This window comes from Heptranchias perlo, chromosome 1 (assembly GCF_035084215.1).
Source record: "Heptranchias perlo isolate sHepPer1 chromosome 1, sHepPer1.hap1, whole genome shotgun sequence".
In the NCBI taxonomy this organism is placed as follows: Eukaryota; Metazoa; Chordata; class Chondrichthyes; order Hexanchiformes; family Hexanchidae; genus Heptranchias; species Heptranchias perlo.
In genome coordinates this window covers 185,462,513-185,534,601 of record NC_090325.1, presented here as the reverse complement: position 1 = coordinate 185,534,601, position 72,089 = coordinate 185,462,513, and the positions used below count along the sequence as shown (strand labels likewise).

At 43.0% G+C, this 72,089-nt stretch overlaps 1 protein-coding gene across 3 annotated transcripts; it reads right to left on the bottom strand.

Moving 5' to 3' along the window:
- Positions 1 to 27,593: 27,593 nt before the first annotated feature.
- fut10 (fucosyltransferase 10) lies at positions 27,594 to 67,758 on the bottom strand. 3 transcript variants are annotated; one of them, XR_010964911.1, is made up of 6 exons: positions 67,639 to 67,758; positions 55,931 to 56,216; positions 33,807 to 34,642; positions 32,819 to 33,156; positions 32,161 to 32,252; positions 27,594 to 28,018 (listed from the first exon to the last, which is right to left on the bottom strand). XR_010964911.1 is itself a non-coding variant. In XM_067994406.1 (4 exons), exons 1-4 carry the CDS (start codon positions 67,753 to 67,755, stop codon positions 32,932 to 32,934), a joined length of 1,464 nt encoding a protein of 487 aa, XP_067850507.1. In that variant the 5' UTR covers positions 67,756 to 67,758; the 3' UTR covers positions 32,267 to 32,931. The 3 variants fall into 3 exon arrangements, 1 of the variants encoding a protein (XP_067850507.1); XR_010964914.1 differs by lacking the exon at positions 67,639 to 67,758 and adding an exon at positions 64,354 to 64,437 and having other exon boundaries at positions 55,931 to 56,210; XM_067994406.1 differs by lacking the exons at positions 27,594 to 28,018; positions 32,161 to 32,252 and having other exon boundaries at positions 32,267 to 33,156.
- Positions 67,759 to 72,089: the final 4,331 nt, after the last annotated feature.

The following is a 72,089-nucleotide window of genomic DNA, read 5'->3' as shown; positions in this document are numbered from 1 at the left end:
AGTCTAGTTCACTATGTCAGGTATTTTTAATGTAAAATTCTCAACTGAGTCAGAAGTAGAATTATGCAGTTTTTCTTGCTCGATAAACAAGCCATCTATCCTTCACCACTCCTAATTGGCAAATGGAATTTTTATACGAAATTGAAAATGAAAGGTATTAATAAGATAGAACTTCAATGGAAGCCCTGGGGATTTCCATTGCTCCACATTTCCTTTTCACATCACAATGCTGAGTCTCTAACATAAACAGGTCTGCTCCAGTGTCAGTGCCATAGAGTCTCATTCTATCAGCCATATCTCACCTAGTGTGATAGGAGACTTTAAATACTTTGCCACACAAGACAGTGCAACAAATCCTATTTGTGTTGCAAATCTGCTACAATACATGCAAGCAAATTATTTAAAGTACTTCTGACTCAGCAATGATATGTCTCATCCCCTACTCAAATTCAGTTCACTCCTTTACTTCAGCTTTTCCCCCTCCCCCCGTCAAAATAACAAAATAGCCAAGACCACTAAAGAAAATAAATTGGCAAGAGTCTTCCTCCATATCACAGAGAGAGTACCAAATGCATCCACCCAAAAGCATTCAAGATTAGATTGGATAAGTGGATGAAGGAACATGGGAACAAGACAGGTAAGGGTGATTAAGACAATTTGCTCACATGGAGGGTAAACACCAACACGGACTGGTTGGGCCAAACAGCTCGTTTCGGTTATAACTTCCACCTATAAAAACCATGAACAACTATTTGTGGTTCTTGTAATAAATTTTAATGTTTTATTAAAAATTGATCCATTATATTAAAGGGAAGACTATTGTGTTCAACATTATGTAACAGGGCAATGTGGGTGTAATGTTAAACACTGAGACACTAGATTTCGACACAATCACTCCATGTGATCAGTGTGTGCAGTAGGACAAAAGTATCATGGGTCTGTTCCATTTGATTGCTCATTATGTGAGATAGGGTGGGATTTTCCTGTATCTGTCAACGACGCACATGTCCTTCAACTCTCAGATGTCTGATGCCTTGCATGGATACACTCATGAGTTTATTGCAGGAGCCAGGACTGCCAATTGGAGGAATACTCTCCCTGCATATAATTTGGCCTGGTTTATTTCTGATTTCAAGAAACATAAAGATGACGAGAGAGAGAGATTTCCAATTTCTTAATTGCCTTGCCTAATGAAGCGGTTTCTTTTTAAGGGCAGAGTATCAGTACTTTAGGAAGATGCTTTCAATTCCAGTCTTCACAGTGACCTTATATTAATGCAAATTGTCTTTGGTCAACTGAAGGCCCAGTGCCATTTTTAAAAATTATAAATCTTTGTATATTTTTTTTGTGTTCATCACAATGAAGGATTTATTGCTGCTGAATAGAACACTCTTCCATACTTTCATCCAACAAGCATTCCCCTCGTCAGCAATAGTAGGTGTGGTGTACAGTGTTTTCTACTTTACCTCAACCTCGGGAGAGTAACTCCTACTGCACCAGTGTGTTATTCTTCCCAATTTCTAGATTTTTATTTTTGTTATGGCTTCTCTCAATGAAATCTGCCAAATTAGTGCCAAACTGTGCCGTGATGGACCTGTAGCGACTGGATTGAGGCTTCCCCAACTTATTCCACATATAACATTTGCAGCTAGCAGAGAGAGAGACAGACAGACAGAGAGAGAGAGGTTTGTCCAACTCACCTGGGTTGGATTCAAATCTCGATTCTAGAAGTTTAAAAGGCAGTAGGGTAAATTTTCCGATACTCTTACTTGACGGACTCTCAATGGAAGCACAGATCGGAAATTCGGGTACGGAAATCAATGACCCCAATCTCAGGGGTATTTTTAAACCTAGTCCACCCTGTGATTGTCAGCTCAGTGGTAACACTTCTCACCTGAGACAGAAGGCTGCGGGTTCAAGTCCTGCTCCAGAGACTTGAGTACTTAATCTAGGCTGACACTCTAGTGCAGTACTGAGGGCGTACTATTCGAAGAATAGGAGGGAAGATCTCCCCGGTGTCCTGGCCAATATTTATCCCTCAACCAACCAGGCAGGTTAGGTTAAAGTTACCTCCCCGTGATCTGTGCCCAGAACAGCCTCACAATAGTTATAGTAACATGTCAATCCAATCTACCGCTCAAGTCACTGCAATTCCTTTCCAAACATCTCATGGCTCTAAGAGTTTTGTGGCCACAACTGGAATGCTTCATGAACTCTGGTCAGCAAAAGGGGAACATTTTTCAGTCAGTAGGAAGTGTAAGATACAGACAGCACCTGTCCCCAACTCGCACCCTCCCCATCCTCCCACACACAGGTTACAAGCACCAGGGAGCAGGCAGCTAAGTCAACCCTTTTGTTGTATCTCTCCTTCATGCAAGAACAATAGGGTGTATTATTGAATTTTGATGTATTTTGATGCAGTTTGGGTGTTAAATGAAAAATAACCTCATTGAGGAATAACAAACTCCCCCCAAAATTTAATTTTTCTAACTAAAGACCTGTCACTGCTGGTTGAAAAGTTGTGTTCACTCAAACCTCCAACAGAAATAAGCCACATCACTCTGATTTACATATTCCAGCGAAAAGCCTTTAAATGGAAACATGCATATCCTGACACAAAGGGCCGACTGCATTTCAAATTAATTTGTGTCTACATGAAGCACTTTGGAGCGTTGCCAAGAGATGTGATAAGGCAACTGTATAAATGCAGGCTCTGCCCTTTTTGTAACCTATAAAATTAACAATGTCTCAACAGTTCACAATGTAGAAGAACTACAAAGCATGTCAAAATCTGTTACTCAAATGAAGGTAGTGCATAATTAAAAACAGGAGAAAAACAGAAACAGCCAGTGTAAAAACACTAACATGATCCAACACGGAATCACCTCCTTAACACCTTCTCCAATGCTTCATATTCTACTCAAAAGATGCACTAATAAACACTAATCATAAAATAATTCTAAAAATACCATTCTACCAGGATATGCACCTCAATACTACGCACTGACAAATTAGATGCATTGGCCCTAATCAGTTGCAGTGCACAAAGTAATTGAATTATTGATTCTCTGTTCTGGAGTAGTCTTATTGCACAAAGCACCTTCAGTTCATGATCAGTATAAGATTAATTAATAAAAATCTTTCTTGCATATCTCCACAGGTGATCCTTCCTCAACCCTGTCTTCTGAGGCTGAAGATATTGTCATCGATTCACAAGGCTTGGAGGAAACCTGGGACTCAGCGATGATATGGTAAGTGAAGAAAGACAAACCACTATAGAGTTTGTTTTTAAAAGTTCAGTTGGTAATAAACCAGAAGAGACTTCAGAGCTTCAGAACATATCAACTATTTCAACTAAACGACATGTAGCAGTCAATCTTACAAGCACCTGCAGGTCAGAGGGAACTTCCTGTCCTTGATTATTTTCTTCATTGGTGTCACTTTGTCTTCACAAACATTGAGAACAACAGAATCCATTTCAATTACCAAGTTCATCAGGTCCAGTATTAAGCCACTGATAAGATAAAACTGTCATGGTCTTCACACTACTCTACCTCCTTGATGTGAGCATGTTGTTCTGTGGTCTGTGTTTTAGGAGTACCTTAGCACTGTTTTCATTTGTAGGGGAATCCAGAACATAGACACAAACAGATGAAATAAAGAATTTAGGAGGAATTTCTTTATGCAGAGAATATTGAGATGTGAAATTTGTAGCCACATGGAGTGGTTGAAGCAGATAGCATCGATGCATTTAAGGGGAGACTTGATGCATACATGAAGGAGAAGGGAATGGAGGGATGTGGGAGCAGGGTGGGAACATGTAATTACATTGGGAGGAGACCCGTGTGGAGTATAAACACCGGCATGGACCAGTTGGCTGAATGGCCTGTTTCTATGCTGTAGATTCTATGTCATTCCATGTAAAGGTTAGTTAGTTTACCATTTATGGTAGGTGAAATTTTAGAATGAAAGGGGGAAGAGAGACACAGAGAGACAGACCGAGAGAGAGAGAGAGAGAGAGAGGCAGAGCGAGAGAGAGAGAGGCAGAGCGAGAGTGCGCGAGAGAGCCAGAAAGGGAAACACAGAAATATCTCTGCATCATCATATGTCTCCAAATTGGAGAGATGCAAAGTTAACCTGAAAGAAGGATTAGCGGGCAGAGAGAGGTAATCTCTTATCATCTGTAGCACTTTGACCTTTTATACTGTGCTTTTCGGTACATAGGAACAGGAGTAGGCCATTCAGCCCCGAGAGAGAGGCTAGAGACACAGAGACAAACAGAGGGGTGAATTTGTGCAGAGGTTCTCATGACCGCCTGCCATAACTTTGGCAACAGAGCTGAGGGGGGAGAACTCCTGCTCCTCCTGACGCAGAAGGAGTGCTGTGAAAGGCACGCACCCTGTGCAACCGGCAGCTCCCGCCTCCCTATCACTTCCAGGACTCCCGACCCTGGGAAACTTGCACAGTTACTGTAAAATTCAGACCAGGGCTCCCAATTGCCCTGTGGGAGCCCGATTTAAATATGTTAATGAAGTGTCCCACCTCTCCACAGCAGGACACTCTGACGCTACGAAACCCACCGCTGTAAAAACGGCAACGGGTGCGTATGTAGCGGGTTAGGGACACGTTCCCCGTTTCTTAATTTTTAACCTCCCCAACTCGCTCCTGGCCGTTCTGGGTTGGGGGAGGGGGCATTAATATCAGGGCTAATGTATTCTTTAAGATACAAGATAATGATTTAATTCCAAAGGACTTTAGAAGCTAATTGCTTTAAAATATTTTTGATTACTGGATACTTCCAAAAAAAAATGTAAGGAGTCACTTGGTGATAGAACATCTTCCACCACTTTTTTTTCTCCAGCCCCACTCAATATACAATTGTTACATTCCAATTTAAAAGGACTTGATTAATTGCCTTCAAGTAACTCAGTCTAATTTGTACCTTCAGATAGTATTCATCCCAAAGAGCTGTGTCAGCTACTTTCATTATTAGATTCAAATTGCCCATGACTGATACCTTCTTTTGCCCTTGAACTCTCTCTTGCTGCACCACAGGTTTAGGACGGAAAGAAGCTGAGCAGGCTTCTCCCTCCTGATTACTGTTCAGTGATCCTTGCTGGGAAGTTTGCGTGTGTAGGCATCAGGCTTGGCTGCGATGCCTTTCCACAGTCAAATAGCGTGCAGACACTCAATGTCAAAGCTCACATGTTAATAACAACGACAACTAATTTTCATTTATATAGCACCTTTAATGAAGTTAAGCATCCCAAGGCACTTCACAGGTGCATTATCAGACAAAATTTGACATTGAGCCACATAGGGAGATATTATTAAGGTGACCAAAAGCTTGGTCAAAGAGATAGGTTTTAAGGAAGGGCTTAAAGGAGGAGAGGGAGTAAGAGAGGCAGAGAGGTTTAGAAAGGAAATTCCAGAGCTTAGGGCCTGGGCAGCTGAAGGTACGGCCGCCAATGGTGGAGCAACGAAAATCGGGGATGCGCAAAAGGCCAGAATTGGAGGGGCGCAGAGATCTCAGAGGGCTATAGAGCTGGAGGAGATTACAGATGTAGGGAGGGGTAAGGCCATGGAGGGATTTGAAAACATGGATGAGAATTTTCAAATCAAAGCATTGTTGGACTGGGAGCCAATGTAGGTCAGAGAACACAGGGGTGATGGATGAACGGGATTTAGTGCGAGTTAGGACACGAGCAGCAGAGTTTTGGATGAGCTCAAGTTTACGGAGGGTGGAAGGTATGAGGCCGGCCATGAGAGCATTGGAATAGTCAAGGTTAGAGGCAACAAAGGCACGGACGTGAGTTTCAGCAGCAGATGAGTTGAGGCAGGGGCAAGATACAGGTGATGTTACAGAGGTGGAAGTAAGCAGTCTTGGACAAGGTACCAGAGAGCAACCAATACCTTTGTAGCCCAACAAGGACTCTTCAAGAGAGGAGAAGAGGGAAGAAAATTGGCAAGGGAAAAAAAGGTGTACAAACACCCCACTTAAAAACCAGACTCTCCCATTCCAAACCGGAAGAGCGACAACTTCACCCATGATGTCTTTCCATTTTCTTTCAGCCCAAATCTGGGTTTCAGTTGGTGAAAGAGTTAACTGAAGTTTTAAGATTTTATAGCGGACTTACTTTTCATAAAGTTTACTGTAAAATTAGACTGGCCTTTTTTCTTTGCAGAGATAAACACGAAGCCAAATGGATGATCGCTTTGTCTCAAGCACTTATTATTTGGACAAACCACTTGGGACAGAGTGCACTTCTATGCTTTTCTCTGACGAGCTTTGCTGCTTACTTCTAATCATTACCGAATATATTTTATAGGGAATAAATTGCTGCATCTATTTTCATTGTAATAACATAATAAAGTCGGTGAGTCATTCTGCCTTTACTCGCTTCTGTCCTGACATGGTCAATTACTGAAAGCAAAAGGCATATTGCTAGAATATTCAGTGAAGACCAGAGATAGTTATTTATCTCCGCGAGGCAGCCATGAACACAGGGCTCTTAAGAGGGAGCACGATTTGCATCTAAAAGAAACGTGATTCTGCATAAAACAGAAGCATGGTTGTAATATAAAACATACCCCAAGGGGGGTTCTGCTTCAACCACGGTTGATATCTGTTATATGCGAGTGTCTCGTTTTGCTAACAAGCCAGGGTTGAGCATAAAGGTAATATTATGCAGAAATCAGTTAGGCTACTGGAATACATAGATTTAAGACAAGGTCTTATCAGAAGTGCAATTGCACTGGGGGAAGTTATCCATTCAACAGGCTTCAAAAGCATAGACTGAAACTGGAGTACTTAGCATTTAGACAGGGCAATTAGCAGCCAGGGATATTTTTTAATAGTGGGACTTGGAACACAAGAAAGAGGAGCAGGAGTAGGCCACATAACCCCTCGAGCCTGCTCCGCCATTCAATCAGATCATGGTTGATTTTTGACCTCAACTTCTCATGCAAGCAAATTATGCTACATTACGATTAAGTGTAGAATAAATAAAAGCACGTTTTGTATAATTGACAGTCCACAGCAAGATTTCTGCTTTAAAAACAATTCTTTATTTCACTGCAATTAACATTTTGGAAGTTACCAAATCAAACAGGAAAAGGTAATTTGGCCCTTAGTCCTCTTGCTCCATTTAGTTCCTGTTCATTCCAAATTCATCTTAGAGTGAATATAACACTGCAATGCTTACATTTTTGTAACAGATTTTTGTACAGCTGAAAACAAGTTAACTTTGACTGATGATAATGTGACTTGTCCTACGGATTGTAAATGACAAAGGATTAATTGAATGCATTGTATTCTGTATTGATTGCCCAAAGCATTTTAGGTAGCAAGATTGCTGTACTTTAAAAAACCAGCCATCAATCTGTGGAATGAATCAGGATCTAAGCCATATAAAAAAATTTTAATGGACCCAAAATGGACACAAAGCTTTCAAAACACTTGTTCAGCCAATATCCTATAGCGTCAGGAACTCAGACAGATGAAAAAATGTTAATACAACCACTTTTCGAAGATCTTGCTATATTATTCCCAGATATAAAAGCCCAATATAGATAACTGTCAACAACTACAACATTGCAAATTGCAACAGTATGAAAGTTTGTATATTTACTTTAAATGGAAAATTAAATTTGAATGGTGAAACAATAGTAAGGAGGGACAATGGGCAATTGGTGAAAAATATTTTTATTCGTTCATGGGATGTGGGCGTCGCTGGCGAGGCCGGCATTTATTGCCCATCTCTAATTGCCCTTGAGAAGGTGGTGGTGAGCCGCCTTCTTGAACCGCTGCAGTCCGTGTGGTGAAGGTTCTCCCACAGTGCTATTAGGAAGGGAGTTCCAGGATTTTGACCCAGCGACGATGAAGGAACGGCCGATATATTTCCAAGTCAGGATGGTGTGTGACTTGGAGGGGAACGTGCAGGTGGTGTTGTTCCCATGTGCCTGCTGCCCTTGTCCTTCTAGGTGGTAGAGGTCGCGGGTTTGGGAGGTGCTGTCGAAGAAGCCTTGGCGAGTTGCTGCAGTGCATCCTGTGGATGGGCTTTCAATAAACACCAATTTCACCCCAATGACCTGTTCTGTGCAAGAACAGCCAAGTTCAGAATTGGAATAAGTTACTCTGTTTATGGTATCAAGGGTTTAAAAATGGCCAGCATGGTTTGGTATGGAGTGTGGATATAGCCCCAGTAAATTGCTGTCTTTTGCCTCCATTCTGCACCTGGAAAATTGGTGTGACAGGGTCCACTTTTTCCCCCACTTCAGTATGGAACCTAGAATGTATTATTGGGCTGCTACGTTTTTGTTACTGTTGGAAATAAAGTGGATAAAGTTTTAAAAATAAATGTAAAATAGATTAAATTCAACATAGAAATTGAAATTAAATTAGACTCAGGAGTTTTAGGAATAAAGGGAAAGTCCATTAAAAATAAATAAATTATTGTAAAAGAGATTTGATTGCATATTGAAAGTTATTTATGGACAAGAGACCCTGCCACCGAGTTAAATGGATGTAAAAATCACAGCAGCACACCCATGATGTGACAATAAGCTGTCACTCTGCCAGGTCCTGCCGGCACTGTGAAATCTCACAACATACATCCAGTAATTTAAGTTATTTGTATACAGTAGGGCCGATTCGGAGATTGGAATCTCTCGGCAAGGATTTGCAGTCCTGCAATGCCCCGTTTTCCATCCATTTCTAAAGCATTATAAAGTCACAGGGTGAATGGTAGAAATGCAAGGTAATCAACAGCTGGGCAAAATAATTGGCATCAATGGCTGGTTTAAAAGGAGGGCACAAGTAAGTTGAACTATATGTTATGATGAAGTCTTTTGAAAAACAAAGCTGGGATCTCAGGAAGCTTCAAATGTGCAGAAGATCTGTCAAGACTATAGGGTAGAAATCGCTTGCCTCTTCTGCTAGCATGGAACCTTTCTGGGTGTGAGCACGGGATGCAGAATCTGAGGCCGTAGGCCCCATCTCTGACTCGCACTTGTGTCCAGCTAGGCTCCAGCCCAGCAGCAATGGATCACAATTTCTGCCCTTATGGTTAAACAGACAGTGAGCAATGGGCAAAGTTTTTATATTTTACATGGGAAATATTTCAATTGAATGTTCAGGGAGAAAAGGCAGAGAATATTAAGAAGCAAATAAAGTATAACTACAGGTAGCATAGCCCTCAGGAGAGATGTGAAGCATTATGAGGGCAGAAGGTAAAGATTAATACCAAGCTGCTGGGGGCTCAACAGATACGAGGCAGGAAGATCCCAGGTCTGATGTTTGCTCTGTGCTGAGCTAACTGATGTCAGTGAGGCTGGCAATAGGGCCAGTGCAACTGGCATCAGTGCTCCTGGGTTCGGGATTGGTTCCCACTCCTGATCAAGGGTAAATGACCCTGTGTTTTGAAGCCCATGATTGTGAGTATCAGATGAGGATTGGGTCAAGTGCTGCTGGAAGCCTGCTACTTGTTAACAGCCCGCCAATACTCACTGTTCCTTAAACTTCAGCTCGTCCAAAACTCTACTGCCCATATCCAAATTCACACCAAGTCCCGTTCACCCATCACCTCTGTGCTTGCTGACCTATATTGGCTCCCCGTCCAACAATGCATCAAATATAAAATTCTCATCCTTGTGTTCAAATCCCTCCGTGGCCTCGCCACTCCCTATCTCTGTAATTTCCTCCAGCCCTACGACCCGCCGAGATCTCTGCGCTTCTCCAATTCTGCCCTCTTGTGCATCCCTGCTTTCCAGTGCCCCACCATTGGTGGCCGTGCCTTCAGCTGCCTAACCTAAGCTCTGGAATTCCCTCCCTAAACGCCACCCCCCCACCCCGCCTCTCTATCCTCCTATAAGACCCTCCTTAAAACCTACCTCTTTGACCAAGCTTTTGGTCACCTGTTCTAGTATCTCTTTATGTGGCTCAGTGTCAAATTTTGTTTGATAATCGCTCATGTGAAGCGCCTTGGGACGTTTTACTACATTAAAAGGCACTATATAAATGCAGATTGTTGTTGTCCACACTGATAAATGGAGAATGGCTATATGGGCAATACTAGAGGGCTACTTGTACCTTTGGAATTGTGTCTCAGCACAACCATCACATTCAGGATGAACAGGTCAGAAATTTGGAAAACAAAATTAATTCACTGGTATCTGGTCATAGAGATAATTAAAAGATTGTTACACAAGTTTTCTTTCACATTACCACCGCAAATACAACATCAAGCTACCAGACTTTATACTAAGATGCAATTGTTTTAATAGAGACATTTCTCTATGCAGAGATAGGAAGGGTTCTATACAGCACACTTTAAAATAGGACAGGATAAACAAGCAGAAAGGTAATTACGATGATTTAGCAGTAGCTTAAAAAGTTGATGTAATTTCAGATGAGGGAGAGGACCGAATCTGATTGAGTAGAAACCTGTGACACCAATGAAAATGAATTAATAAATGAGAAGTATTATGTATCGTCAGGTCAAAAAAGGAAGAAATTGAAGGTAGAAGTATTCATGAGAAAGAAAGCAGCAGAGAAAGAGAGGCTATCAACTATTGGCAATTATTTTCTTGGATATTATTTGAAATAATGAAAGACGTCATTCAGGAGAGGGGAGTAGGTTCATGGGGTTGGTTGCAGAGGATACGAGAGAAGAGAGCAAATTTAATCTGGTATTCACTCATCAGTCTGGGGCAATGAAAGGTTGGGAATCGTTTCTGTAACATAATCATTAGACTTGACCTTATAGCCTGGATTGGGGAAAGTTAATGTACCAGATTTCCACAGATGCAATAAAGGAATGAGTGAAAAAATGAAGTCGAACATAAAACAAGGGAAGGAATCACTGAGCAAATACTAGGATATTTTAAAGGCTGCGTGGAGATGTGATCGAAATGCACATCATGTAATAACAGAACAGCATCAAAATCTGGAACAAAGGACCTGACATTTCATTCCCAGCACAAAAGGTTTTTATGCCCATTTCCAGCACACCGAATGCTCCAAAATATGCGCCCAGCGCATTAGAATAATTATGCAGCTTTGGCCTAGTGCCAGGACCCAGCCCATCCACCTGCCATGCCGGGATTCAGCCTGCCCGCCCAGCTCTGCCAGGACCCAGCTTGCCCACTGCGCAATGACCCAGCCCAATGGGGCGAGCAAGATTTCTGACCATCAATTTCAGAGATGTTTCCACTTAAATCGATTTACTGGTCACTCATCTCATCGCTATTTGTGCAAATTACTTTTCTATATAAAAAAGTCATTGCATTTCAAAGCAATTGATTGTGTAAGATGTTACTGAGCGATGTGATAAAGTACAATACAAATGCAAGTCTATCTTTCTAAAAACTTATATCCTAATTTTCCTTGTTTTGTGGTAAAACAACACAATAAACAGTTCATTAATAAAACGGCTCACTGACAATTCAACTGTATGAATCCCAGGATCATTTTGTCTGATGTTCACTCCATTTGTGTCATTTTAGTTCCACACCATTTGTTCATGTTGCCAGGAATTGCACTACATCCCCCCACCCCGTGCCCCCCGCCGCCGCCCCCCATTTGAAGTGAAGAATTGAAAGCACAATGTAAACAAATAGTTACAGAAGCCAGGCAATACCTTAGCTGAAAGAAGAATCAATTGCATTTAGGGATTTCTATATTCTGAGATTATCTAAACACTATTGGGGGAAAAAAAAAAGTACAATTAGGGTAATTCATTGCATCAGAGCAACAGCTCCTGGCCAACAGCAAAGCAATGGGCGGATTGCAAAACATGAACTAACTCAGAGCATCAGCCAGTGAATATAATGTTCAGACAGCACTTATCCATTACTGCAGAACTTGTCTTCGGGAAACCTCTGGCATCAAAGTGAGTGTCCGTTTTAAAGCTCTCCTTACCAAGGATCATTTGCTTGAGATGTATAGCACCCGAGGCCTGCAGTAATGTCCCACACATCAGAATATTCCAACAAGTCATGCTGGAGCATATTTTCCTCCATTTGTTCATTTTGGAGAAAAATGGAGGCAAAACAGCACTCCCCGCTTAATCCCCTGATCTATATTGTTACTGAATTAGTGAACAGAGAAAACTATAGCCCTTTCTATTCTCCCAATTTGCCCAAATATTCTGTTAATTAAGAAGTGTTTCTGGGGATTGTCACAATTCTCAAATTGAATTTTTATAATGCTCTCGAATCACTTCTGCAGATGTTGTATGACAGAAAATATGTGCATTTTTTGAAGGCTACAAAAGGCATCAGTCCCACTTCAGTGGCCCATGTTATTTTTGCAAAAGCTGGATTGAAGGCTCCAAGCTCGATTTGTTGTGAATTGTTTGAATTTTTAAATCTAGGTTTGTTATTTGACTCAGTGTTGATAAAAAGAATTGATGCTGTCGTTCCATTTGAACTTCGTCGGAAATTAAAGTTCTTCTTGAATTCAGTCCATTTTAAACATGCATCATCTGGAGGACACATTACGCTGTTTTAATTTGTGGAAATAAAGTAAATAATATCAGCTGGAAATAGAAACTCAACAGGTGTTTTAATTCTATGATTTTTTTTAAGTAAGTGAGGTTGACTGCAGAACTTCGGCATAAACCACAAGTGAGTTATGAGTTCATAGAATCATAGAAAGATTACAGCACGAAAGGAGGCCATTCGGCCCATTGAGTCCGTACCGGCTCTAAGCAAGAGCAATCCAGCTAGTCCCACTCCCCGCCCTATAATTTTTTTTCCTTCCAAGTACTTATCCAGTTCCCTTTTGAAGGCCATGAGTGAATCTGCCTCCACCACCCCCTCGGGCAGTGCATTCCAGATCCTAACCACTCGCTATATAAAGAAGTTTTTCCTCATCTCACCTTTGGTTCTTTTGCCAATCACCTTAAATCTATGTCCTCTGGTTCTTGATCCTTCTGCAATGGGAACAGTTTCTCTCTATCTACTCTGTCTAGACCCTTCATGATTTTGAATCCCTCGATCAAATCTCCTCGCAACCGCCTCTGTTCCAAGGAGAACAACCCCAGCTTCTTCAGTCTATCCAGGTAACTAAAGTCCCTCATCCCTGGAATTATTCTAGTAAATCTCTTCTGCACCCTCTCTGAGACCTTCATCTTTCCTAAAGTCCGGTGGCCAGAACTGGACACAATACTCAAGTTGTGGCCAAACCATTGTTTTATAAAGGTTCATCATGACTTCCATACTTTTGTACTCTATGCCTCTATTTATAAAGCCCAGGAACCCATAGGTTTTGTTAACCACTTTCTCAACCTGCCCTGCCACCTTCAACAATTTGTGCACATATACCCCCAGATCTCTCTGTTCCTTTTAGAATTGTGCCCTTTAGTTTGACAAATTTTATGATTGAACTCACCATAGAAATTTTTTAAAATGTAACAGATATCCAAAGAATTTAGTTTATAACAACAATTTGCATTGTTGTGGTTATAAAAACATCCCAAGGCACTTCACAGAGAAATAAATCAGACAAAAATGGGTGCCGAGCCAAAGAAGGAGATAGTAGGAGGGGAAAAGGTGGGTTTTAAAGAGGGTCTTAAAGGATGAGATATCAATGCACAGGCAGAAGGGTTTCAGAGAGGGAGGCCACCAATGGTGAGACAAGGTGGTGGTGGGGTACAAAAGGCCAGAATCAGAGGAACAGAGAGTTGTGGTGGGAGGGTGGGGGTGTTGAGGGTGGTTGGAGGAAGTTGCAGAGATAGGGAGGGGCAAGGCCATGAATGGGTATAAACATAAGGGCAATTTTAAATTGGAAGCGTTGGGGGACTGGGAGCCAATGTAGGCCAGCGGGGACAGTTATAATGGATGTGGAATTGAATATGGGCAGGACAGCTGAAGTTTGCAGGGAGTGGAGGATGGGAGGTCAGCCAGGACAGTGTTGGAATAGTTGAGTCTGGAGGTAACAAAGGATGAGAGTTTCAGCAGCAAATGAGCTGAGGCAGGGGCAGAAGTGGATGTAAACAGTCTTTGTGATGGAGAGGATTATGGGATCAGAAGCTCAGCTCGGGATGGAATAGAAAACAGAGATTAAAAACAGTCTGGTTTGGCCTGAGACTGGGCTGGGGAATGGAATCAGTGGCGAGGGTACGGTGTTTGGGTGGGGCGGGGGTGCAAAGGGAGGACAGTGAACTCAGGACGGAGGGCAAGGTGAGTTGAGATGGAGGTGGAAAATCACTGGAGGTCAGGTGCAGACACTGAAGGAACGAAGTGAGGATGTCTCGGTTGGTAACTAGGGATGGGGCCTGGAGAAATGGTAGACAACAAGAATTTTAAAGAAAAGAAGAGATGGATGGAATAAGATGAGGTGCTCTAAGGAAGAAAAGGTACCAGATAAATGGGTGCGGGAGACTAAGGTGAAATAAGGTGATATGGGCCACACCGCAGCGGTTTGGGCAGGGCAGGTGGTGGAAGGTATAGCCAGGTGGGGAAGCTCCAGTAAGGGGTGAAGTGTCACCACTCATGAGACTAATTTCAGTCAAGGCCATGATGTCAATGCAATCAGTTACAATAATGTCATGGATGGCAACGGTCTCTTTCGCAAGCGAACGAAAATTCTGGAGGGAAATGTGAAGGGGGTGGAGATTGTTGGTCCTCTGGCAGAGTTCCCAGGTGGGTGGGATGAATGGGCAGGAAGGAGGTTGGCGAGGTTCGACCCCAGCAGGTGCACTGGGTGGGAAGGTCAGCGAGAGGGGAGGATGGGGCAGTTGGGGTTGCTGCTCATAAGGAGGCAGCCTCGTTAGGCCCTTTAGAGAATGCCAGTGAGGTACAGAAGGAAGCTGTGGACTTATCCAAGGGGGATTCAAGCCTGGAATAGCAGCAAGAGACTAGGAAGGCAGAGAAGTAGTGATGGGTTGGAGTAAGGATGGGGAGTGGGGGCACTAAGTACATGAAAGGAGAGAAATGAAAGGTGGTATGAGTCAGTGACAGGAAGGGAAGGAGACAAGAGAGAGGAAAAAAAGAAATAGAAGAAAAGGGCTTGGGTCTGGAGTGGAAGCTAAAATGCACATGCAATTAGCGACAGAGGGAATTTGGGTTACATAGGCATGGAAGAGTTTAAAAGACTGTACACACCGGGTAAAAGGTGTCAATTCACTCCCGTATGGCTTAAGAATGTCTGTGTCAGTTCCTGTCCATGTACAGTACACACCGGCTAAAAGGGATCGATTCACTCCCTTCTGGTACTGTACAGCCCGTGTGTACTTCCTATAGTACTCATGTTCCCTCTTCTTATGTGTTTTAGTCAATGAGCAAAGGGTAAATGGTGACAAGGTTGTAACACAATCAAGGAGTTTGTATGATCTCATATTCTACAAGTATTAAACTTGACTAGTTTACAGCATTACCTGAACTCCACAAGTATCTTATAACCTTGAATTTCCCAAGTGAGGTTTGAGAATCATAAATGTTATCTCTTATTATTGCAGCTGCAGAATTTTTTTTCCTTTAAGTCACCTGGCACTGAGAGGAGAAAGAGGCCTCTTTACATGTGATGACTTGAGCTGTCTATGTTTTTTGTTGAATAAACAGAAGGTCATGGAAGTGAGTCAAGAGGAAGAGAGGGCTATACTGAAGATTGAACATTCTCTTTAGTACTGGCCTAACAACATTGTATCAAGAGGCACTTGATAAGGTTTCTACCTAGGAAGTTTATAATGATTAAGTCTCGCAGAGATAATAGCAAATTAGCTTACTGGATTGAAAACTGCATTGGCAATAAAAACTAAAGGTGCTGGGAATTAGAAAACACTTTCGCTAAAGAATAGTGATAGGCCCCCTAATGATGAGTGGGTGGTTAAGGGCAGGATTGAAAATAGAAAGGAGAAATACAGACAGAGATGATGAAAGACTCAGTAGGACGCTGTGCATTCAGTCCTGTTGGGACCATAGAAATATCGTCTGAGCAATGAAACTGGCCAAGGTTGAGTCATGTAAATTGTAATGAGAGATTGATACCTAGAGCCTAGAGCTTTCCATTCCATTTGCTCCAGGGATCAGAGAGAAATGTCATAGAGAGTTTAACCTTGGAACTTTTACCTCTGTTTTCTCCAGCTCACTCAAGAGGTTAATTGAATTGGGGGGGGGGGGGAAATTATTGAGAATGCAAATACACCATCAGTTGGAGGGAGTGAACTCAAAGAGAAAATGGCCGGCTCTCATTCCACATGTCTTTATGGTGAAATCTAGTTAAAATTGCCCCCAAGCAAACACCTCATATTAGTTAATTAAAAATAACAGTGTTCAAACCCATCTTGAAGTAAATGTCAGTATAATAATGCTGTTGATAGAATGTGGTATCAATTGCCTCACAAATGAAAAAAGATTTGTCCAGTGTTTTAATGTTTCATTATTTTCTGTCAGGTTTGCACTTCTACAAAGTAGTTAAGGTGCTTCAGTTGCAGGACATGAAGTCAGACCCATTCTGTTGCTCAGGCATGTCTCTACGCTCCAACTAACAATATGTCAAGTGTTATTAATGGGTGTTGTTCAATGGTGCCAATTTCATGCCATGAAGAGTTTATCCCACTCACAAGAACCTCCTAAGTGTAGGTTTCTGCTGTGATTGAGTAGAACACCATCCACATCTTCAGATCAGATCCGGCCCTATTCCAAAACAAGCAGATATTATTGTTGGGATTCTTGGATTACATTACAAAAATAATTCTGCTCATTTAAAAAGAGAAATAATTTACTGGACTAAGGCAACAGCTTGAGCAATGTTTAGTTATTAGCCTCGCATTTGATGTGATTTATGGTGAACAGAAGAGATTGATCTTTACGGCAGTACATTTCATATATTCATCCTTAATGTGAATGACCCGTATAAACCCAATAACCTTGATATTAAACCCCGTACAAGGTATAAACCCCAAAATGAACAGTCCTTAATATCTATCTGTTGCTAGTGATGCACATGGAATGTACAGTTTTCTTCATCATTTCTATTGTGAACCAAGCACTGATGGTAGAACTAAAAGCAGAAACTGCTGGGAACGGGCATTCGGTCCATCAGCATTTCAAAGATACAGTAATGTTCCCGTTGGAATTTTTCCATCAAGAATCATTCCTTCCATTTCAGATACCTACTGTTCATTTAAGCTTTTACTTTTTTAATTCGTATAGTTATCAGAACTTGCTGACTAGCTATTCGATTATGCCTTCTGTTACAGAGCAATAACGTTCCAGTTGGAATTTTTTCCATCATGAACCTTTCCTTCAATGTCAGACACCGAGGACCTGCTGTTCTTTAATCTTTTGCTTTTTTTAAAAAAAAACAAAATGCAATTATTGTGGCGGTTTTTATAACAATCTGCAACCTCGTCATTAGAATAAAGGATAGTGCAAAAAAAAACCCAGCCAGGCTTACAAATTCTGCCGCCGAAATCCGGCTGACTTGTTGTGGAGGACCAAGAAATTGGGACGGAACCCATTCACACTGGGATTCTGCTCCAAGGGGGAAGATGTACCATAGACACTGACTACATGCAGGAATGTACAATTTACTTGTACAACAGGTTTCATTTATATAGCACACTTAACATAGGAACATAGGAACAGGAGTAGGCCATTCAGCCCCTCGTGCCTGCTCCGCCATTTGATAAGATCATGGCTGATCTGTGATCTAACTCCATATACCTGCCTTTGGCCCATATCCCTTAATACCTTTGGTTGCCAAATTGATATCTATCTCACATTTAAATTTAGCAATTGAGCTGGTATCAATTGCCGTTTGCGGAAGAGAGTTCCAAACTTCTACAACCCTTTGTGTGTAGAAATGTTTTCTAATCTCGCTCCTGAAAGGTCTGGCTCTAATTTTTAGACTGTGCTCCCTACTCCTAAAATCCCCAACCAGCGGAAATAGTTTCTCTCTATCCACCCTATCTGTTCCCCTTAATATCTTATAAACTTCGATCAGATCACCCCTTAACCTTCTAAACTCTAGAGAATACAACCCCAATTTGTGTAATCTCTCCTCGTAACTTGAAACTTGAAGTCTGGGTATCATTGTAGTAAACTTACACTGCACTCCCTCCAAGGCCAATATGTCCTTCCGAAGGTGCGGTGCCCAGAACTGCTCACAGTACTCCAGGTGCGGTCTAACCAGGGTTTTGTATAGCTGCAGCATAACTTCTGCCCCCTTGTACTGTAGTCCTCTAGATATAAAGGCAAACATTCCATTTGCCTTCTTGATTATTTTCTGCACCTGTTCATGACACTTCAATGATCTATGTACCTGAACCCCTAAGTCCCTTTGGACATCCACAGTTTTTAACTTTTTACCATTTAGAAAGTACCCTGTTCTATCCTTTTTTGATCCAAAGTGGATGACCTCACATTTGTCTACATTGAATTCCATTTGCCACAGTTTTGCCCATTCACCTAATCTATCAATATCGCTTTGTAATTTTATGTTTTCATCTACACTGCTTACAATGCCACCAATCTTTGTGTCATCGGCAAACTTAGATATGAGACTTTCTATGCCTTCATCTAATAAATATTGTGAATAATTGAGGCCCCAAGACAGATCCCTGTGGGACTCCACAAGTCACATCCTGCCAATGTGAGTACCTTCCCATTATCCCTACTCTCTGTCGCCTTTCGCTCAGCCAACTTCCTAACCAAGTCCGTACTTTTCCCTCAATTCCATGGGCTTCTATCTTAGCTAACAGTCTCTTATGTGGGACCTTATCAAATGCCTTCTGGAAGTCCATATAAATAACATCCATTGACATTCCCCTGTCCACTACTTTGAATTTTTTGAAGAGGTGACTAATCAGGTTTGTCAGGCTCGACCTACCTTTCACAAATCCATGCTGGCTCTCTCTGATTAACTGAAAATTCTCGAGGTGTTCAGTCACCCTATCCTTAATTATAGACTCCAGCATTTTCCCCACAACAGATGTTAGGCTAACTGGTCTATAATTCCCCGGTTTCCCTCTCTCTCCTTTCTTAAAAAGCGGAGTGACATTTGCAATTTTCCAATCTAGAGGGACAGTTCCTGAATCTAGAGAACTTTGAAAGATTATAGTTAGGGCATCTGCAATGTGCTCACCTACTTCCTTTAAAGCCCTGGGATGGAAACCATCTGGTCCTGGGGATTTGTCACTCTTTAGTGCTATTATTTTCTTAATTACTGTTGCTTTACTTATGTTAATTTTATCGAGTCCCTGTCCTCAATTCAATATAAGTTTTCTTGGGATTTCCGGCATGCTATCCTCTTTTTCGACTGTAAATACTGACGCAAAGTAATTGTTCAACATGTCCGCCATTTCCCCATTGTCAATGACAATATCTCCACTTTCAGTTTTTGAGGGGCCAACACTGCTCCTGACCACCCTCTTTTTCCTAATATAACTATAAAAGTTCTTCGTATTGGTTTTGATATCCCTTGCGAGTTTCTTTTCATACTCTCTTTTTGTAGCCCTTACTATCTGTTTTATGACCCTTTGTTGATCTTTGTATCTTTCCGATTCGCCAGGATCTGTGCCATTTTTTGCCTTTTTGTATGCCCTTTCCTTATGTCTTATACTGTCCCTTACCTCTTTAGTTGTCCATGGCTGTTTTCTTTGGCAAGTAACATAGAAAAATATCCCAAGGGACTTCACAGAAAAGGGACTTCAGCTTGGAAGACAGGGTAAATATGTAAGAGCAAGGCTGGATGGCATCTATTTTAATGCAAGGAGTCTTGCAAATAAGGTGGATGAACTGAAGGTGTTGATAAACACATGGGAGTATGATATTGTTGCTGTCACAGAGACATGGTTGAGGGAGGGGCAAGACTGGCAGCTCAATATTCCGGGGTACAGAATCTTCAGGCGAGACAGAGGGGGAGGTATAAGAGGAGGGGGGGTCGCAATATTAATTAAAGAATCAATTACTGCCATAAGGAGGGATGATATATTAGCAGGTTCCTCAAATGAGGCCATATGGGTGGAGCTTAAAAACAAAAAGGGGGCAAGCACTTTGATGGGAGTGTACTATAGATCCCCAAACAGTCAGGGGGAGATAGAGGAACAGATATGTCGGCAAATCTCAGAAAATTGTGCAAATAATAGGGTAATAATAGTGGGGGATTTCAACTTCCCCAATATTAACTGGGATACTCAGAGTGTAAAATGCTTAGATGGTACAAAATTCTTAACATGCATCTAGGAGAGCTTTTTGAGCCAGCATGTAGAAAGTCCTACAAGAGAGGGGGCGGTACTGGACCTAATTCTAGGGAATGTGGCCGGCCAAGTGGAAGAAGTGCTAGTAGGTGAGCACTTTGGTGACAGTGACCATAATTCAGTGAGATTTAAGGTGGTCATGGAAAAGGACAGGGAGGGGCCGGAAATAAAGGTTCTAAATTGGGGGAAGGCCGATTTTAATAGGATAAGGCAGGATCTGGCCAAAATGGACTGGGATCAGCTGCTTGTAGGAAAATCCGCATCGGAGCAATGGGAGTCTTTCAGAAGGGAGATTGAGACAATACAATGGCAACATGTTCCCGTAAAGGTCAAGGGTGGTTCCAAGAACTCCAGGGAACCTTGGATGTCAGGGGATATACGAGAATGGATTAGGAAAAAAAGGAAGGCTTTTGGCAGATACAAAAGGCTAAAGATGGAGGAAGCCCTAGAGGAGTACAAAAAGTGCAGGGGGATACTTAAAAAAGAAATTAGGAGATCAAGGAGGGGCCATGAAATAACACTGGCGAGCAAAATAAAGGAAAATCCTAAGATGTTTTATAAGTATATTAAGGGTAAGAGGATAACTAGGGAAAAAATAGGGCCCATTAGGGACAAAAATGGCAATCTGTGTGTGGAGCCGGAAGATGTAGGAGGGGTTCTAAATGAATTTTTTGCATCTGTTTTCACTATGGAGAAGGACGACGTAGACATAGAAATACGACAGGGGGACTGTGATATACTCGAACATATTGACATCGAGCGGGAGGAGGTATTGGCGGTTTTAGCAGGCCTAAAAATGGATAAATCCCCAGGCCCGGACTAAATGTATCCCAGGCTACTGTGTGAGGCAAAGGAGGAGATTGCCTCACACAGTAGCCTGGGATACATTTCGTCAGAACCTCTCTGGCCACAGGGGATGTGCCAGAGGACTGGAGAACCGCTAATGTAGTACCATTATTCAAGAAGGGGAGTAGGGAAAAACCGGGGAACTACAGGCCAGTGAGCCTAACATCAGTGGTAGGAAAATTATTGGAAAAAATTCTGAAGGACAAAATTAGTCTCCACTTGGAGAAGCAAGGATTAATCAGGGATAGTCAACATGGCTTTGTCAAGGGAAGATCATGTCTGACTAATTTGATTGAATTTTTTGAGGGGGTGACTAGGCGTGTGGATGAGGGTAACGCAGTGGATGTGGTATACATGGATTTCAGTAAGGCCTTCGATAAAGTCCCGCACAGGAGACTGGTCAAGAAGGTACGAGCCCATGGAGTCCAGGGTGCCTTGGCACCTTGGATACAAAACTGGCTTAGTGGCAGAAGGCAGAGGGTGATGGTCGAAGGTTGTTTTTGTGACTGGAAGCCTGTGGCCAGTGGGGTACCACAGGGATCTGTGCTGGGGCCCTTGCTGTTTGTGGTCTACATTAATGACTTGGATATGAATGTAAAAGGTATGATCAGTAAGTTCGCTGATGATACAAAAATTGGTAGGGTGGTAAATAGCGAGGAGGATAGCCTCAGTCTGCAGGACGATATAGATGGGTTGGTCAGATGGGCGGAACAGTGGCAAATGGAATTTAACCCGGAAAAGTGCGAGGTGATGCACTTTGGAGGGACTAACAAGGCAAGGGAATACACAATGAATGGGAGGACCCTAGGCAAGACAGAGGGTCAGAGGGATCTTGGTGTGCAAGTTCACAGATCCCTGAAGGCGGCGGAACAGGTAGATAAGGTGGTAAAGAAGGCATATGGGATACTTGCCTTTATTAGCCGAGGCATAGAATATAAGAGCAAGGAGGTTATGATGGAGCTGTGTAAAACACTGGTTAGACCACAGCTGGAGTACTGTGTGCAGTTCTGGTCGCCACACTACAGGAAGGATGTGATCACTTTGGAGAGGGTGCAGAGGAGATTCACCAGGATGTTACCAGGGCTGGAGCGCTTCAGCTATGAAGAGAAATTGTTTACAATTGTTAACCCCAGTCCATCACAATTGTTGTAAAATTGTTTACAATTGTTAACCCCAGTCCATCACCGGCATCTCCACATCATGGCTATGAAGAGAGACTGGGAAGATTGGGTTTGTTTTCCTTGGAGCAGAGGAGGCTGAGGGGGGACATGATTGAGGTGTACAAAATTATGAGGGGCACAGATAGGATGGATACTAAGGAGCTTTTTCCCTTCGTTGAGGGTTCTATAACAAGGGGGCATAGATTCAAGGTAAAAGGCGGGAGGTTTAGAGGGGATTTGAGAAAGAACTTTTTCACCCAGAGGGTGGTTGGAGTCTGGAACTCACTGCCTGAGAGGGTTGTGGAGGCAGGAACCCTCACAACATTCAAGAAGCATTTGGATGAGCACTTGAAATGCCATAGCATACAAGGCTACGGACCAAATGCTGGAATATGGGATTAGATTAGACTGGGCTTGATGGCCGGCGCGGACACGATGGGCCGAAGGGCCTCTATCCGTGCTGTATAACTCTATGACTCTATGACTAAAATATCCCAAGGCACTTCACAGAGCAGCAAGAAAAAGAAAATAGTCACCAAGCCAAAGAAGGAGATATTCAGAGGAGTGGCCAAAAGCTCATTGCAAACTGTCTCATTCAACCAGAAACAACGGCTGAGGAGGGGGTATAGTTGATGACAAAGTTACAGAGTTTGTGTTTCCGGGCCAAACATTAAATAGGCTACCAAACCAATTTCCTTTTGTGTAGAGTGCAAGACTCCTCTTGTAAAAGTATTTTTCCCCCCTCCTTGTTTCTTGGCCTTTTCATGACTTGCATTTACCCAGGCCTCTGCTAATAGTATTTGGGAAGTGCCAGCTGGCCATGGTTAGCACTATAATCTTACCTTCAACCATAAAACTGGTGGTCTTGACCCATGAGGGATCACAGGCTTGAGGTTTACACCCTACCATCTCGGTCACAATGCTCCAATACATTGGACCTCTATGCTGCACTACATCAAATTCTATTTAATAGCCTGACACCCAATAATAAGATAATTAATTGGCTATTGGATGTTAACTGTGAGTCCACAAAGAGTATTTTAGCACATGAATAAGAATTCTATTGGCTAAGAATTAAGGCAGAACGCACTACAAGAGAGGTTCAGCTGAAAATTCAGAAATTGCTGTTTATCATAAAAAAATGTTTAAAATTCAAGAATCTAATCTACTACAGCAACATTTTAAAATATTTGATGCTGTAAAAGACAGTCTGGAACCTCCAGTGACAAAGGGTTAGACTATGAGTTTGGGTCAAATCACTGTGAACATTTGAATGTGTCAGTCACATCTCTTTTTATGACTTGTTCAAACAAGTATACCTCACATGAATGTACAGCACAGAAACAGGCCATTCAGCCCAACAGGTCCATGCTGGTGTTTATGCTCCACACGAGCCTCTTCCCTACTTCATCTAAGCATATCCTTCTATTCCTTTCTCCCTCATGTGTTTATCTAGTTTCCCCTTAAATGCCTCGATGCTATTCGCCTCAACTACTCCTTGTGGTAGCGAGTTCCACATTCGAATCACTCTCTGGGTAGAGAAAGCAGTTGACCTACGACCTTTGATAGGGCCGGGTCTACAGCTTAATTCAAACCTGTTTCAACTTCACAGCAATGCCGACTGATTAGCATAATTTAGGAGTGAGGTTGCTGGGATTGGATTCTGGCAGGTGGTACAAGACCAATCAAACAGCCATCTCACATCACATGGACTTTGCATCAGTGTGGTATAACCCAGAAATGACTGTCAGAATAAGTCATTACACCAGTGTCAATTGTGATCTTGATGAGTTTGCAGGATTCTCACTGTTGAATGCCTGTTGTAAAATTTCTGCAAGGCTTCTGAATGGGCAGTGCTCCTGACTGTGTTATAACCTTTCTCTTCATGAAAATTGAGTATTAAGCTTGTTAAGGGATTAAGCCATAATATTGCTGCTTTCATCCTTAACACGTATTATGTGCTCTTATAGGCATCAGAAGTTAGCTACAGCAGTGTCAATCAGAAAGTTCATAGCAGTTGGGATTGTGTTCAGTGCTCATGGAGGAGTAAAAGTCGTGCAGAGGAGGGCTGCCAAGGATGTCAGGTGGGACCACAGCCATTCTATCTGCATCTGCCAAAATGCCATCCATTGGATTTACAGGCCTGGGCACAGCTACCTGGCAATGACTGAAGAACGTTGCATTTGGAGACTTAGATTTGGTAGGCCATTTTGAGAAGACGTGCACCCAACCTCAAACATAGTGAGTCCCTGCCAGTGCCCAACAAGATGACCACAGCCCTGAATTTTATGGCTTTAGCTTGTGCAAGGGACACCTGCAGTGTCAGCCAATGTGCTGTTAATAGAAGCATCACAATGGTGACGGTTGCTTCATTTAACAGGTTCAAAGCTTTCATCTCCTTTCCCACCAAAAGAAGCAGCCTGACACGGCTGGACAATTCCATTGCACTGCTTGATTTCGCAAAGTCCAGGAGGTTATTAATGGCAGTCATGTTGCCCACCAGACTCAAAAGGCACAATCCAATTGCCTACATAAATAGAAAGGGTACTAATAAAACAGAAAAAAACCCAGAAAATGTTGGACATAGACAATAAGTAGGATGACACTCCCAGCGGAAGTCCCGCCAATTCTGCCTTTCCTGTGGCCAATATAAACTACACTTGCAATGATGCGGGTGCACTTACCGCAGGAAGGTGCAAGTGGGGCCCACAATGCTTTTCCCCAACAACAATCAAGATGTCAGCCTTGGCTCAGTTGGTAGTACTCTCACCTCCGGGTCAGAAGGTTGTGGGTTCAAGCCGCACTCCAGAGACTTTGAGCACACAATCTAGGCTAACACTCCAGTGCAGTACCGAGGGGGTGCTGCACTGTCGGAGGTGCCGTCTTTTGGATGAGATGTTAAACCGAGGCTCCATCTGCCCTCTCAGGTGGATGTAAAAGATCCCATGGCACTATTTTGAAGAAGAGCAGGGGAGTTCTCCCTGGAGTCCTTGTCAATATTTATCCCTCAACCAACATTCTAAAAACGGATTATCTGGTTTGCAGTGCTAAGGAGCATGGATAAGAATTTAGTGTGCATAAGGGATGAAAGGCAACTACTAAAGAAAAGCAAATGTCAAAAGATCTGACATTCTCCTATCCCTAAAAGCATATTAAGATCAGGGAGAACTCCCCTGCTCTTCTTCGAATAGTGCCATGGGATCTTTTACCTCCACCTGAGAGGGCAGACAGGGCCTCGGTTTTACCCTGGATAACGCATTTCTAAATTAAGCGGAATTTATAAAATTGTTCCAAATAATTTGGCAAACCTTACTGTGAAATTTTCCTTCTTTGGATACACAATCACGCAAGGCTCGACTATAGCCTGCAGCAGCCAAGCAGACTGTAAGTTTAAAACACTTCAAGTGACTTATTGATAAAACAAGGAATCTCCGAACACTCAACAATTAAAGCTTCAATTGACTACTTCAATTCCACAGTAAAATACTTTGAATTGTAGGATGATATTACTGCTCCAGATTTAATCTAGTGTAACCACTTTGCATCTTTTTAAAAATGTATTTATTCGTTCATGGGATGTGGGTATCGCTGGCGAGGCCGGCATTTATTGCCCATCCCTAATTGCCCTTGGGAAGGTGGTGGTGAGCCGCCTTCTTGAACCGCTGCAGTCCGTGTTGAAGTTGAGGCTCTAGTTATAGGCTACCTGAGTCTCCAGGCTGAAAGCTGGGCACAGAATGGGAGATGGAAGAATTTCCTACACACTAATGCAGTGCTAATATTCCTAACCATCACGTCAGTTATTGCTCATCCCAGATCCTGGGCTCCATCCTTGTAAGACACAAGTCATCTAGGCAAGTGAGGACAATGTTGCATTGGTGCCCAGGGCATGTGCAATACACTCATCTGAAATGCAAAAGGGCTCTTTCCTCAGAATTACAAACATTTTTGGAAATCAAAGTACACATTCACTAAATCAGGAACTGCGTGAAGTACCGCGGAACTAGTTTGAGTAGAGACACAATGAAAATGCTTTTCTTTGAGGTGCCGTTTTTCGGTTGAGATGTTAAACCAAGGCCCTGTCTGCCTTCTCAGGTGGATGTAAAAGATCCCATGGCACTATTTGAACAGCTGGGGAGTTCTCCCTGGTGTCCTGGCTAATATTTACCCCTCAACCAACATTTAAAAACAGATGATTTGGTCATTATCTCATTGTTGTTTGTGGGACCTCGCTGTGTGCAAATTGGCTGCTGCGTTTCCAACATTACAGCAGTGACTACGCCTCAAAAGTACTTCATTGGCTGTAAAGCGCTTTGGGAAGTCCTGGCGCATGAAAGGCGCGATATAAATGCAAGTTTTTTCTTTAATAGTTTGCGAATTTTTGGCTCAAGCCTTTGTGACCGTGATCCAAAGGGATGGGGTCACAAAGGACCAAGTGAAAACCATCTGAGATGGTCTAACCGAGATCTGGAGGAAAGGCTCTACCACACTAAGGGAGACCCCTGAAGCCAGTACAGTGAGGCTTTGGGCAACTCTCATGTCAAACACCTCTGCATATTTGGGGAAGTTTTCCTACTCTCCTTCTCCTCTCCTTCTCTTCCCCTGTACCTGTGAAATTGTATTCCAATCACCTGTAAGTAAGTGAGAGCATTCAAAAGCAGGCCTTAGGCATTCTTGGTAGATCTTGGCCCAGTATTAGAATAAGTACTAATGTTCTAACAAAAAGTTGGCATCTGTAACAAGACTTTCAAGGTACAGAAGTGAAATAAAAGTTTTTGTTGGAAATTCAGAAATTCCTTTCTCACACACAATTCAGAAATTCCTTTATACAAAACAGTAGCCAGTATCAGAGGAAGTAAGGGCCGAACAGTTTGCTCAACAGCGATGATGTGGAATTAAAAACACGCACTTTATACAGCATATCCCTTTCAGGCCACTGCAAAACTGACCATGATCCGTGTGTCTTTGTTCCAGGTCCTGGTGAAGGATTTTATATTTATAGTGCCAGATGTGGGCAGACAAAACAAGCTGCAAGATTCGATCAGACTGACACACTTTGGTATTCGGCATATCAGCTAATTAACCCTTCCATTTATTTCTCTGCCCCCCCCCCTCTTTATCGTGGTTTTCAAAACCGTGAGGAGCACGCAGTGGCAGTGGGAAGGCCTGTGCTGTGAACTTCTCTCTGCCTGGCCAAAGCTGAAGATAATAACCAAGCACGTTTAAAGCCAGTACGGGAATCCCTGGGACTAATTTGTAACCTTGGGATTCAGAATCAGATTCTCTAATGCTTGCACAATGAGCTCTCCCCTTAACATTTCATTAAATAATCACTAAATATCATAATTATAGACTCTAAGAAGCAATAATTTCTGCAGCATTTGTAATGTACAAAATTCTTTATTTAGTAATTCCTCAGGTCAGTAAAAAAGTTACTCAAAAGTACTGTGCAAATTAGTACATTTCATGTCCTATAGAAAACACTCTGGGGAGAACTTCTTGAAGGTTCTCCCGATCTCCCGTTATAACTTCTGCAGGAACCCTGGAGAAATGGCGTAAATGGCTGTTCTAAGATATTTCTCCTGGGTTTTCACTGATCTTCCAGCCAGGTTACGGAGGGAGATCAAAAGCTCGCTCCTCCTCCCTATCTGCAAGATTTTCTGGCGTCGATTTTCAAGCTTTACTCGGGGTCGTTTTTTAACAGTGCAAATAGATTTCCTCATTTTCCGATTTCTTTCAAGAAACCCCTAGGTTCTGACATTCAGAAGAAGCCAGCAAGAGGATACCGTGGCTGAAGAGAGTGTCAGCAATCTGAAGATGATAGGGGAAGGTCAGAATCCTCATTACTGAACATCACACAAAATGTGACTTTTCCAGTCTACCGAAAATATTTACAGAGTATTAAGCTATCATGGTCCTTACAGTTAAAAGGCAATCATTCTGAACTTACTGAAAGGTAGTGAAAGGTGTCAGCCTTGGTTCAGTGGTAGCTCTCTCACCTCTGAGTCAGAAGGATATGCATTCAAGTCCCACTCCAGAGACTTGAGCACAAAATCCAGGCTGACACTTCAGTGCAGTGCTGAGGGAATGCTGCACTGTCAGAGGTGCCGTCTTTCGGATGAGACGTTAAACCAGCGTCTGCCCTCCCAGGTGGATATAAAAGATCCCATGACTCTAATCAAAGAAGAGCAGGGGAGTTCTCCCCTCAATTTCGTATGTTCGTGTCCTGTCCAATATTTAGCCCTCAACCCAACACCTAAAAACAGATGATCTGGTCATTATCTCATTGCTGTTTGTGGGACCTTGCTGTGTGCAAATTGGCTGCTATGTTTCCTACATTACAACAGTGGCTACACTTCAAAAGTACTCCATTAGTTGTAAAGCACTTTGGATGGTCCTGAGATCATGAAAGGCGCTATATAAATGCAAGTTCTTTCTTTCATTTGATCTCCAAGTACCATGTGACCCGATTAACAATTTTAAAAAAAATTATGAATGGTTTTATTGGAATGAAGAGGGAAGGATTCAGTGATGAGGGCCCAACTGTTTAAAATTATCAATGAGTGAGCGAGAAGTCAGGTGAAATCTCGTTCCACAGAGGGTTGCTGGAACATGGGGATGTTTTGCCACAGGGAGTGATTGAGGCAGAGACCATTGCTTCTTTTAAGGGAAAATTGGGTAAATATTTGAAGCAAAGAACGATATATTATTATGGGGAGAGCGCAGGGAACTTGGTTTCATTTTGGATTGTTCTAGCAATGAGCTGGCACAGGCGATGGGCCGAATGGCTTCCTTTTATGCTGTAAACGTCTACGGTTTTAATATTCTAATTATATGCATGTATTGATTTGCAAATTTCAGTACGGTTTCACACCAGGAGTAAAACAAGTATGTTTTTAAAACTAAACTCTTAAAAAAGTGGGCTAGGTGTGCATGCTCAGACTATTTTGTGTATTTTTGCTGCAAAAAGAAACCGAATGCATTTGTCAAATCAGTCACGTTTGGAGTTGAAAGATCTAAAGGGGGGGGGTTGAATTTCTGCGGGTTTCTGCTGCTCGTTTGCCGTATCTTCGGTGGGGGAGCTGCGGAAACCTCGGAAACATGGCGTGAGCAGCCTTCACACCACTTTTCTGGGGTTCCCTTGGCTCGTCTACCCAAATTAGTGAACGAGTGGCTGCCCCCCACCAAACCCGGAAACTCACCCCCTAAATATCTTGGCCGTATATGAAGGTAGCCTGATCAGAGAAAACTTTTATTTTGTATGCAACAGTGAGTATAAAATATAACCTCCATTAGATACACTAATAATATACTGCATGTGGGGGTGTGTGCATGTATGTGCGTGCGTTTGTGTGCATGTGTCTGTGTGCGTGTGCATGTGTCTGTGTGTATGCACGCCTGTGTCTGTGCTTGTCTCTGTCAGTGTATGTGTGTGTGCGTGCCTGTGTCTGTACATGAGTGTGTCTGTGTGCATGCGTGTGTCTGTGTGCGTGCGTGTGTGCATGCATGGAGATGACGTAAGGTGTTCTCAAAACTACAACTTTCACTCCAGTGACTGTATACCACAATTGACCATAAAATATAAACTCCATATAAGCTCTAATGCAGTATTTCAGAAACAAAACATTGGGTTGCTTTAAAAGCTGAATATAAAATTCATTTATAGCAGTGAATTACCAATTTATACCTTACTTGTGAAAACTCTTTTGCTGTAAAATTAAATATTCAGGATTCACCATAGTGCGTAGGGAGTTACAAGACTGTAATTCAATCAAAACACTCTGGTGGATTTATGAACACAAGCAGAATCCAGAGATCCAATTACAGCAGTAACTCCCTGTGTAGCAACTATTATTTTAGGTAGTACTGAATATATCAGTCACAGCTTTGAAGTAAAATAGCACATTATTATGACAGTAATACTGCTCACATAAGTACTGCAACAGCAAGTGGAAGGATTATCACCGGATAATTGTTCAAAATGCATTAACAAAGCAGTTTTTAAAACATCTGCAATTATTTTAAAGAATCTGCACAGATCTATCTCTTTGCAAGAGTTTTTTTTTTTGCAGGGGCGGGGAGAAGAGAGTGATGAATCAAAATGTAGAAATCAATACCAGGCATCTTTTCATAGCTAGTGTCAGTGTCAAGCATTGCCAGGTCAGGTACAGCATGGGTTCTGAATGTAGCGCAGGCGATTTCAAATTGGGGGTCCCTGAAAACTAGGGGTCGATGGAGAGGATTTCAGGGGCCCAAGGGCACCACACTTCTAACTACCTGTCTTCAGATTTCTATATTTTTCTCTACTTGTTGGCTTATTGGGGGTAATTTTAACCTAACTCGTCGGGCGGGAAACCCATTTGGAGGGTGGGCGGGGTGTAAAACCAGCACTGCACCCGATCCCGATCCCTTCAGTTGCCCCCATTAGCACAACTTCTGTTGCAGTGTACTAAAAAACACACTTTCTACAACGATTGCACAGTTTTACATTGGATCGCTGATGCTATCTTTTGGAAGTTAGGACAAGGCAGTCCAGAGGAATGTGCCAACAATAGCAGAATCCTCCGCACAGTAAAGTTTCAAAGTCAACTTTCCACTTTGTCCCTCAATGATACCTTTACGCAGTGTCCAAACTCCAATCTTGAGAACCTGAAACTGCACTAATTCTCATTTCTGTTTCCTACACACCACTAGGCCATTCTTCTAGGCTCTTTGAATGAGGTTTGCAATTAGTGCCAAATTCTGGGTACCCATTAGGAACTGGGTTGGTTGTGCCTCATACAAAGGTAAGGCTATTTGATTTTAATCAATGGTCAGGCTTTGACTTTTGGTTTGACAGATCTGATGTCACTTTGGGTTGTTTGTTTAAACTGCTAATGTCAGTACTCGTGAAGAACTGTCTGTATTCTGAACAAGCTGATGGCGTTCGTCTGAAAACACGTACATGGAATGGAGTTATGCAGAAGGGAATGTATTTTAGCTCATGGAAGTGGTGCCACCTGGATTTGGTCTTTAATTGAATTTAAGCAGGAAGCATCGTTAATTGGTTCAGGGACTATCTCGCTATGCCACGTGTCAATCAAGTAATTTCTTCGTTTTGGCCTGGGTTAGTTATATGTCGGAGATTTCCCGAAACAGTTGCTTTTCGAGTTAAAAACATGACAATTAAAACAAAGGCTGCAGTTCTTCTGAAATCCAGATGGAAAACCCATGTCAGATCTGCCAACTGGACTGACAAAGCACGAGGAGAGACAGCGATACAGAGCGGCATGGAGAGGAGCAAATAAATTTCCGTCCCGAGTACTGCTATTTATACACAGGGGTGTCTCTTCGAAGGGTGATTAGCCCATTACAAATTTCTCTCATTGCATTTACGTTATATTGTACTGTTAGTATTTTGCAGAGTGTTTTGTGCTTATCACTAATTTAAATAACTATATTAATTCTGGCAGTCTGGTTGAATTTAATCATAGAATGATACAGCATAGAAGGAGGCCATTCTGCCCATCATACCTGTGCTGGCTCTATGAAAGAGCTATTCAATTAGTCCCACTCCCCTGCACTTTCCCCATAGCCTTGCAAATTTTCCCCCTTCAAGTGTTTATCCAATGAATGCTATTTCAAAGTGAGTGTGATAGCGTAACACGAGACTACATGTAATCCAGTAAACAGATTACCGGAAATAACTGTTAAACCCTCAGGTCAGGCAACTCTGCAAGAGCTACTTATATAACAGCCCCAAAATTGCAAGATTCTACTCCCAGCGTGGAGTCTCACTCAATGGCAGCACTGATCAGAGAATCAGACGTGCAGGGATCCTGCCAGATTTTCCAACCACATGCTCCGAGAGCCGAGTCTTGTGATTTTAAGGACTAAAAAGTGCGGATTCCAGATCAATATTTGGAAGCGCTGGAGAAACTGCCGAGAGGGAAAACAGTTCGACATGAACCCACCACTGTGACACGGGGCCCAGCTCATTTCATTCAGCTGTCAGAGAAAGGCGACTTTCATCTCGTTAATCCAGGCCACAATCAAACCCAAGTTCCTGTGGCAGAAGGACAACAAAATTCAGAAATGTTTTCATCTGATTTAGAACAAAATTTGCATTTATGTAGTGCCTTTAACATAGTAAAACATCCCAAGGCGCTTCACAGGAGCGATTATCAAACAAAATTTGACACCGAGCCATGTAAGGAGATATTAGGACAGGTGACAAAAAGCTTGATCAAAGAGGTGCTGTGGGAGAACAACGTACCAAATCTTTAAGATTTCTGTCTGAGATTCCTTTCTCTGCTATTCCAGCGGAGGCAATGACCTATTTATTTTAAAGGTGTTAACACTTCCACGAAAATTGCAGAGAGGATCGTCAGAAGAAATTGTTCAGCACTTGGGACATTTATTATACCTCAGCGTAATTTTAAGATCCGTGAGGTTTGAAAAGGTTCTTACTGCGTAAATCTCCTGTGCATGAGAAAACATCACTGCCTCCAAATTTCAATCAGTTGCCAGATGTTATTGTTAATTCCCATCACACTAAACAGTCACTTAAGTTGAACCACTAAAATAGTTTGGTTGCACTACAGCACTTAGTGATTACTGATCTTTTCTCACTTGTAAGAAATCATCGGATATCATGTGCATCATTTTTGCATTGCAGAAAATGATGCACATCTTCTGGATCAACAGAATTCCTTCGAAGCATCGTAAGAAGATTGCAGTGAAAGTTAGTCTTTAAACACCATTCTCCAGAACTTTTCAATTGTAAAGTTTTGGTTCATCTCCACTAGGTGTCTCAACGCGGTGGCTTCTCGTTTTGACTGGTGGAAGCTCGGCATCCACAAGTCTCGGACAACTATTCTCCCGGTCGAGGGTGGCAAGAAGGTGAAAGCCTCTGGTGCTGGACAGCTGAGGTGATTGGCTTGTCCTCGCCACTGAATTGGCGATAAACCCTGCCGTTAATGCAAATCGAGAAAAATAACATTAGTAGGGATAGAAGGAACGAATGCAAACGCCGGAAACCTCGGCCAAGTTTCTAACACGCGCAGAAACCCACTGCCACATTTAAGAGCCTCCAAATTCAAGGGTCTCCAAACCAAGCTCCTGAGAAAGTGTCACCCACCTGCACGGTTTCCGTTTGCCCCACCGAATTCTTTAAGTGTTTGGCTTCCAATGAAGCCAATCCGCCATGGGATTGATTACCTGAGCCCTGTATAGGCCTGGGGCCTTCAGAAGGCCTCAAAGGGACTCGCGCCAGCTCTGACTTGGAGTGGGTTCCACTGAGGCCTTTCATGGGTGCAAAGGATGGAAATTCCTGGCAAGCCCACTTGACATGAGGGGATGGGAGAGGGAGGAGGAGGAGGAGGAGGAGGAGGGGCGGGTGAAAGATCCACCCACGCCCCCCACCACCGGCATGAATTTAAAGTCTGGGTTCGGCCCATATTCCAAGCTCTCCAGACAGAAATTAGACTTACGTCCTCTCTCAACTCAGGAATTTCAGGGCCGTAACATGAGCAGAGAGTAATTATTCCATTCTGCCTTTGAATTGATATGACCTCACAGACAATGACATCAGAGTGAGTGAATTATACATGTAATGTACCTTTTGCTTTCTTCTAAGGTTTTCCCACACTCTGTTACAGACCAGACATTCAAAGGCATCGATGTAGTTGTCCTGGGTGATGTCTCGAACTCCCCACTTACGTTCTTTCATAGCAGTCAGCAGCTTCTCATTGGAGATTGGACCTTTCCATTTCCACTCAAGGAAGGCCTGGTATTGTTGGTCATTACGGTCCAATTGCAGAATGTACTCTGCCAAGTCCTTGGGATGTGAAAAACTTCTGACTAGGATTGCACTTTTATTATTGGGAAGCCAGTCTGCTATACTGGGGGAACCATAATAAACTGGAACCACTCCCAGTTTGAAAGGTCTCCACAACTTTTCAGTGATATAATCATCACAAACCGCATTCTCGAAAGCGAGAATAAATTTGTACTGAGCAAGAATCCGATAGAATCCGTCATCATCCATGGTGGTGGGATCTTTCAGGCTACTTGGAAGGTCCTTGTTATGTAAACATTCACCGTAAGAGTCCACCTGGATGTATTTCATCAATTCCCGAATGTAGCTGTCTCTGTCTGACGGTGGATCACAGTCGGACTGTACATACACTAATGGTGCCAGGTGTGGTCTCAAACGATTCTTCTCAGACAGTGGGATCAAGTACTTATGGGACTTCAGCTCATCGATGCTCTCCAGATACTGGGTGGTCAATGGCATATGAGAGTTGCGGCTGAATGTGGAAGTGTAATTAAATAATGTGACAGCGGGCTCGTGAAAAAGCTTGTAATTATTTTTAGGTGACTCTTCGTGGAACAAGGCCCATTCGTGTTGGGGTTTCCGGGGCAACGGTAAACTGTTGATCTGAAAATCTGTACCTATTCAAATGGGGAAAGCAAAAGGAAGAACAGACGAAAGGTTTAGTACGTCAAACATTGCCCAATATAACAGTAAGTTTGTATGTTTAAATCAGACACATACTCAATACACTTAATTAGCTCCCCTGATGCCTCGGTCAGAAGAATGCCCCTATATCCAGTTGACTCAGCACTAACTAGGAATTGAATCTGGGAGATCTACTCCTCAGCACCTCTGGGCTAGGAAATGGGGGAGGTAGGAACAGCCAGGTTCCCCATTTTTGGTGACTATCCGGTGAACCCCTTCTGAAACGTGCGCGTGTGTGAACAAGTTTAACAGTGGTGTCTCCCATGGTGGGACAGCTGGTCAGCACTCACTGTCCGGGCTCACATGTGAAAAATGGCCATTTGGGTGAGGTGCTGAATGGTGATTGTGGAAATCTATCCCAGCAGGAGTGAATGCCAATGGGAGAGGCAGGGGTGGAGAATTTGAAGGGAGGAAAGAATTAATAATATTATGTTTTTACCAAATCTGCAAAAAAGAATTGTTACAGACTCAAAACAATCTTAAGAACAATGAAAGCCAATTATCTGTTTTTTATTCTGACCTTGAGAGAAGAGCCAAGCCTTTACAGCCAGCTGCCAATCTACAAGTTACCCTATAATTTACCTCAGGATGTACCTATTTACAATAATTAGATCTTGTTGCTTAAAGGGACACAATAGCACCTTAGCAACAGAATAATTCATTACGAAACAGCATTCAATATCTGGCTTATCGTGAGTAATGTCACAAGATCCATTAGAAAGACCCAAAGCAGCCTTCAGAGGTCCAGACTAATATAATTTCAAAGGAGAAGAGGATGGGGGAAAGGAAAGGAGACAGGAGAGCGGGAGGAAGAGGAGACAGGAGAGCGGGAGGAAGAGGAGACAGGAGAGCGGGAGGAAGAGGAGACAGGAGAGCGGGAGGAAGAGGAGACAGGAGAGCGGGAGGAAGAGGAGACAGGAGAGCGGGAGGAAGAGGAGACAGGAGAGCGGGAGGAAGAGGAGACAGGAGAGCGGGAGGAAGAGGAGACAGGAGAGCGGGAGGAAGAGGAGACAGGAGAGCGGGAGGAAGAGGAGACAGGAGAGCGGGAGGAAGAGGAGACAGGAGAGCGGGAGAGGAGACAGGAGAGGAGAGGAGAAGGGAGGAGAGGAGAGGAGGAGATTGGAGGAGAGGAGAGGAGAGAGGAAAGCAGGAGTGTAGAAGTGAAAAAGGGGAGAAGAGAGAATGGGAAGGGGAGGCCAGATCCGTCTTATGCTTCAGCGAGCAGTGGGGGCCGAAAGGCGTGTCTGCGCTTGGTGGGGTTTAAGGGGAGGATAGAAAACTGAATTAAAAACTGGTTAGAAGGGAGAAAACAAGGAGTAGGGGTTAAGGGCAGTTTTTCAGAATGGCTGGAAGTGGGTAGTGGTGTCCCATAGGGTTCAGTTCTGTGGCTCCCTCCGCTCACTGTGTGTGTCAGGGATTTGAATATAGGCCTAGAGGGAGTGGTGTTGAAATTTACAGATGATACCAAAATAAGAGCTATAATTAATTCTTTAGATGGTCAAATGAAGCTGCAAAGGGACGTTGATAAAATGGGAGAATGGGTTAAAAAATGGCAGATGGAATTCAATGTCAGAATGTGTGAGGTGTTGCATTGATAAAAATAACAGGAGTAATTATGCTCTGAATGGAAGTAGGTTTGGTGATGTGGAAGAGCAGAGGGATTTGGGGTGTACGGGTTCACAGGACATTAAAGGCAGCACCTCACATTGATAAGGCTGTAAAAAAAAAAGCTACTGGAACTCTATGTCTTATCATAAGAAATACAGGGGGAAAAAAAATCGGTTAAGGGCCGTTTTTGGGCACGGGTAGCGTGATGCACTATTAACCAGCGCCCAATCAACATGGATGCAGTGCAGGAAGAAGTTCAATGCTTTGGCATGAGTGGTCAAGGTGAGTGAGGACAACTGTCAAGTGGCGTCTCCTACCAACTGCACCTCGCACTACACCCCACATCACCCACATACCAATAAACTCTTCCAACCAGATGCTTCCTCTCACCCTCACACATTACCACTGTTGCAAGCCGCCCATCCACAACTCACAGGCCACACACGCTGGCAGCTATTCAACCATGTCAGGCACATCACCCAGACACACGTCCCGCTTTCTTGCAGGAAAAGGTAGCGCATATCAGGAGGCAGCAAGTGGCAGTGGCATTTAGCCCCTCGAGCCTGTTCTGCCATTCAATGAGATCATGGTGGACCTGTGACCTAACTCCATATGCCCGCCTTAGCCCCAAATCCCTTAATACCCTTGGTTCACAGAAATCTATCAATCTCAGATTTAGAATTCATCAACTGCCGTTTGCAGAAGAGCATTTCAAACATCTCCCACCCTTTGCGTGTAGAAGCGTTTCCTAAATTCACTCCTGCACGTCCTGGCTCTAAATGTAAGGCTATGTCTCCTAGTCCTAGAATTCAAGTATAGGAGACCTCCAAAAACAGTTACAAATGTCTCAGCAGCCAGATGCAATAATCCAGCCACTAACCTGTAAATTCTGCCTGGTCCCTTTAAATAGTGCTGGTGGGGGGGTCCTTCAGGCACTCTAAGACACGTTCAGATGGTCAGGTTAAGATTGTGCGTTAGGTCCCAAAATGGTGTCTATCACTTTAAATCAGATTTGTACACTGATTGTAGCCATTTTCTCCCTACTTTACATGCTTCCAGCGTTCCTTATCTGCACCTCCGCTAACTGCTATACCAAGATGGCGTCCAACGCACTTGATGCTGGAAACGTGCGTGCGCAGCCAAGATGCCATCTTAGATGTCGGAGAGACAGTGTAGCGCCGAAACGGCGGGCGCTACACGGCCCAATTTAGCGCCCACAGACTATAAAAGCCAGGCAGTAACGATGAGCGTATATAAAACTTTAATGAGACCTCAGTTAGAGTAATATATGCAGTCTTGGACTCCACAGCAGAAGAAGGATTTTGAGGCTTTAGACAGGATACAAAGCAGGTTCACTGGGATGTTGCCTGGTATGAGGAAATACAAATGTAAAAACTTGAAAAATTGGGTCTCTTTTTGTTAGAACTACCCAGATTATGGGCATATGGCAGAAGTGTTTAAAATTATGAAAGGATGGGACAGGGTAGATAGAATCAGACTGTTTCCAGTAGTTGAGGGACCTAGAATGAGGGCCCATAGATACACGATTAACTGTAAGAGATTTCGAACAGAGGGCAGGAGAAACTTCTTCACAGAGAATGAGAGACTGTGGAATTCACTTTCAGGATCAGTGGTTGAGGCAGACACTATGGCCCCGATATTACCAGGGAGGCGGGTTGGCAACGGGGGGTCGACTGGGCGCGTGGGTAACCTGCCCAGTAAAATCGGTGGATTCCCTACGCGATCGAGAGTAAATTGAAGCCACTTACCTTGACTTCCGGGTTTCCCGTTGGAAACCTGCGCAGCAGGCGGACTGCGCACCTGCATCACAGGCTGCCAGCTGAAGGAGCCATATTTAAAGGGGCAGTCCTCCAATGCTGCTCCTGCAGCAAACAGCCAAAATTACAGCATGGAGCAGCCCAGGGGAAAGGCTGCTCCCAGGTTTAATGATGCCTCACTCCAGGTCTTACTGGATGGGGTGAGGAGGAGGAGGAATGTCTTCTACCCGGCAGACGGGAGGAAGTGGCCTGCCTCTGCCACCAAGAAGGCCTGGCTCGAGGTGGCAGAGGAGGTCACCACACCAGCAACATCTCCCGCACCTGGATATAGTGCAGGAAGTGCTTCAATGACCTAACTAGGTCAGCCAAAGTGAGCACACTTACTCATTCTCCTACACTCCGTCTTCCACATCACCGCCCCCACCCCACATCTCCTTCTGCACTGCCAACACTATTCTATCACATCACTCCTCACACCCACTCAAACCTCATCCTCAACTTACCTGCACTTCCTCACCTCCCCAGTACTCATCCCACCACTACCTCTCAACCCAATCCTCATACAATCTCATGGCTCTGTCTCATACTCGCCCTCTGATGCATCTCTTTCACGGTCACCCTCACCCAACCAGCCACAGGGGATGCATCACGTATGAGTAGTAGGAAGTGAAAGGTAAAGGTTTCGTGAGGACAAAGGGGATGCACAAGGGTGTTTGACGATTTGTCATGAGGGGGTCCGCAAAGTAGGTAAATGTGTTTGCACAGCACAGTTTAGGGTATAAATTAATAATATTGAGTGGAAAGGCAAAGGTGTTGCAGCCAAAACTTTGTCTGAAGTGAGAGTGCCCTGCTGCAATAAATGAGGTATTCCCCCCAACTGTGAAACAATCCTTTGTATGTCCCACTGGCTGCTGACTGAAACACGTCTGCTCCAACAGGGAGTGTTTCCCACAGCACAGGAAAACACGCTGAGGATCCATGAAAATTGCACCCCTGCCAAAATCTCCTGTCAATGAGGTCTGTCAAGTACCTCAACTAGGTAAGTAAATATTTAAATTATCATCCCGCCGGCTTTAATTGTCAGTGGGAGTCCCGCATGCAGGAGCTGCGCGCGCGCCCCCGAACGCGTCACTGGGGAACCCGGAAGTGGGCGGGTTGGAGCCGGGCTCCGGACCCGCTCCGGGATTCCCCGATTTTACGAGCCCCCCCCCAGCCCCCAACGCACCCTCTCGGCCATCCTAAAAATCGACCCCCATGTCAACTTTCAAGAATAGATTGGATAGGCGGATGAAGGAAAAGGGGTTGAAGGAATATGGGACCAGAGTGAATATACATTAGAAATATTTGCTTGTGTGCTAAACGCCAACACAGACTGGCTGGGCTGAATGGCCAGTTTCTGTGCTATAACTTCGACATATAACACAACGTCATCCACCGTTACGTTGACAGCGCTGCCTATAGGTGGCATGTTGCCATCGCATACTGTTTTTAATATATAATAGATACACTGAATTTGGTTTTCCATTGCATGATTGATATGCCTTCAAGAAGGGAATAGTATTGTACTGTTAAAACCAATAAAAGTGCCAACATACCTGTGAAAGCCATTATACAATATGGTGATTTTTTTTGGTCCTCTTTTGGCAATATAAACTAAATGGTACAATTTTAAAGGGGATGCAGAAACAGAGAGACCTAGGGGTGTATGTACACAAATCTTTGAAGGTGGCAGGACCTTCCTTTATAAAACTCTGGTTAGGCCTCAGCTGGAGAATTGTGTTCAACTCTGGGCACCACATTGTGGATGTCAAGGCCTTAGAGAGGGTGCAGAAGAGATTTACTAGAATGGTGCCAGGGATGAGGGACTTCAGTTATGTGGAGAGACTGGAGAAGCTGGGGTTGTCCTCCTTAAAACAGAGCAGGTTAAGAGGAGATTTGATAGAGGTGTTCAAAATCATGAACGGTTTTGATAGAGTAAATAAGGAGAAACGTTCCAGTGGCAGAAGAGTCGGTAACCAGAGGACACAGATTGAAGATGATCGGAAAAAGAGGCGACATGAGGAAACATTTTTTTTTTACGCAGCGAGTTGTTATGATCTGGAATTCACTGCCTGAAAGGGTGATGGAAGCAGATTCAATAGTAACTTTTAAAAGGGAATTAGATAAATACTTGAAGGAAAAATTTTTACGAGGCTATGGGGAAAGAGCAGGGAGTGGGACTAATTGGATAGCTCTTTCCAAGAGCCGGCATGATGGGCCAAATGGCCTTCTCTTGTGCTGTATCATACTATGATACTATGATATTGATTTCCCAGTGGGAAGACACTCCTACGTTTGTCAGGATGTTTTCAATTTACAATGTAATGCTTGCAGTTTTTAAGCTAATTCTTTTAAAATTGTAAAGCAGCCATTTGTCTCTCAGCAGCTGCAAAGGCGACGCTGATCATTACTGAGAGAGCGTCAGTAGTGTGGGCTGGGTCCGTGGTCTTTTCACCTCTGGAGATGAGAGTTGTAATGCAGTCTAGTATGATGGGATGACTGTCTCTTATGTCTGATGACCTTAATTAAATGAGTTTCAACAGTACTCAACCCAGTTACTCTTGGGCACAGAGTCACAACACAAAAACTCCAATTTAAGGGCAATCTCACTCAGAAAACCCATAAACGTGGCTGATGTGGAAAGGGGAAGACAGGGGGAAAAGAACAAAAGCCTGCCACAGTGGGGACGCTCTCCTGAAGTTGGAATAAAGGCACGTGATAGGAGTAGAGGAAGCTTTACTCAGATCTGGTCGACATCTGATGCAGAGACTGCACCAGGCTGAACTGAAAAATATATTCATTTAAACAAAACATCTTTTTTTTAAATTGGCAAACATAATAAATCACCATCTATAATTAAATCAAAACAATTACATAGAATTTTACAGCACGGAAACAGGCCATTCGGCCCAACTGGTCTAATCTGGGGTTTCTGCTCCACACGAGCCTCCTCCCACCCTCCTTCATCTCACCCTACCAGCGTGTCCTTCTGTTCCTTTCTCCCTCATGCACTTATCTAGCTTCCCCTTAAATACATTCATGCTATTCGCCTCAACCATTCCAGGTGGTAGCAAGACCCACATTCTAATCACTCTGGGTAAAGAAGTTACGACAACTAATTGGTTCAATATATTTTGAAGCACTACCTTTAGGGTAAAAACTTGATGCTGTAAATGACTGCGCTCTACCTGTTAACGCTACCTTATGAATATTTAAGTTAATTTTTTTTTAAAAGCCTTCCAACATACTGTTGTGCTGTATGATGTCACTGCCAATTACAGAGCTGCAAAGCAATGATCCAGCACTACGCTGGTAAATTATGGACCGATCTCTTCCTAGTGCTCGTTCCCACCCTCCCAAAGGTTACACAGGCGCTGACTCGCACCAACTTTTGGGGGAACAGGCTGAGACACACTGTGGGCCTGATCCCTCCCAGGAAATCTGGTCACCTGAAAAACTGAGGGAGAGATGGAGTTCGACAATATTTGAAGTCTTGAGTAGGATAAGGTACAATAAATCTTGGTTGCAACATAATCAGGTGCAGGTAAGAGAATGAAGGATGGCTTATTTGGAGCTTAGGTGGAACGGGAACTACATTTAGCAGATCAATCACCATAGTAATATTGAGAAAACAGAGAAAGACAAAAGTTCGTGACAGAGATTGGAGGCTAAACATCGTCTATCAGACAACAAAGTTTTGTTCTGTCCGGGAGTGAAAAAAATGTTAGAAAAGCCTCCCAGTTTGGACTTTGTTTATTGAAGAGAAGACACGTTTGGCAAGAAATAGGAAACCAACTTTCTGCAAGCCTCTGTCCGTGCTACTCAGGTGATGCTCCCAATGCTCATGGTTCTGAGCATTTTAAAATCTGCCCGACGACACTTTGCGAGCGATTGGGAGAACCCCAAGGTAAATTCACCCCCATCTTCGAAGAATGAGTATACTTTTAACTAGCATCTGCGTTTAGATGTACTAATATTGCAGGTCACTCACCAACAGCCTACAATTATTAAATGTGCGTTTTTGACAGAAATGGTATGATTAGGATCCTGCAAGAAGCAGTGTTTTGAACCTGACTGGCCACATAGGACAATATCAATACCAAAAGTAGTGGCCATTGGAGCCCTGCAAGGATCCCAGTGGAGTTTATAATTGGAAATCAGAAAAGTTTTGATTTCATTTAGAAATGTAAAGCTTGCATTAACCGACCCATCCGTGATTACTCACAGAGAAAAAAAAATCCTGAAATCCAATGTAATAAGGAATTTTACTTATTCAGTCACCTTGAAGCAGTGCCCAGGGCTGTTTTTCAAGTGGTCAGCTTTTCTGAAGCTGATGATCAACTTTTTGGAGTTTTGTAAGTTGGTATTTATATGGCATGTGTGGTATGCAGTTATGTAATAGTTACGTTACTGGACTGGTAATCCAGAGGCCTGGACTATTAATCCAGAGAACGTGAGTTCAATTCCCACCATGGCAGTTTGAGAATTTGAATTCAGTTTTTAAAAAAAAAATCTGGAAATAAAAAGCTGATACCATAAAAGTGACCATGAAGCTGTCGGATTGTCGTTAAAAACCCAACTAGTTCACTGATGTCTTTTAGGGAAGGAAACTTGCCGTCCTTACCCACTCAGGTAAAAGGCCCATCACCACCTTCTCAAGGGCAACTAAGGATGGGCAATAAATACCAGCCTTGCCAGCGATGCCCACATCCTGAGAATGAAAAAACAACACATTGAAACTATGCTACTACAGTGCTCTACGTAGACTGACCAGGCCCTTCTTAAGTGACCTGGTATAGTTTTTTTACTAAAAAGTTTACTGGTGCAGGTGCGACAGATGGTGACTGCCAGTAATGGCATTACAATCAGACATTAAATACAAAAGACAAGTCTGGTTTCTTTTATTTGAAAAGTAAAAACCTTACGAGCTTTTGAATGAGGGCAGACAGCTGAAACAAATGACAGTGTGGGCCACAGAAATGGAGATTGGTGCAGGGCTCAAGAATTATCTGTTCGGTTTTGTTACTTTGCTCTCCCCCCTTTGCTCACTCCCGTTCACATCAACTTTTGTTCTGGTTATGAAAACCCCAGTTTAGCACACGTCGCAGTCATTATATACGAGTAGGGAGCAACCTGCATCTTCCACTCGTCATAAATTTAAAATGCTGGCACAAGGCTTCCTCCAAATGTTTTTCAATATTAAACATACAACTGGGCAATCACAAAATACATTAACCAGATTTAATGTTCATCAGCCAGCACATAAATCCAATGACTCTGTAACAGAACACATTTCTGCCAGGTCAGCTAGACAAAAGTACACTCTTGTCAGATAGAAAGCCTGCACTCATGTTCAATGAACTATTAAGGGGCCGGTTCAGTCTCTATCTAGCATTTATACTAACACAGTGCTTAATCCTGTTTAGAGTATAGGCTTTGTATTTTAGCTTCAGTGCAGTGGCCCAACTTTATTCTCCAGTATCCACAGTCCTCGACAGTGTCCTCTTTACAGCATTAAGTAGTGGGTTTTAATTTAAGTATATAATTCATATCTGCTCCATTACCACGACTGCCTACTTCTACCTCTGTAACATCGCCCGTCTCCGCCCCTGCCTCAACTCATCTGCTGCTGAAACCCTCATCCATGCCTTTGTTACCTCTAGACTTGACTATTCCAATGCGCTCCTGTCCGGCCTCCCATCTTCCACCCTCCATAAACTTGAGCTCATCCAAAAATCTGCTGCCCGTATCCTAACTCGCACCAAGTCCCGTTTACCCATCACCCCTGTGCTCGCTGACCTACATTAGCTCCCGGTCCTGGAAAGCCTCGATTTTAAAATTCTCATCCTTGTTTTCAAATCCCTCCATGGCCCGTCCCTCCCGATCTCTGTCACCTCCTCCATCCCAACAACCCTCCGAGATCTCTGCGCTCCTCCAATTCTTGCTTCTTACGCATCCCCGATTTTAAATCGCTCCACCTTTGGCGGCCGTGCCTTCAGTTACCTAGGCCCTAAGCTCTGGAATTCCCTCCATAAACCTCTCCGCCTCTCCACCTCCTTTAAAACACTCCTTAAAATCGATCTCTTTGACCAAGCTTTTGGTCACCTGTCCTAATACCTCATGCGGCTCGTTTGTTTGACAACGCTCCTGTGAAGCACAGGACATTTTACTATGTTAAAGACGCTTAATAAATGTAAGTTATTGTTGATGAACCTGTAACAGTGCCAGCGTATAGTCACAATGCTGCATTTGAATTTTCCTTCAAATTCATTTTCCTGGTCTGCAGGTACAATAATGATTTTGAGAGATTGGGGGAGAAAAAAAAAGGATCCCAGGATACCAATACTGGCTGAGCCATGGATTACACTGCAGTCACTCAAAATTCATACAGATATGAAATCCTTCGCTGAAGCAGTGTTTAGCTTCAGCTCACTTAGGGACAGAATTTTATAGTCTACTTGGTTTAAAATAAACAAAACTGATTTTTGCAGGCAACATGTTCCTTCAAAATCACAATCTGATCTCGATGACGCAAAATCTATAACACACTCTGAAGAAACATGGCACTAGACAACTTCAATTCTGACCCCATTGACACATTTATTTAATTCTCCCTTTTGCTCCCTCGCAACTGTGTCCTTTCTATCTAGCTGTTTGGAGGGTATCCAATTAGACCCACTCACCCTGCTCTTTCCCCATGGCTCTACAAGTTTTTCCTTTTCAAGTATTTATCCAATTCCCTTTTGAAAGTTACTATTGAATCTGCTTCCACCACCCTTTCAGGCCGTGCATTCCAGATCATAACAATTCGCTGTGTAAAATAAAATTCTCTGGTTCTTTTGCCAATGATCTTAAATCTGTCCCCTCTGGATATCGACCCTCGTCCCAGTGCAAACGGTTTCTCCTTATTTACTCTACCAAAACCGCCCGCAGTTATGAACACCTCTGTTAAATCTCACCTTAACCTCTTCTCTAGTCTCTCCATATAACTGAAGTCCCTCATCCCTGGTACCATTCTAGTAAATCTCCTCTATATCCTCTCCAATGCATCCAGTTTTTACTGTAGTGCAGGTAGGCAACTATGATTATACCGGCTGCACACACCATTGGTGAGGGGGAGAAGGCGGGGATCTGTATATTGTAATTAGCTGATTAGCAGCCTCTGACATGCAGGGTAACTGTGTATAAATGACAGGCAGGCTACTCATCGAAGTCTCACTTTTACGGTCAGGAGTCAAGTGCTTCTCTGCATTAACTGTCGCATTGGCCCGATTTTGCTCTTTGTTCTGTGTCAACAGCGCCTTGGCAAAGTGGGCTTTAGTGCTTTGTGCCTTGGATTCCAGAGGGCGCAAGTCCAACAAAGCAGAATGGATGGGATTATGTACAGACTCTTGTTTGAGCAGCTATTAATCTGAAGCACACCGTTGCACTGCAGCTTTTCCGAGAGTGACCTACAACAGTTGAAAAGGTTTTCTCTCACGTGGAGAGCTTCAGAAGCAGCCATTTTCAAGGGATGCAACAAAATGACAATGTCGAGAAATTGCCTCTGTCTTGCTGCTTGATTCAGTTGCACAATAATGAGAAATACAAGGTTTGCTTAATTCACAACTGTGCAGAAATTTCAGCTCTCTGAGGAAGGAGGGACGGGAATCCGGCAGGCTCTTTAATCACGATCATAATTATCCACAATGTCAAAGGTAACTGGCTTAATTAACTGAGCAATTTCTCTGATGTATGCTAAATCATTCACAGTTACAACTGCGCAGTAATCAGAAAGAACACTTGGTGTTCATGCATTAACTTTCACACTTCAGACATAAATCAGTTAATTTATTGAACTGGTTATGAAATTAGAATTCTCTTCCTTTGGGAGACTTTGGTATTTTTTTTCTCTAAGTGACTCTGGGTAGATATCGTTACCTCCTGCGTATTGTCGATAAGGTTGATAGACTTGGCAGCTGCCAACTATCCTGGAATAAACATCCATGACTTTTGCCAAGCAACATGTTAACACTGATTTCATCTGGTAAAGCACTCCACAACTTTAAAAGTATTTCAGCAGTGTGACTGTATTTTGCTTTGGTCAGCGCACACTCAGTGTTCGATGACAACTGACTCTCCCCCCACCGATAATTATGGAAAGGAACTTCCTGAAGCTGTCGGTGGGTTATATACTCTATTAGTAGATCTCCTGTGGCATTTCTCGAGGCCAGTCAGAGGATTCCCTCTTATAATAGGGGTGTTGATGCCATTGTAGGAGATAGCATCAGGGCCACTTATTTACAGTGACTGAATAGGAAAATTCCATCTTTATTCCAGGATAGTGTTCCAGGATTTTTCCTTTGGGAATTGAGTTCCATGACTGCCCATTATTCTGTGAAAACTGGAAAGGAGTGGTCTTCATTGTATATACATTCCTTTACCTACGTACTTATGAGTGAGCCTTTTGCTCCATGGTAGCATTTCCCCGAGTCAGAAGGTGACGGGTTCGAGCTCCAAATCCAGACAGCCCTGGCGAGTGGAGACTACATGCTAACTTAGTAACAGCATCAGACAGGAGACGACCTTCGGCCCATCTAGCCCACCTATCCTCGATGTATCTCCAATACCCCTGAATCCCATTTGTTGACAAGGACCTATCTAATTCCTTCTTGAAAGCCGTTAAGGTTTCTTGTTCCACCACCCGTGCCAGTAATCTGTTCCACATATTTACCCCCCTTTTAGTAAAAAAAAAGTCCCTCCTAAATTTCCTATTTTCTTTTGAGTCAAGATTGGTGCTGTGTTACCACAATGCAAACAAGTCTCAATTTATTGAATTTCCAGCTGTGTCTCTCAATTTCAGGGGAACCGATCACAGCGATGATGAGGTAGCTGGACTGCGGCGGAGAGTTGTCCACCTGGGATGGAATGGGGTCCTCATGCTTGTATTCAAAAGATTAACCCTGGTGCAATGGCTGAACAGCGGTAATGCAATGCAGTGTACAAGCACTAGACTTTAACAAACGCTAGTTATAGGTCATCTGTTTAAAAGACTTCTACTTCCAGCTGATTGGTGTGGAGGTGATGTTCTTTCCTCAAGGAATGTGGACTTCACCACAGACCTGGATTCCAGAGAATGAATTTAGGGAGATGCAGGGAAGCCCAAGACATCAGATCATCTGCAGAATCTGTCCCTGGCCTTGACTGTTCTGCATCTTTCCACAGCTAGTCTTAGATCAGATAACGACAGGTGCACTGGGATTGGTCCTGCCAATCCCCCTAAAGATGAGCGACTACTCCGGGAGCATGAAGTGCTGTACTGACTGGCCCAGCTTTATTCAGAGGATTTATCATCAAAGCTGAAAATAAAACTGCCCATCTAATTGAGGCAGGAAGAAGAGTTTTCTTTCCCCTCTGCTCATACTGTTGGGTAGATGAAATGCAAATGTACAAAAATTGCCCCAATTATAGTCCGTTCAACTGGACATTACCAAACAAATCTAAAGCCAACAAGACATTTTACGAGTGATAGAAAATCCCCTCCTCTGCTTACCTGTCTAAAGGGCCATGTTTTGAAACCACAATGTTCTAGCACCAGGCAGTCTATAGTTTGAATGTAAAGTATTCCTGCTCATTGTCCTTTCAAATTACACTCTGCTCCTCAAATGGATATTAAGCTGGACACCTCCCTCTGGTGGCCAAAAATTTAAATTTAATTGCGACCGAGTTTTCTTTGTACGAAGTAGCTGTTTTGCTTACAGTTATGGTCAAGTTGAATTGCGCAAAGACACACACAAGGGAGAGCAAAAACACAAGGATTATTCTACCATTTAAAGAGGACTACACAAATCTGGATAAATTTTGAATCTGTCTTTCAGGTGTGACATTAAACCGAGGGCCTATCTCCCTCTCAGTTGGACGTAAAAGATCCCATGGCACTATTCGAAGAAGAGCAGGGGAGTTATCCCCGGTGTCCTGGTCAATATTTATCCCTCAACCAACAACACTAAAACAGATGACCTGGTCATTATCACATTGCTGTTTGTGGGACCTTGCTGTGTGCAAATTGGCTGCTGCATTTCCTGCATTACAACAGTGACTACACTTCAAAAGTATTTCATTGGCTGTGAAACGCTTTGGGACGTCCTGATGTCATGAAAGGCACTATATAAATGAAAGTTCTTTCTTTCAAAAGCTGGAAAAAAAACATGCAGACTAAAATACTCCATACAGACCAATACCAACCAAACGATTAAACAAACCATATTCCACATCATAAGTAACTTAAGATGCACTTTTTAAAAAATCAAACGAGGCAGGAGAGGGTAGAGAATTAAACAACTGCAAACCTGAGACTACGAATTTTAGCAAAATCGTGAAAAATCATTTATACAAAAAATGTGGTTTATTCACACAAATAACACAAAACAGGCTACGGCCCAACCAGTCCATGTCAGGGTTTACCCTCCATGCAAGCAAATAGTCCAAATCACATTTACCCACCCTGTTCCCATATCCCTTTTCCATCATCCAACTATCCAATCTAATCTTTAAAGGTGACATATGACAGTGTCCATCTCAACCACCAAGCCTGGAAGTGAATCCCACAACCTCGCAACTCTGTGTAAAAACGTTTCTCCTGCTCTCTGTTCCAAATCTCTTACATTTAATCGTATATATGTGGCCCCTCATTCTAGACCCCTCAACAAGTGGAGACAGTCTGATTCTATCTACTCTGTCCCATCCTTTCGTAAGTTTAAACACTTCCATCGTATCGCCCTGTAATCTGTGCTGTTCTAATCAAAACAGGCCCAATTTTTCCCAAGTCTTTCTTCATATTTGTATTTTCTCATTACCAAACAGCATCCTAGTGAATTGGCGTTACACCCTACCTAAAGCCTCAATATCCTTACTATAGTGTGGAGTCCAATACTGCATATAGTACTCTTAACGGAGATCCTATTAAGGTTTTATATAGGCTCATCATTACCTCTTGGTTTTTATATTTTATACCACTTGTGATAAAGCTTGAATTCCATTATGATACGACACTGGCCACTCTCCAGTTCTCTGGCACATCTCCACACACAATAGAGCCCTGAAAGATCATTACGAGGGTCTTGGCAATTTCCTTCTTCACCTTCCCCAGGATGTTATCACAACACCCAATATTTCCTAGTACAATGAGGATCTCTGCACTACCTCAACCACCTGATAAAACAGTTCAAACTATAAACCCAAGCATTGGTATAAATGGTTTTTCACATTTTTGCTAAAATTCATAGCCAATCAGGTTTGCAGTTGTTTGATTCCCAATCCTTTTCTTTTGCCTCATCTGATTAAAAACAAGTAGTGCATATTAAGTTATTGATCACATGGAGCAAGGTTCGTTTAATCGTTTGGATGGTATTGGTCAGTGTGGAGAATTTTAGTTGGTCTGAGATGCTCGCAGAACATTGAAGTAAGTGCTTGGAGAGACAAGTAACATCTTTAGATCATTATTAATAATCAAACCATGAAACGAAAATATCAAACTCAAAACATTAGTTTCGAGGGGAAGGCAGCAGCATAAGCTTATGACGTGTGGAAATGGCCAATTCTGAACTTGGACTGTGTAACAGGTAATGAGAGGGAGATGCCCCACTTCAATAGGAATTAACAAAAGCTCAGAGGCTCAACTTGTCCTTTCAATTGGGAATCACCTGACTTTTCACCTTCAATCCTGATCTTAACTGCAGGGCCTCATTTGGATAATTCTGGGCAGACTCCTGCCCGACAGGTGGCCAGATTAACTGCCTGGACCAAGGGCAGGAGCGGTAAGTAGCAGCAGGAGGCCGCTGCCGGGGACCCGTGGGGGCAGACCCGGCAGTCAGTGGGGGGAAGCGGGGGAGGCTCCAGGCCGCGATCGGGGCTGGGGGGGGGGGGGGGGGAGGGGGAGGGGGAGGCTCGGCTTACTTGTGAAGCCTAGAGGGAGCACTCCTGCTCCTCCTGGTTCAAATGACGTGCCAGAGGCAGCTGATCTTCAGTATTACTCGTCAGGAGGAGGGTTTAAAATCAAGGCCCATATGTCTGACATGATCAAAATGAAGGATAGGAGAAATTACTTCAGACAGAGTTGTTGGAGCACGGACTGCTTTGCCACAGAGAGGAATTTCCCAGAGTTTTCGTTCCCCCGAAACAGGCCCAGGGTTTTTTTTCCTCTGGTTGTTTGGGTCTGCTGGGAGATGGTGTGTGGGTTGATGAGGGGGTGGTAGATGGGGGTCATGATGTGCATGAGTTGCAACATGACAGTATAGGACAGGCATGATGGACCAGCTCACCTTTTCCCGTCCTACAGTTTATTCTGTTCAAATTGCTGCAAGGAAAGAACATCACAATTTGCAAAGCATTTCTAGAAATAAGAGAGCTGAGCAAGAGTTTCCAGTAGAGTGGGCACAGCCTACCAATCCCATATTGATGCATTTAAGGGGAAGCTAGATAAGTACACAGAGGGAGAAAGGAATAGAAGGATATGTTGATAGGGTGAGATGAAGTAGGGTGGGAGCAGGCTCGTGTGGAGTATAAACACCAGTTGAGCCGAAAGGCCAGTTTCTGTGCTGCAACTACTATGTAATACTGTGAGGGTCACAAACCAGATGATACAGAATATCTTCAGAAGGATGCAAAAACATAGTAAAATATCTCTGCAGCTGCTAACTCTGAAAGAATGCTATTTAAAGTTTCATCGTGAGCATCAGAAATAAGTGCATGCCTACAACATGCACTACAAGTGCAAAGCAGTTCTGTCTAACCATTTGGAACAGAATGGCCCTGACTGTCAATCACAGAGTAACTAATTGCATATGCATATCTGATCGACCTGTCTGGGATTTAAGCTCAATGTGTGTCAAAAATGGTTGGTTTTTAACCCCTCATGTGACCGTTATTAATGTCAGTGAGAAGTCAAACCACTTTGCACCTACGCTACACTTGTAGTAAATGCAACCTAGGAGAGTTTTGAGCTCATTACACTCTGACATTATGTTGGTTCTAAGGTCAAAAGCATGATGGATAGAGAAGGCCATATCAGAGACACCCAACACAGCTTCCGGAAAGAATATCACATCTTACGAATTTGACAGCATTTTTCGAAGTAGTCACCAGGTGAGGGTAACCCGGTAGGCATTGTCTACCTGAACTTTCAGAAAGCTTTTGATAAGGTACCTCACAAAAGGCTTCTCTACAAGATTAGTGGTAATCTGCTGTGGTGGATTGAGAATTGGCTGAATGCCCGTAGGCAGAAAGTGGTAATCAATGGATTTGGATCTGCTTGGAGACCAGTTACCATTGGTGTCCTGCAGGGATCGGTGTTAGGACCTTTCCTATTTTCATTAGGAACAGCAGTCGGCCATTCAGCCTCTCCAACCTGCATCCCCATTCAATTAGATCATGGCTGATCTATACTTCAACTCTATTTACCTGCCTTAGCTCCCTATCCCTTGATACCCTTCCCCAACAAAAATCTATCCATCTAAGTCTTAAAAGCTCCAATTGACCCAGCATCCAGCCTTTTGGGGAGACAGTTCCAAATTTCTACTACTCTGTGTGGAAAAAGTATTTCTCGATTTCCTCCTAAATGGCCTAGCTCTAATTTTAAGATTGTGTTCCCTCGTTCTTGATTCCCCACCAGAGGAAACAGTTTCTTTGTATCTCCCCTATCGAATCATTTTAACATTTTAAACACCTTGATCAGATCACCCCTCAACCTTTTAAACTCAAGGGAATACAAGCCAAGTTAAAGACCAAGATGTAGGTGTTGGGGGAATGATCCCCAAGTTTGCAGATGACAGCAAGATGTGTGCGAGTTTTAGGGCTGCAGAGATTAGCGGTTGTTATGGCAATAGGCATTTTTCTGATCAAGGTATCAGGCAGAGCAATGTCAAAAAAGGGCCTGAAGTGACACGTGCTCTCTTGCTTTGGAAGATCCTGAGGCAGATAATTTGGCATCAATTTGTGAATTTCGATCTGCTGATGTAGAGCTTAGAGCGCAGACTGCACAAAGATTACTGGTTCACAGAAGAACCTGCTTTGTAGCAAAGAGACAGTGCTGGTAGATATTTTAAATAATGTGTTGGCTTTACTCATTAGCTGGACAAATCTGTCTTACCCTGAAGGGTGCCTGCTTCTCGAGTCTGTCTCCAGACCAGATTCTGAAGGCTGATCCCTGATGAGTATCGGTATGTCAAGCAAAGTCATGTCAAGCAAAGTCATGCTGTCTTTATTTTTGGGAGATAGGCAAGAAAGACTCACATTTATATAGCACCTTTCACGACCTCAGGATGTCCCAAAGCGCTTCACAGCCAATTAAGTACTTTTGACGTGTAGTCACTGTTGTAATGCAGGAAACATGGCAGCCAATTTGCACACAGCAAGCTCCCACAAACAGCAGTTTGATAATGACAACGTAATCTCTTTTTAGTGATGTTGGATAAGGGATAAATATTGGCCAGGGTGCCAGGAGAACTCCCCTGCTCTTCTTTGAACAGTGTCACCGGAAAGGGCAGACGGAGCTTCGGTTTAACGTGTCATCTGAAAGACGGCACCTCTGACAGTGCAGCACTCCCTCAAGTAAATGCAACCTAGGTACCAAAATTGCAATGTCAAACCTTTTAAAATTACTACATTTCATGGATTAAGGTTTGATTTCCAACAATTATTTAGACACTTCCCCTCATTCTTTTCTTTCTATGCCTGATTAGATAGATGTACAATGCATTTTAAGTGCCTTCAATTATTTATTTTCCAAGGTCAGTTCTTGGGAGATGCAATCCACTTATAAAAAAAGCGCTTGCAGTGCAGTTTAATAAAACAGAAAGGCAGCCAGTGCGAAATGCAAAGCTGCAGTTACATCGTCCAGAATAAATCGCTGCTCCATTGAAGAGCCCTCTGTTTATTGTCCTTCAGCAGAAGCATTGGCGCCTCTTGCAAACATGTCACTTTCCCAGTGGGTACATAATAATACCCCAACAAAGAAGCTTGGTTTTATTCAAGTTGCAGGATTCATCGAGTATATCACACTGTTTCTCTACTGTTAATCTGCATGGTTTTAATGTCACAAGGAAGGGCTTCCAGCTGAATAATAAGTACAAACCAGATAAAACTTAGAGTTAAATTCATAGATTGAGAATGCAAAATAAAACTTTTTTGAATGACTTGTACAAACGATCAAGTATTTGTAGTAAATTTTCAAAAATGAAGTACCTTTTTAAACAGTTTCAGCACAGCGTCTTAATTAAAACCCTGAAGAATACAAATACTTGTCTTGATTCCAGCTGCCACATCCAATCCCCTCTCTCTCGCTCTCCGTGCTGGAGGGGACAAAGAGCCAGCAATGTGCATCAGTTTTACATTTGCACATGCTGGGAACATTTCCCAGTGAGAATAAATTGAAGGATTTTCATTGTAGCGATATCAGCTTCGAGTCTGAGCTCAGTGCAATGCCTTGAAGAAATGAGCATCCCATTTTTGGTCACTCAAGATCATAGGCTCAAGTGTGCAGTCATGCATCATTTAAAACAGAACATGGACAAAGGCACGCTGTACTGCATTTGCAATATTCTACTCCTTTGATTTTTCTTAAGCTGAACATAAGGAATTATGAATTATAATTTAGAGACAATTTCAGCAGGCTTTCAAGCCTTATGGCATTCAACCTTGTTACTAGGACTTGAGTAATGTGTAATAATGGGTGCATGAAACTGTTAAATACACCCAGCTCTACAATTATATATTTTGTCCTTCCAAATTAGTGTGAAGGCTGAGTGATTTAATAGTGGCATGAAGTATTGGTGTTCACAGGTGGTGGGGATAGGAGTGGAAACGAGTACATAAAGAGCATACAGGCACAAAATTAAGGTATATTGCCCTGTGGCGGGGGTGCCCAGCCTGCGATCCATGGGTAATGTACAGCCTCCAAGCCCTGGAAATCTGACCCTCAAAGATCAAGCAAGAGTCCGATTTAAGCTTCCGAGGGTCAAACTGAACTCCGCGGGACGCAAAAACAGGCGGCAGCAATTTGTCTGCCCGTTACGTACCCTGCCCAATTTCCCTTTCCAGATCGGCCGCCCGTTATACATCCCGCCCGATCTGCTGTCGCTCGTCTTGCACCCCCGCCTGAGTTGAACGTTACCCCCCAATATTTTTTTATTTTCTGGTTTCTCCAGTTTTGTGGATTTGGAGGTTTGGTAACAGGCTGTTTATTCATCGGTGGATAAATCCTAAACCTGAACACCAAAATCTGTTAACATCAGCCACTGGAAATACGCAGAACTGTGGCTGCCCAGTTTCCATGTGCACAACTATGCAGCCCATGAAGCTCGGAAACCCCAGTCTTAAGGGGTATTTGTCTTATAACTTTCTAGTACTGATGAGGATAAATAACTGGAATACACTGCCTGAAGGGGAATGGAAGCAGATTCAACAGTAACTTTCAAAAGGGAATTAGACTTGAAAAGGCAAACTTTGCAGGGCTACAGGGAAAGAGCAAGGGAGCAGGACAGATTGGATAGCTCTTTCAAAGAGCCAGCACAGGCACGATGAGCTGTGTGATTCTACAAAAAGCGTAGTTGTTGTTTTCATATCTTCTCCCTTGAAGAATAGTGTGAAGTAGTAGATGGATTCTCGGGCTGATTAACAGTCTGACAGACCATGACGTGAACGCTCCTTCCAGGGCCGTAGCCATCTTTATACCTATTGATAGGGTGGTTGATCCTTTATGGAGAGAGGGTTTTATGGACTCCCACAACCCATACGATGATGGGAGGGGGGAGGAGCACCCACAACCACCAGATGCAAGAAACCCATTGGACGTCAACCCAGAAATCAGAGCCGGAACTCGCCTGGACCGTCTGGAGCGAGGTTCGAACGCTGCACCTTCGGACTCAGAGGCGAGAATGCTACCACTGAGCCAAAGGCTCACTCCAATAAATCTACTGATAACACTGGCATGACTTTGAAGAATGATGTCCTGCACATTTAATCAGTAGAATGAATGAGTAGCTCAAAGCAAAAAATTGCTCAATGCAAAGGCTAAAGTTGCATTTTTGACAATGGAACAAATTGTCCCAACTAAAAATTTCTAGGGCGGGGGGGTGGAAGAAGAGAATCCACTCATTATTTATTGCTGTTCCAAAAAAAACTCGTGTCAGAATTTCTCCTCCAATTTCTCTCCATTACAGCTGGAAATCTGCACTGCAGCCCTTGTTTGGTGTTTTGTTTTGTTCTTCAATCTTGCATTCCAGAAACACTGATGCAGGCTGCTCGTATTGAAGCAATTCAGTTTCGAATTGCTTTAAATCAAGGAACAAATAATAAGCAAAAAACTACATTTTGTTCCGAATATAGATGCCAGTTTGTTGTACCCTTCCCATTGCTCCAATATCCCTCCAATAATGGTGCTCTCTCATGTCCAACTCTAGCAAACGTCTTGCATTAATTCAAGGCACTTCCTTACTTTTGTATTCAACACCCCATGTATAAAACCCAGAATCCCACTACCTCTTTATGGCTTGTTCTACCCTTGGAAGATCCAGGGGGGAGAAATTCAACCTCGGTGGGGATGTGAAACAGGCGGCAGTGAATTGGCCGCCTATTACACACCCTGCCCGATTCTCCTCTCCATCGACTTCAACGTATCGGGTGGCTAGTCTATTACCACCCATTTTGCGCCCTCACTACAGTTGAATTTCAGTCCCTGTATACTCTACCCCAGCGTCTCTGTTCTTGTACTCTTAATAGATCAACTTATCAAGACAGATCAAGAATTTAATGAAAACTCACCATAAAACAGGAATACGCGTGTCATGTGATGATCTTGATATGTCCTATTTATGGTAAAGAAACAGGTATCTGCTGCACACTGGCCTAATCGGCCCAATTCTCCAGTCAGTGGGGACCACCAGAGAATAATGGGATGTTGGATGCCCACATCAGAAAATCTCTTCACCCTGTTCAGTGAATCACTCGTTTCCTTCACGTGACTCCAAGCCTCCAGTCCGTCGCTGTGCAGATTCTCACTTTTCACTTTCTTCTTTTCAAACTGTCCCAGTTCAACCATCACCTGCAGGTATGAGCACTCAAGGTCATACAAGGCTTTGAATCAGTGCAACAGTTTTAAATTACATGCAGTAATGACTAACATGCTTGGGGAGCGGAGAGTGGGAAATAATCTCCCTCCCTCCCTCACCCAGCAAGCAGTTCAAAGTGCTAACATACGACTACACAAATCAAACCCTACAGTAATTCCCACTGGGCAACCCTTCCAGAATGGACTATCGCTGTCAGAATACTGAATTATACGACCAGTAAGGGCATTTCAGATTTAGATGGTGAAGGTGGTTTTCCTAAAACACAAATTTCTGACCAAAATCCATGTCTACAACTTAACAGACATATTTTTCTTTTTCCTCTTCCGTGCCAAGCAGCAATCCATTTGTTCCTCTGCTTTTACTTCAAGCAGATTGTGTTCTGGATTGTTTCTGTAACAACGTCCCTTTTTTTTTTAAGTATGGACAGGTCGTTAACTTGACTCACAACCCCCTACCAGGAGGACCGACCAGATACCATGTGGGGCCTTCACTCCGACCCCATCAGTCACCAGTGCCCCGTGGGATGTCAACTCAGTATTCACGGTCCACAGCTCTGATCTCCTGCTCGCCGGGGCTGTTTGGAGTGGGGCTCAAACCCATAACCTTCCAGCTTAGAGGAAGGAATACTGCCACTGAGCCAAGGCTCACTCTTAACACAGTCACACATACATAATGACAACTAAAGTTCAAACATATGGATTTTCTCTTACTAAAAGGCCTGTGTTTAAATTCTTACCCTGTCTAGCTAATGTAATGTGTTGCTTTTGAATGAGCGCAGATAGAACACAAATTTGTTCTCATCGTAACTTATAAATATTTAAATCATATTTAAGCAGCCCATCAAAAGAATCAGCATGAGCAGACACCACATTGAAACCTAGCCAAACCGCTTAAATTTTATACACTATGTGCTTTTAAATTCTTACCATCTACGATATTCTACATCAATCTCTTGACTCTACAAGCAACCCCGCTAGGATCATTAACAAAATGCCTAGCTACAAGAAAAGTTTGATATTTGCAAGTAATATTGCATCAGTCATCGGTCTGCTCCTCTGTTTGACGTTCAGCCTGTGCCGACATACCCATATGTCTTCCCATCTGCGCACTTAACCTTCTCCAAGCAATATTTCTTCCTCCTTCTCTGTCAAATAACAACGAGATAAAGCTTTATGCTGGGCCTCACTATCAAACAGAGGGCTGCTGAAAATCAGTCATCCCAGGAACAGTGTGTTGGGAGTGGGGACATTGGAACATGGACAGAACATCCCAATCTGTGAGTATGGAGTGATGAACCCCATTCCACGTGCTGTAGCAATCATATTCTAATCAATCCATAGTTCTACCATTTCAAAAACAAAGGATACAATAAAACCACACACCTTACACATTTTGTCTAACTCATTCTCACATGGAAGTACAGGTAGCTTACTGATCACAACTAAAAGCTTGCCGACAATGCTGCTCTGAAATTAAATACTTTAGGATACTCACGTACAACTGGAAACAACTAATATGGTATTTTGACATTAAAAAAAGCTCAAAGTAACACAAGATAAAACTTGATGCTTCTGCTAAACCGACCATCAGTACTTGCTTTCAATTCATTTGATTTTGGATGGGCTGAACTGGATTTTTCTAGACTAGATAAAAGCCACATTTCTCTACAATTCCAAGCGAACGAATTTAGCATATTATTGTTGACACAATTTAACCTGTTGCAATATGTTGCCAGAAATAATCCCGCCGAGCCGGGTTTTAATAGTTTCCAACAAATACCCATCGCACGAGGTGTCTCAGCAATTACCAAGTTGTACTGGAAAACCATAACATTTAATAAACAGCCCCCAAGGATTGAATGTTCAAAGCAATAATTGTAAGCACTTGGGAAGGTTTTTTTTTAAAAACGGTGCATGTACAATACCCATATTCATTGCTTCAAAAAAAGTCAAAAGGATACCAAGTAATACACACAAACACAGCCCTGGGCAGAATTTGGATTTGAGGCCTTGAGCAGAGCATGAGCAGAGAGCTTTATTCCTAATTATTGGAACTAAAGTTCAGGAAGGCTGTTTAGATCAAGCCTTCGCACTTGTACATTATTTAATTTCATGTCTCCTTGTGCAATAAGGGGTATTAGAGGATTCAAATCGTTGCTCAATAAGAACCTGAGAATTGCCAAGGAATAGCCTTTTCCTCAACAGTGGATTGGCACAAGATCTCAAAGCTTTGCTGGTTTGCATCAGTTACCAAATCTGCAGTGACAAAATCTGGCGAGCTCAATTTCCAATCTGATGGACAGGAGTTGTACCATTAACAAAACTACAGATTTTCAACTTTATAACAACTTGCATTTATTTAGCGCATTTAACGTAGAAAAGCGTCCCAAGGCACTACACAGAGGCGTAATAACACTGAGGCAGAGGAGGTATTGGGGGGGGAGGGGGGGGTAGAGGTGAGTTTTTAAGGAGGGTCTTGGAAGTGGACAGGGGAGAGGTTGAGGCAGGAAATTCCAAAGCATGGGGCCAAAGGGTCTAAAGGCATGGGCACCAAAGTTGGGCGGCAGAAACGGAGGAACTCAGAGTTTAGAGCAGGGATAGTAGGGCTGGCGGAGGTTACATAAATAGGGAGGGGCGAGGCCATGAAGGTATTTGAATAAGAGAATGAAAATTTTAAATTTGAATCAATCAGTGAGGACAAAGGTGAGCCGGGTTTGTGTGGGCTAGGATGCAGACAGCAGAGTTTTGGATGAGCTGAAGTTTATGAATGGTGACGCATGGGAGGTCAGCCAGGAGAGCATTGGAATAATCGAGTCTGGAGGCGTGGATGAGGGTTGCAGATGTGTTGAGGTAGGGACGGAGATGGGCAGTGTTACTGAGGTGGAAGTTGGCGGTCTTTGTGATGGAGATGAAATGGGGTAGGACGCTCAGCTGGAAGTAAATGGAATGCTGAGATGGCGAACCGTCTGGTTCAACCTGAGACAGTAGCTGGGTAGGGGACAGAATCAGTGGCAAAGGTACGGAGTTTGTGGTGGGGGCCTAAGACGATGGCGCTGGTCTTCCCATTGTTCAACCGGAGGAAATTGTGGCTGATTGACAACTGGATGTCGGACAAGCAGTCTGATAACACAGAGGCAGTGGAGGGTCAAGAGAGGTGGTGGAGAGGTAGAACTGGGTGTCATCAGTGTGCATGTGGAACTGACTGCATGTCTGCAGGAGATGTTGGGGCAACATGTAGATGAGGAAGAGAAGGGGGCCAAGCATAGTTCCTTGGGGGTCTCTGGAGGTAACCGTGCGGGAGCAAGAAGAGAAGCCATTGCTGGTGATGCTCTGGCTCTGATCGGATAGGTGAGTGGAAAAACGAGATGACAGTCCCACTGATCTGGAATATGGAGACGCAGCATTGGAAGAGGATGGTGTGGTCATCCACGTTAAAGGCTGGAAAAAGGTGGAGGAGGAATCATGCACCATGGCCACAGTCACGTAGGATATCATTTGTGACATTGGTTAGGGCTGTTTCAGTGCTATGGCAGGGGCAAAAATCTGATTGGAGATTCAAACATGGAGTTGCAGGAAAGGTTGGCACAGATATTGGAGGCAACATCTTCCGGGACTTAAGAGGAAAGGTAGATTGGGAGGGGTCAAGGGTAGGTTTTTGAGGGGGGGGGGGATAATGGCAGTGGTTTTGAAAGAGTGGGGCTAGCAGCTGAGGAGATGGAACCATTTACAATGATAGATTTAAATTTGAATGGAATTGGGGCTCATGCAAGAATTAAATATTGCCCTGCTGAGAATCAGAGGATGATGCATTGAATTGAAGTGATCTCTCGTTTAAAAGCAACACAAATACGTTAAAATAAAATACGTTATCCATAACTCCACAGATTTTAAAAAGAATACTTTTCAGAATGGGTGTTTTTAAGGGCTCCTGACTTCAGTCATGCAAAAAGGGAGATGGGAAAATGTTCATAGGGTTTCTCCCCTATGAAGTGGGGGGGGAAGAAAAAAAATGAATATTGCTTTAACCAGTTTAACATTTACTATTATTTTTAATGTAGTGCCCACCAATAATTTATAATTAGTCTAGATTCTCAAATATCCCCAACATCACGACTGGCCATAGAGGTAAAGCATTCTATAATATGAGACCAGTAAATTCTCCCAGAGGTGGAAAGGAAGCACTCTTTCACCAAACGAAATACAGTCAGCTCAGCACTGAAATTACCTTCTGCAACTTAGTCTCAACCAAAGCACCTCAAACGCAATCACAGTGCAAATTGTACCACGGTCACCATTTTCTACACTCTATAGTTTTGCAAGATTTTTTTTTTTGAGGGTCATGGACAGGCAAGGTCAAGATCATAAATCACACTACAGTATGTGTAAGCACATGGCTGCCTTTGCGACCACATCGCTATGCGCCATTAAATTCAAACTCCATGGTAAAGACTAGAGTTCAGCATCCTCGTCCATCATCCACACATTAAAGAAACTGATGTCTGCTAAAAAAAAAATACCGTATCTCCATAATAGTGTGACCGTTTTAAACAGCTAAACCTTTCTATTTTAAATAGATAGCTTCCTTACATTAATGGCCTATTGCTGTCATTAGGATTTTGGTAAACCACTTGAATGAAAGCTGATCAAATTTGTACATGACACCAAACTAGCAGGGGCAGCGGAATCAAAGAAGGAAGCTCAGAAGTTAAAGAATGAGTCAGACGAGATATGTGAGTGGGAAGAAATATGGCAGATGGAATTTAATGCAGACAAGCATAAAGTACTGCATGTAGGAAGGGAAAATGGATAACACACGCTCTCCATGAATGGTGTTAAAATAGGGAAGGATGAAGCTGAATGAGATCTAGGAGTCTTAGCAGACTGAAAGCCCAACATGTCCAACCAACACAGAGAAGCAATCAACAAAGCCAATAAAAAAATTGAACTACAATAACCAAAACAGTAGATACAAGTTAGAGGAGGTTGTGACCAAACTGTAAGGGGCTCTAGTCAGACCACATCAGCAGTACTGTGTCCAGCTCTGGTTGCCAGGAATGTCTCAAAAGTATTTCACACAATGAATGACTTTGAAGAGCACTGACTGTTGTTATGTAGGCAAACACATGATTTGGCTGCTGCACTTGCCAACATTAACAGCGACTATGCTTCAAAAGTAATTCAGTGACCATGAAGTGCTTTGGGATATCCTGAGGATGTGAATGGTACTTCTTTCTTTCCTTTTCTACAATTTTTACCTCCAACTCAGATGAGCAGCACTCCACCTGTGCTAGAGTAATATTAAGAACTAATGGTTATAGATCGGCCATTGACAGTAGCAGGAATAGGACCAAATCGCACTTTAAAGGGATATTGCCTTAAACCTTCCTTTATTCTGTTGGTAACATTTTACTAAATAGACCTAGGGATATCAAGGTAAAATGACAATGATGGGACACTGTACTTTAAAGTTATTGAAATGGGATTTTGGTGGATTAGGTAAAAGGCCATTGAGAAGGCAACCCATGTAAATGAACACCATGGAAAAACCCTGCCCAAAAAAAAGTCCATGAACCTCGTACGAGGATAGACACTACAAATCATCTACCTCCCCAAAATTCTCACGGTCATGTTGGCAGTTATCTACTGTTGCACTGTACTGTAAAATTTAAACAACAACCCTCCCTTCCAAATTCAATCATGGCTTCTGCTTGCTGATTTTGAATCTTCTCTCCCTGTAACCTGCCTGTTGCCTGCTCCCAGATTTTAAATTTGCAGTGGGGGCCTGGACTGAAGTTGGGAGCGGAAAGTTGCCATTAAAATATCACAACAGTGGAGGAATGGAGAAATAGTCAACAGGATAGCTGGTCTGAAATGTAGCTTTAATGCTAGACTACTAATGTCATTGATGTGGAATTTTGTTGGATTACGTAAAAGGAATGAGGGAGGGTATAACCTGTATAAGATAACCCTCTCTGTCTGCTCTTAGTCCAAAATGGGAACAAAATGACATGCAAATATATACAGTAGCTGTAAAATAAAGTATCAATCCTTTTTTTCTTGGAAACAATCGTAATTACACAAACAAGAATTATATGCCATTACAGAGTTCATCCGTTTTCTGAATCTGCACAATTAGCAGAGGTTTACACGATCAATGGCTTTTACAAAGTACATTTTTTGCACTGAAATAATAATTCTTCATCTATGAAATGTAATCTCTTAGTACTGAATAATCTACATTAAAAATGCTGCATCTGCATGCCCTTCTTGTCTATAAAACCTTACTTCCTGTTGTCAAATTTTTGTCACATTTGATTGTTAACCTTTCCCATTATAAATTCCTATAACCACATTTATAATAGAAACTACCTATGTAAACGTGCCACGCTGTAACTGCACCCTCCCACCAGTGGTGATACTATGGGACCTCAGTTTTGCATCTCAGTTCCTTAGCCCACATCACAGAGAAACTCCAATGTGCCAACCAACTCTCCATCTCTGCTTCCAAAACGGCCTTAAATTTTCCTATTTAATAATATTAAATCATAGTTGAATCAAAAAGTTTAATAAGGACAGAATGCATTACTTGAATATGGAGACCAAAATATATCTGCATGCCCTGATCCATTTATCGCTCTCCATCTAACCTCACCACCTGAAGCTACCCATGGTATTGACACCCTGTGTAAACTATAAAATTAAATTGATATCCTAGAGGTTTTGTGCAATTATATTAGGGATTGAGGGAGAAATTTCAAATTACTTTTATCTTCTGGGAATTTTTCCTCCAGGTTAGGCATCTCCCTCAGGAGATCAAATAACTTTGTAGGAGTTCGCAATAGTATTGGAAGAGGAGGTCTAAGCGAACTAAATAGCTTTATCGTGTCCTGTCCTTCTAAGAAATGAGACAGCCCAAAGACATATCAAGGTTAGTCCAGAGCACTTTATAATTTGAAGTTGTGTAGGCAGAACCTAATCTCCATTAATTAGTAACCTTTGATAAACCAGTCACTAACAGTTAGAATCATATAGCACAGAAGGAGGCCATTCAGCCCATCATGCCTGTGCCGGCGTTTGAAAGAGCTATCCAATTAGTTCCTTCTCCGTAGCCCTGCAAATGTCTCCTTTTCAACTATGCATTCAATTCCCTTTTGAAAGTTACTATTGAATCTGCTTCCACCACCCTTTCAGGCAGTGCATTCCAGATCATAACAACTTGCTAGGTAAAAAATGTCTCCTCACTTGCCCCCTGGATTTTTTTAAAAACCAGTTCTTATTACTGATTCTTATTCATCCACAAGTCATCAAAACTGAGAACTGGCGACTAAATCTCAGGAAAAGTCTCACTTTACTGGTTCTGGTGCAGTTGCAGTGAACAAGAACTATGATAAAACATTTTGCTCGTGTGAAAAAACAAGTGACAGTATTAACAGGGTCGGTCAAGAACTTCACCACTGAGCTCCTAGTACCATCACTAAATACCACAGCACCAATGTTATAGCACTGCTACTTTAATCCTCCATCCCACTCTGACTTCTCTGTCCTCGGCCTCTAATGAAGCTCAACGTGAACTCGAGGAACAGCACTGGATCCTTCCATTAGGTATGTTATCACCTTCTGGTCTCAACACTGAGTTCAACAACTTTAGATCATAACCACCGTTCCCATTGTCCCGGACAACAGGTGCAGGTAATGGTTCTGCTGTAACCATTTATACTTCCTTTGGACCCATCTATTCTTGTCCCATCACCCCTTTTGTCGTTTAATCACTCCTGCCCTCCACCCTATCACACATCTTTCCCTTTGTTCTTCTATCACCCGCACCCCCATTTCCCTAGCTCTGTACTTGCATAAAAACTGTTAAATCTCTAACTTCTTCCAGTTCTGATGAAAGATCATCGGCCTGAAACGCTAACTCTGTTTCTCTCTCCACAGATGCTGACTGGCCTGCTGAGTATTTCCAGCATTTTCTGTTTTTATTTCAGATTTCCAGCATCTGCAGTACTTTGGTTTTGTTATAGCATTGCCGTTAGTCATGGTACACTTTGTCACATGCTTGTACTGTAAGAGAAAGTTAGTGGCAGCAATAAACTGTTACGCTACATTTTATATATACCGGGAGGAACAGAGTGGGAATAGAAGAGGGTCCATCAGATGTAAACTACAGGATCAGCAACAGGAGGCAGGAACTGGTAGAGGCTGATCAGGGAGAAAGGAAAGCCAGGAGGAAATCGTAAGCTACTGTAGGGTATAGCCTGCAAGAAGAGAGCAAAATATAAGCGATATGAATCAGCTACAGCAACTACAGTAACATCTAGTTAACACCAAGATATACGTACACATTGCAAAAAATGTTATGTTTCAGGGCACAAGGAAAAAAACAAATTAGCAAGCAAAATGATTCTAATTTGCAAATACTGTACCACTAACATGTTCAAAAGCTGACCTGTGGAAGCTCCAGATCTGGTTGGATTGTTTCTCACACCCATACGGTGAACCAAATATGTAGATGAAACAGCTATGTTGCACATTTTGCATCAATATGAAGTCATTCTGGCTTCACACACTGCACTTTAACACAGGTGCAAGACCATCCTACGTGAACTTGGGTAGTTAGTAAGAGATCGCCTCGAGGAGGCAGTCTCACTATGTACTACAGCCACTGTGAAGCCAGAGCAATCACAACTGGTGCCAAGCCAAGTTTGTCTTTTTAATTCTTTTTAGCGGAGAGGGACTGAATCACAGGGCATTCCGCTTGAATGGTGACAGGGGAGAGATAATACCCTTTAATATCTAGAAGTAGGATCCTAAGAAGAACAGCTCTTGTGGTGGACACAATTGGGACTTCCTTTAATTGGTCATGAAATCCAGATGTTCTAGAAGCACTGGGACCTGCAAGACTGCCTCCTTTGCTATATCGGCCAAGAATATTTTACTCGACAGTCATCTGCAAGGTAGGTACACGATTGAATCATACAATTAAGTGGGAATGGTCTTACAAACAGTACCTAGGCATCTTCGATTATATATTAGGGCTGTTGGAAGTGCTTCTGTGCCTAGCTTCACCTGACATCTCTCTGCTCTATAATAATCAAGCTTCGTGCTTGGAATCAGGATTACCTTCAACCAAACTAACAGTGTAAATTGTTCTGGTGAAAGGTCATTGACCTGAAACGTTAACTCTGTTTCTCTCTCTCCAGAGATGCTGCCCGACCGGCTGAGTGTTTCCAGCATTTGCTGAATTTTTTTAACTCTATAAAGTCCTTGTGCTGAGTTTGGAATGAGCTTTATTTCAGTGATGTGTGACAACTAAAGACAGTGCAGATAGGTGCTGTGCAAAGTCAATGTGGATAATCAGCTTTTTGGGGTCAGTGTCCATTTGTTTGAATTTACAGATGAAAGTCAATAGTTTTGCAAGATCTGGAATTTCCTACAGTGTGCAGCAGAGTTTATTCTCTGGAGCAGCAGAATCAGGTATGAACTGGAAGAGAGAGGGCATGGGGAGGGGAGGAAAGAGTGCCAGTATGAACTGGGAGGGAGTGCCATCATTATAAGGGGTGGGAGGAGGAATGGAGAGTGCTGGCATGAACTGACAGGGGAAAAGGAGAAATTTGCCAATGTGAATTGAAGGGGGAGGAGTGCCACAATGTACTGGGGTGAGAGGGGAGGTGTGTCTTCGACAACTGTATAAATAATCTCAGGTTTAGCAACAAAGAGTACACAATAACCTGCACTTTCTCCGCAGAAAGAGAGGGAAAATTCCCATAATTTCTGTCATGAACTTCGCTATACAAGTAATGGAATGTTTAATATATCTGCAATTGAAGTCATGACAAGCCCTCGTCCCACTATACTACACTTTTAGGGTAAAATGTCACAGGCCTATATTCTGGGTTATTTTCGAGTTGTCGGTCATTTTGCGGCCATGTCAGTTTTGCTGAAGATGTTGGGACTGTTTTCCAGGTTGGTATGTACGTATGGTCTCGAACGGTCAGTCGAGCTGAATGCAAACCTCAGTCAGCAAGCACGTACGTGGGAATGGGGCGAGGGGAGGACGGGGTGGGTCAGCTGGGGTTGATCTAATCACTGTAGGCCACAGTGGGCCTCCAATCAGGATGAAGCTGGAGAACAACAGTGCAACATCTCTGAAGACAAACGAGAGAACAAAAGTTTTTTTTAAAACTTGATTCTTTTTTGAAGGACGTTTCATTCTACAAGCCCCAAGACTAAGGAGTTGTTTCAACTTTTCTCTCAAACAGAAAATTGACAAATCATAACTTTGAGCTTTTTCTAATGTAAGAGATGAGAGGTTTGCTGCTTAACAACAAACAAAAAAGGCAATGGTAGAGTGAGGCCATATATATTGCTTAGTGAGGAAAGATCATCAGATCATGTGATGATTTTCTCCATTGAGGACAAATGTGTCCCATTTATATTTGGAGATTCAACAATTTTTCTATTATAAAGCAAAATGGCCATAGAAATTCTGACTGGATTGAGTAGGCTAACTGTTTACCTGAAAAGGTCACAATTAACATCAAAGATTGATGTAGCGACATGATAAATTAATGAAAAACCTTCGAATGAAAAAGTGGGCGACTGCGATCTTTCTTGTGCTTTCCAGCCAACTCCTGTACACCTTTTGCATTAAGCATTTCTGTATTGGCAATTCAGTATTAATATTTTAACAACAACCTTAAGCAATTAGTAAATTTAAACCACCAAGCATTATTCACAAAGATCAAACATTTTCTGCATATCTATAATACAGTAAAAATCTTACATCTGCACACATTTCCCGTCTACTTTTTCTATCATAAATTCTTATGTCCACTTTTATAATGGAAAATGCCTATGTGAACCATGTCAACAGTGACAACCACAGATGTTGCTGAGTGTTTCCAGCATTTTCTGTTTTTATTACACTTCAAAAGTGATTCATTGGCTGTGAAGCACTTTGGGATGTCCTAAGGTCGTAAAAGGAACTATCTAAATGCAAGTCCTTTCTTTAATTACACCCACCCACCCACCCACAAGTGATGGAGCTGCAACACCATCACTGGTCGGAAGATGCAAATACAGCATGACAAGTTTACATAGGCAGTTTGCATTATAAATGTGGATTGGAATTTATAATGAAAATTCAAAAATAAGGGCAGAATGACTTTAAAAATGGGGATCAAATTATTCCCCCCACCTTCCAACCCCACTTCACCTGAAGACTTGACCCTCGGGTGACCAATACTTTTTAAAAAGAGATGCAGGAGATACGTGTACCAGGGTCTGACTGTCGTGAACTGGAGGGCAGCGGCTGGGTGTGATAATGGGGCCAAGCCATTCCGCAGCCACCGCGCCCCAGAGCAAGAGCGGCAAGTACGGATTGAAAGCACCTAACCTGCAGAGTTACAATGAGAAACAGCAGTGCGGAACAACACAAACAGTACAGCCAGAGCCGCCTCAGCCCCGTCCTGCCTCCGCGGCAGCGCCGCTCTCCCCTCGGCCACGGCTCCCCTTCCATACTGTTGCCATTTACTGTAACAAAAAGAAAGGATTTCCCCACTCGCCCCGCCTCTACCCTGTCGCCATTGGTTCGTCCCGCCGCAACTCGAGAGAATCCCTTTGTGATGCAATCACCGAGCTGCACGCAGAGTGGCTGCACTGGTTGTCAATCAAGGCGTTGAGCGGTGTCACGTGTCCACGACACCCTCTCGCCAGTTTCTGGGTCCCATTCACAAGAGAGCTGCACTGTCAGAAAAAACTAAAGCACATATTGAGGGACGGCAAACACTGCAGATACTGGGAATACTGCAGATACTGGGAATACTGCAGATACTGGGAATACCAGAACCAGAACTCCACAGTGGAGTTCTGGTTCTGGTATTCCCAGTATCTGCAGTATTCCCATAATCATCCAGATAATTATGGATGATTATGAAAAGTATGGAGGCAGAATGATTGGTGGGTACCGTTACAATTTGTGCTCTCTCCCAACATTAGCCTCGCAACCAAAGAGAGACCCATGCCTCCTAAGAACCAAACTCAACTTTGTGTGTGAAGAGACTGGGAGAGTGTGCCATAACTTTTCCTAGTTCATCTCATCAACACCCTGCAGTCCTCGACTGCAACTTTCAGTTTTTTCTCAAATGATTCCGGCCTTTTTGCCTTCACTACTCAATCTGGAAGTTTATTCCAACATTAATCACTTTTTGTTGTTCTTGTAATGTGGGTGATATTGGTAATGGCAACATTTATTGCCCGCCCCTAGTTGCCCTGAGAAGATGGTAGTGGTGGGCCACTTTCTTGCACCACTGCAGTTCGGGAGGGAAACTTGGAGGTGATGGTGTTCTTATGACCTTACTGCTCTTGTCCTTCTTGATGGTAGGGACTGGGAGGCAGTGCTGGCCGAGTTGCTGCAGTGGTGTTTTTGCATCTTTCAGAAAGTGAGCACTGTACATTGGGCAATCAGTACTGTTTACAGTATATACCCAAGCATTACAAAGGTGGATTGTTAGCCCTTAGGCACACTCTCCCAGTCACTTCACACAAAGTTGAGTCTGGTTCTTAGGAGGCATGGGTCTCTCTATGGTAGCTACCTTGCATGGCTAATGTTGGGAGAGAACACAAATTGTAACGGTACACACCAATTATTCTGCCTCCATACATATATGAAAAGCATGCCTTTCATATTTTTTTCGATACAGAGACACAGGAGTAGGCCATTCAGCCCCTCAAGCCTGTTCCACCATTCCATTAGATCATGGCTGATCTGTACCTCAACTCCATTCACCTGCCTTTGCTACATATCCTTCGATACCCTTACCCAACAAAAATCTATCGATCTGTCTTGAAAGCTCCAATTCTCCCAGCATCCACATCCTATTGAGGACGAGAATTCCAGATTTCTACTACCCTTTGTGCCAAAAAGTTTTTCCTGATTTCACTCCTGAATGGCCTAGCTTTAGTTTTAAGATTATGTCGCCTCGTTCTTGATTCCCCAACCATAGTTTCTCTGGGGGTGATTTTAAACCCCAAGAACGGGTGGGTTGGGGATGGGTTGGAGTTGAAAATAGTTGTTTGGGTCGCGACCGCAACCCGGCTTTATTTCCGGGTTTAACGTCGGCGCGGAAAAGTACAGGCTTCTCACTGGGAATGCAAAGTCCGAAAATTTTGCGGTTGCGACCCAAAAAAACCAACTATTTTCAATTCCCACCCGCCCCCAACCCTCCCGTTTTTAGGGTTTAAAATCACCCCCACTCTATCTACCCTATCAAATCCTTTTAACATTTTTGACACCCCATCGAGCCTGTACCAGCTCTTTGTAAGAGCAATCCCATTAATCCCATTCCCACGCTCTTTCCCTTTAGCCCTGCAAATTTTTTCCCTTCAAATATTTATCCAATTCCTCTTTAAAATCAATTGAATCTGCATCCACCACCCTTTCAGGCAATGCATTCCAGACCATAGCTTACTCACTGCGTAAAAAAGATTTTCCTTACGTTGCCTTTGGTTCTTCTGCCAATTACCTTAAATCTGTGTCCTCTGGTTCTCGACCCTTCCGCCAATGGGAACAGTTTCTCTTTATTTACTTTATCAAAACCAGTCATGATTTTGAACATTTCTATCAAATCTCTTCTCAACCTCCTCTGCTCTGAGAACAACCCCAGCTTCTCCCGTCTATCCATGTAATTGAAGTCCCTCATCCCTGGAACCATTCTAGTAAATCTTTTCTGCACCCTCTCTAAGGCCTTCACATCCTTCCTAAAGTGCGGTGCCCGGAATTGGACACAATACCCCAGGTACTCTACACCTCTATTTATAAAGCCCAGGATGCCGTATGCTTTTTAAACGCTTTCTCAACCTGTCCTGCCGCCATCAAAGATGTGTGCACATATACCCCTAGGTCTCTCTGTTCCTGCACTGTCTTTAGAATTGTACCATTTAGTTTATATTGCCTCTCCTCATTTTTCTTGCCAAAATGTATCGCTTCACACTTCTCTGCATTAAATTTCATCTGCCATGTGTCCGTCCATTCCACCAGCCTGTCTATGTGCTCTTGAAGTTTATCACTATCCTCCTCACTGTCTACTATGCTTCCAAGTTTTGTGTCATCTGCACATTTTGAAATTGTGCCCTGTACGCCCAAGTCCAAGTCATTAATATATATCAAAAACAGCAGCGGTCCTAATACCGATCCCTGGGGAACACCACTGTATACCTTCCTCCAGTCCAAAAAGCAACTGTTCACCACTACTCTATTTCCTATTACTTAGCCAATTTCATACCCATGCTGCCACTGCCCCCTTTATTCCATGGGCTTCAAACTTGATGACAAGCCCATTAAGTGACACTTTATCAAACGCCTTTTGAAAGTCCATATACACATCAAATGCATTGCCCTCATCAACCCTCTCTGTTACCTCATCAAAAAACTCAATCAAGTTAATTAAAAATGGTTTGCTTACCCATGCTGGCTTTCCATTATTAATTCACACTTGTCCAAGTGACTATTAATTTTGTCCCGGATTATCGTTTCTAAAAGCTTCCCCACCACTGAGGTTAAACTGACTGGCCTGTAGTTGCTGGGTTTATCCTTACACCCTTTTTCGAACAAGGGTGTCACATTGGCAATTTTCCAGTCCTCTGGCACCACCCCTGTATCTAAGGAGGATTAGAAGATTATGGCCAGCACCTCTGCAATTTCCACCCTTACGTCCCTCAGCAACCTAGGATGCATCCCATCTGGACCAAGTGAATTATCTACTTTAAGCATGTCCAGCCTTTCTCGTACCTCCCCTTTATCAATTTTCACTCCATCCAGTATCTCAACTACCTCCCCTTTTACTGTGACTTTGGCAGCATCTTCTTCCTTGAGACAGATGCAAAGTACTTCTGTGCTGTAATTATTCTATGATCACATCACCCCTCAATCATCTATATTCAAGGGAATACAAACTAAGTTTATGCAAGCTGTCCTAGTAATTGAACCCTCTAAGTTCCGGTATCATTCTGGTGAAATTGCGCTGCATCCTCTCCAAGGTCAATATATCCTACTTGAGGTGCAGTGCCCATATCGGAACCCAGCACTCCAGATGCAGTCTGACCAAAGTTCCACACAACTGAAACATAACTTCCTTTCCTTTGTATTACAGCCCCATTGAGATAATGGCCAACATTACATTAGCCTTTTTAATTGCTTTTTGTACCTGTCAACTAGCTTTTAATGATTTGTGTACTTGAACTCCCAAATCTCTTTGCTCCTCTTCAGTTCCTAGTTTCTCATCATTTAGAAAATGCTCCGATTTATCTTTCTTGGGTCCAAAGTGAATGTGCACATTGAACTCCATCTACCATAGTTTTGCTATCCTGGGACTGCACATAAGGCCGGTCCCAGGATAGCAAAACACATACTCAAAGCACCATCTTAAAATCCTGCGCATTCCCCACTGGTACTACTGAAATATAAATGTCTGCATAGTAAAGCTAGAACTCTTTTCCCCACATTAAAAAGTGCATTAAACAGATCCACAGTGTATTAGTACTTGTCATCTAATATATTTTTTCTTTGCTTGTGTCCATAAATGTCCTTATACTCAGTACATAAATGCTTCCTAAACAATTTCAATGTGAATCATAGCGAGAATTAATCCCACTCAATGGATTTAACTTAATACAACATTTATGATTACCTTTCCACAGACACGAAAGCATTCCTCCTGTAGGACTTGGAAACGTTTTACAGTAACACTATAAATGTTGTACTAAAAGAACCATTCCATTCATCACCAATACAACACGACTATGGTGACCTCAATGACTCCACTCACCAACTTCAAAAGAACACAAACTCCACTT

Bases quoted from the DNA above. Each gene is read 5' to 3' on its own strand.
- fut10 (XM_067994406.1), bottom strand. From the start codon at position 67,755: ATGGAAGGGGAGCCGTGGCCGAGGGGAGAGCGGCGCTGCCGCGGAGGC. The intron at 56,217-67,638 runs CTGCAGGTTAGG...GAGTGCTCATAC, and splicing joins TGCTGTTTCTCATTGTAACT to CTGCAGGTGATGGTTGAACT. The intron at 33,157-33,806 runs GTACATTACATG...CATTAACGGCAG, and splicing joins ACCTTAGAAGAAAGCAAAAG to GGTTTATCGCCAATTCAGTG.